This window comes from Bufo gargarizans, chromosome 7 (genome assembly GCF_014858855.1).
Source record: "Bufo gargarizans isolate SCDJY-AF-19 chromosome 7, ASM1485885v1, whole genome shotgun sequence".
NCBI classification, from domain to species: Eukaryota; Metazoa; Chordata; class Amphibia; order Anura; family Bufonidae; genus Bufo; species Bufo gargarizans.
The window spans coordinates 84,918,215-84,990,303 of NC_058086.1; positions in this window are offsets into that span (position 1 = coordinate 84,918,215).

Below are 72,089 nucleotides of genomic sequence, written 5' to 3' on the forward strand. Positions count from 1 at the left end.
AACTGTGTGTTATATCATTTGTCCCCTCATCGGTCCACCGTGCACCTCATGTGTTGCCCCTGTGACTGGCTGGCTGCACTTGTTCATTTGAATTTCTTCCCTCCCTTTAATTATATGAACGCACAGATTTTTTCTGCATGACACCCTACAATAATTTTATATGTGAAAGAACTTGTATTTAAAAATCTTTTTTGTATCTATTTGTGTTGTGTTTTTTCACTTTGTATATTGCACTATGTTTAAAGCAGGTTGCTGCCTGGGCTTAGTTTCCATTTGCGGCCCCGCCTCCGATCAGCTGCACACCGTTTTCCATCCCATCCTTCCCATGCACCTGATTGGAGGTAGGGTACCATATGTGTGTCCAGACCCATACAGCTTACATATCATGACTAAGAGCCGGCTGGCTCAAAATATGTCGGTCTGACCAGGGACTTGGCGGGACCTCTTTCAATGCACTGTGTGTACGTTTGGAATATTAAATAAAGAACATGCAAGATTCTATCCCGTTCGTGTTGGAAATCTGTTTATCTGAATGAAATAAACGTTCTCAACCTGTGCACAACCTGCATGACCAGGCATCAACCAAAGCACGAGCTGCAGTGCAGTAGACACCTTAAAAACCAAGAAAGGTCTCTGGCTGCTCCTGCTTCCTCTTCTGCTGAAGTCTCTGCCTCTTCATCCACCTCTGTAGTGGCAGTGCCACCTGCCACCCCGCAAACAGAGGATCTGCCAGCAACACCACCACCTGGGTCACCAAGCATCTCCACAATGTCCCACTGAAGCGTTCATCTCTCCATCTTCCAAACACTGGAGCAGAAGAGGAAGTACCCCCCTACCCACCCGCGATCCCTGGCCCTGAATGCCAGCATTTTAAAATTACTGGCCTTTGAAATGCTGTCATTCCGTCTGGTGGAGACAGAGTTTTAAAAGCCTTATGGCGGTGGCTGTCCCACAGTACGCCGTGCCCAGCCGCCACTACTTTTAAAGGTGAGCCATCCCTTCCCTGCACAACCAAGTGGGGGACAAAATTAGGTGTGCACTGCACACTAAGGTGCCCCTCACTACGATACATGGACCAGTAAGCACGGTCAGGGACGTTATATCTCCCTAGCAGCACACTGGGTAAATGCAGTGGCAGCTGGGCCTGAGGCGGATAGAAGTTTGGCGCATGTCCTTTCACCACCGAGGATTGCAGGGCGCTTCAGTTTGCCTCCTGTTGCTTCCTCATCCTCTACCGGCTCCTCATCCGGTCAGTGTAACACCTTCACCACCAACTTCAGCACAGCCAGGGGTAAACGACAGCAGGCAGTTCTCACCCTGCTGCTGCTCGCCTGTCAGCGCTGCAGCGTAACTTCAGCCTTCCCACTCACCGCCTCATATGCAACGTGCCCAGAAGATGGAACTCCACCTTGCACATGCTGGCCAGACTGTGTGAGCAGCAGCAGGCGATAGTGGAGTTTCAGCTGCAGCACGCGCAGGTGAGTCGCTTTGTGGAACAGCACCACTTCACCACCAATGACTGGGCCTCCATGCGAGACCTTTGTTCCTTGTTGCGCTGTTTCGAGTACCCCACCAACATGGCCAGTGCCGATAACGATGTTCTCAGCGTTACTATCCCACTTCTATGTCTCCTTGAAAAAATGCTTCCGGCGATAATGGAAGAGGATGTGGCACAGGAGGAGGAGGAGGAGGAAGAGTTATAATTTCATAGGGTTTCCAACCAGTCATTCACAAGTGGCTCCTAGGGTGGGTTCCTGCACCCACAAATGCCAGGTACACAATTGTCCAGCCAGGGAACAGTTCTGGAGGATGACGAGGTGGAGGATGAGGAGGAGGAGGAACAGTGTTCACAGCAGGGTGGAACCCAAACCAGCTTATGGCCATCACTGGTGCGTGGATGGGGGGATACTGAGGACACAGACGATACACCTCCCACAGAGGACAGCTTGTCGTTGCCTCTGGGCAGCCTGGCACACATGAGCGATTACATGCTGCAATGTCTCCGCAACGACCGCCGAGTTGCCCACATTCTAACTTGTGCTGATTACTGGGTGGCCATGCTTTTGGATCCCCGTTACAAAGACAACGTACCGTCCTTAATTCCGTCACTGGAGCGTGGTCGTAAGATGTGCGAGTAAGCTGGTAGACGTGCTGTTGGTGGCATTCCCACCTGACAGCGGGGGCACAGTCTAAGCACAGGGGGAAGGCAGAGGAGGAGGAAGAGGTCGCCAACGCAGCTTCGGCACCACCAGCACCTCAGAAGGCAGGGTTAGCATGGCCGAAATGTGGGAAAGCTTTGTCAGCACGCCACAACAACCAGCACCCCCAGCTGATATGGAACGTCTTAGCAGCCTTTCAGCAACACGGTGGAGCAGTATGTGTGCACACGCCTACACGTATTGAATAATGGGTCTGCCCCCTTCAACTTCTGGGTCTCCAAATTGGGCACATGGCCTGAGCTTGCCCTTTACGCCTTGGAGGTGCTGACCTGCCCTGCAGCCAGTGAATTATCTGAACGTGTGTTTAGCACATCAGGAGGTGTTATCACAGACAAGCGCTGCCACCTGTCCACACGCAATGTGTACAAGCTCGCGTTCATTAAAATGAACCAGGCATGGATCCCACAGGACTTGTCAGTACCTTGTGCAGAATAGACATGTAACCTGCCTTACCCAGCCATTGTTATACTACAGCGCAATTGCTCATGTTTGTATTTTTGATATTTCCCACTCTTTTGGGGTGTACCCTAATTTAAAAAATATATATATAAAAAAAAAAAAAAATATATATATATATATATATATGTATATATATATATATATGTATATATAAATTAAAACCAAAAACCAGTGTTGGCTACCTCGTCCTCCTCCACTTTCACCTACACCGCTACGTCCACCGCCTCCTCGACCTCCTTTTCCATATGGACCTCTACCTCATAACTCAAGATTTTTTTTTTTTATGTGTACGTATTTTATTTTATGTAATTTCACTAATTTGTCTGTTACATTTTGGGTGACATTCACCAATTTGTGGCTGTGATATACCCCTGCCCTACCTAGTGGACAGGTTAATACATTTCACACATTTTTCTGTTACATAGTTGGGTGACAGTCACCAATTTTTGGCTGTGATATACCCCTGCTTTACCTAGAAGACAGGTTAATAAATTTCACAAATTTTTCTGTTACATTCTTGGGTGACTGTTTACTATTTGTGCCGTGAATAAACCCCTGCTTTGCATAGGTGACAGACCAACATTTTTGAAAATCATCTGTTCCATTGTTGGGTGACATTAACCCATCTCTGGCGATAAAAAACCCCTGCTCTACATAGGTGACAGGGAATTAAATTTGTCAAATTCGTCTTTAATTGGCCCTTTCATTCGATCCTTCCGCTTTAATAACTTGTCCCACATTTGAGCTCTATCACATTGCAGCCATTGACCTCCCTTGGATGTGGTATCCCTTTCAAATGCTCCCTCTCCGGCGTGGAACATGGTAGGCGCAGAACAGAACATCGAAAGTTGATAGAGAAGATATCCAATTGGATCGTGGATGTCACTGGGACGTGCGATCAGGCAGAAGTTACCTAGAGTTAACAAAGCAGCAGCAGGGCCTCTCCTGTCTAACGTTTCCAAATCCAAAATACCCCAGTGATATTCCCTATAATTTTTTATTAATCATTCCAATACCAGGGCATCTTAAGAGTCCTGTATTGTTATTTATCATCACTTCCTCCCCGATTTGGGAGTGGGTAATTGCTGCACTCCCCCTCCTTTACTTGAGCTTCGGCTTCAATAATTTGTCCCACATTTCAGCTTGATCAAATTTGCAGCCATTGACCTCCCTTGGATGTGATCTCCATTTCTCATGCTCCTTCTCCGGCGTGGAACCCTGATTCGCCGCTAACAGTGATCAACATGGTAGGCGCAGAAAAGAACATCGAAAGTTGATAGAGCAGATATCCAATTGGATCCTGGATATCACGGGGACGTGCGACATGGTGGAGCAGTATGTGTGCACACGCCTACACATACTGACTGATGGGTCTGCCCCCTTCAACTTCTGGGTTTCCAAATTGGGCATATGACCTGAGCTTGCCCTTTACGCCTTGAAGGTGCTGGCCTGCCCTGCAGCCAGTGTATTGTCTGAGGGGTTATCACAGGTTATATTTCCCAATGTTTTGGGGGTATACCCTAATTTGAACAAAAATTTAAAAATAAAATAAAACCAAAAAGCAGTGTAGGCCACCTCCTTATCCTCCACCGCAGCTTCCACCTACACCGCCACATCCACAGCCTCCTCTACCTCCTACTCCATATGGACCTCGTCCTCCAAGATCAAGATTATAATTTTTATGGATTTTATGTTATTTTAAGTCATTTCCCTATTCACATTTGTTTGCAGAGCACTTGCCATGCTCTTAACCACATTTAGCTGCCATTTGCAGCCCTCTATTCCTTTCCATGACTTTTTTACAGCCATTTTAGTGCTCAAAAGTTTGAGTCCCCATTGACTTCAATTAGGTTCGGATTCAGGGTCAAGTTCAGGTCCCGAACCCGAAAATCCAGGTGTCCGCTCAACCCTACTTGGAGGCACATATAGCAGTGTTGCCAAAAGCACTATATTAGCTAAATAGTTCTACATTTGTTTTTTTCCAAATATTCTCTATATTACTATATATTCTTGTTTTTGAATATTACGAATATTCGAAAAACGAATATATATCACTATATCGAATATATTTGTTTTTTAGAATATTCGCCTTAACTTAAGCAGGGAGGAATTATGACTTCAGATGGAAAAAAAGACGAATAATCTAAAAAAAAAATATATTCGATATAGTGCTATATATCAGTTTTTCGAATATTCGTAATATTCTAAAACAAGAATATATAGCAATATAGTGAATATTCTAAAAAATATACGAACATAGAACAAGTTAGCTAATATACAGTTGCAAGAAAAAGTATGTGAATCCTTTGGAATTATATGGATTTCTGCACAAATTGGTCATAAAATGTGATCTGATCTTCATCTAAGTCGCAATAATAGACAATCACAGTCTGCTTAAACTAATAACACACAAATAAATAAATGTTACCATGTTTTTATTGAACACACCATCTAAACAGTCACAGTGCAGGTGGAAAAAGTATGTGAATCAGATCACAATTTATGACCAATTTATGCAGAAATCCATTTCATTCCAAAGGGTTCACATACTTTTTCTTGCAACTGTAGATATATAAGAAAAAGGAGAAAATAAAAAAATGAATCGCACATCTAGCTGCTATTCTTTGATCTAATCTCTGCTACTTTTGCAGAAGACAGCACTAAATAGTGCATGTGTACTGCCTGCTATGCTACATGCTATGCTACATGCTGAATGAGGCATGTACATTTTGATCAAAAGGCATAAGCCCACTCACCATGCCAAGGTTGCCTCTATGAGTGGGTCCTAACCTAAAATTGGCGCGGCACTGCGCGGTGACCACCGGCGCTGTGGGGCCTCCCCAGCTGGCGGCGGGACCCAGCAGCCAAACAGCACCCCTGCTGCCTGATTATGCCATACCTAGCACTGGGCCCCACCAACCAGCCAGAAAAACAGCATCACCGCACTATGTGAACAGTAGAGATGTCGCGAACATAAAATTTTCCGTTCGCGAACGGCGAACGCGAATTTCTACAAATGTTCGCGAACGTGCGGACCGGGCGAACTGCCATTGACTTCTATAGGCAGGCGAATTTTAAAACCCACAGGGACTCTTTCTGGTCACAATAGTGATGGAAAAGTTGTTTCAAGGGGACGAACACCTGGACTGTGGCATGCCGGAGGGGGATCCATGGCAAAACTCTGGGTACTTAGACACAAAGCGTTGTACGATGAGATTCAACACATGTGCCATGCACGGCACATGTGACAACTTGCCCAAATTCAATGCCGCCAACAAATTGCTTCCATTGTCACACACCACTTTCCCGATCTCCAGTTGGTGCGGGGTCAGCCACTGATCCACCTGTGCGTTCAGGGTGGACAGGCGTGCTAGTCCGGTGTGGCTCTCTGCTTCAGGCAAGTCAACCCCAAGACAGCGTGACACTGTCGTATCCGGGATGTGGAATAGCCCCTGGGGAGCTGGGGGGATTCAGTTGATGTGCAGCCAGACGCTGCAGCAGAAGAGGACTCAGCCGAGGAGGTTATGGAAGAGGATGGAGTAGGAGGAGTAGAGGAGGTGGCAGTAGGCCTGCCTGCAAGTCGTGGCGGTGTCACCAACTCTGCTGCAGAGCCACGCATTCCATGCTTGGCAGCCGTCAGCAGGCTGACCCAATGCGCAGTGTAGGTGATATACCTGCCCTGACCGTGCTTTGCAGACCAGGTATCAGTGGTCAGATGGACCCTTGCCCCAACACTGTATGCCAGAGATGCCATGAGTTCCTTTTCAATCACTGAGTAGAGGTTTGGGATTGCCTTATTAGAAAACAAAATTCGTCCGGTACCTTCCACTGTGGTGTCCCAATAGCGACACATTTTTTGAAGGCCTCAGACTCCACCAGACTCCAGCCAGCTGTCAGACGCCGGGCAAGGGGGTGACTCTGTGACATTGGCTTCTTACGCTCAAACATTTCTTTTACAGACACCTGACTGTGGGCAGATGAGATGGAACTGCTCAAGGTGAGAGGCGGAGTGGCGGGTGCTTGAGAGGGGGCAAGGAGGACAGCAGTGGTTGATGTGGCTGAAGATGCTGGACCAGGAGGAGGATAGAGGCTTTGAGCTTGTGTGCTGCTTCTACTCGTCATCATGTGTTGATCCCATAGGCGTTTGTGATGTGCGATCATGTGCCTTTGCAAAGCAGTTGTACCTAGGTGGGTGTTGGATTTCCCACGACTCAGTTTCTTTTGGCACAGGTTGCAAATGGCATTGCTGTTGTGAAGCGGCTGTGGTGGCTGTGGTGGTAGTGGTGGTGGTGGCGGCGGGCGGGAGGGAGAGTGGTAACTTTAGAGCAGGTGACCAAAGCTTAGCTGGAGGAGGATGTTGCGTCAATGTTCTTAGCGGAAGCTGTTGAAGATTGGGTGTCCTGTGTAAGCCAGTCAACTATTTTCTCTTAATCTTTTGGGTTCAGGGTACGTGGCCTCTGAACACTGGGCATTATTCCAGGGCCAGTGGAAATCACAGCACCACAAACACGACGGCCCCTGCGGTGTGGCCTGCCTCTGCCTGTCATTTTTTATTAGATAAGTGTTACTATGCGTGCAAGGTACTGTGTCACCCTATATAAGTGGTGGGCAGTGGGCACAGTACAGTCTGTGTGGGCCTGACACACACAGGCTTGCAAATGTGATTATATCACAGAAAAAATGTAAATCAATATTTTTTTTTTCTGCAAGGTATTTGGGTGAATGACACCCTGTAACGGTATGAGTGCAGGCCTAGACACTAGCCAGTGGGCACAATACAGAATGTGTGGGCCTGACGCACACGGGCTTGCAAATGTGATTAGATCACAGAAAAATTTTCAATAGATTTTTTTGTTCTTCAAGGTATTTGAGTGAATGACACCCTGTAACGGTATGAGTGGAGGCCTAGCCACTTGCCAGTGGGCACAATACAGTATGTGTGGGCCTGACGCACACAGGCTTGCAAATGTGATTAGATCACAGTTACATTTTAAATAGAATTTTTTTTTCTGCAAGGTATTTGACTAAATGACACCCTGTAATGGTATGAGTGCAGGCCTAGCCAGCCACTAGCCAGTGGCCACAATACAGTATGTGTGGGCGCTTGACACACACGGGCTTGCAAATGTGATTAGATCACAGAAAATTTTTCAATACATTTTTTTTTTCTGCAAGGTATTTGAGTGAATGACACCCTGTAACGGTATGAGTGCAGGCCTAGCCATTAGCCAGTGGGCACAATACAGTATGTGTGGGCCTGATGCACACAGGCTTGCAAATGTGATTAGATCACAGAAACATTTTCAATAGAATTTTTTTTATCTGCAAGGTATTCGAGTGAATGACACCCTGTAACGGTATGAGTGCAGGCCTAGCCACTAGCCAGTGGGCACAATACAGTATGTGTGGGCCTGACTCACACGGGCTTGCAAATGAGATTAGATCACAGAAAAATTTTAAATATAATTTTTTTTATTCTGCAAGGTATTTGAGTGAATGACACCCTGTAATGGTATGAGTGCAGGCCTAGCCTCTAGCCAGTGGGCCCAATACAGTATGTGTTGGCTTGACACACACGGGCTTACAAATGTGACTAGATCACAGAAAAATGTTAAATAGATTTTTTTTTTATGCAAGGTATTTGAGTGAATGACACCCTGTAACGGTATGAGTGCAGGCCTAGCCACTAGCCAGTGGGCACAATACAGTATGTGTTGGCCTGACGCACACGGGCTTGCAAATGTGATTAGATCACAGAAAAATTTTAAATATAGAAAAAAAAAATTCTGCAAGGTATTTGAGTGAATTATACCCTGTAACGGTATGAGTGCAGGCCTAGCTACTAGTAGTATACAGTATGTGTGGGCCTGACACACACAGGCTTGCAAATGTGATTATGTCAAAAATATTAAATATAATTTTTTTATCTGCGAGGTATTTTCTGTCACACCCTGTATGAATGGTGTGCAGTGCACACAGTGCTGTCTATGACTGAGCCTGCAGCCTCTCACACACGGGCAGCCAGGCAACTGCAATATATATATATATATGAAAGAAAAAAAAAGCACACTGATGTTCCCTGAAAAGGGCTTTTTGGGGTGCTGTCAGGACGCTGTCCTTACAGCAGATGAGTCTGTGGACGTGGAACAATGCCCTAGCTAACGCTTTCCCTATTGAATCAGCAGCAGCAGTACTCACCCTACTCTCACTGTGAATGCAGTTATCGAATGAATCTAAAATAGATGCTGTCCAGGAGGTGGGAGGGTCTGGGAGGGAGGGTCTGCTGCTGATTGGCTGGAATGTGTCTGCTGACTGTGAGGTACAGGGTCAAAGTTTACTAAATGATGATGTATAGGGGGCGGACCGAACATCACATATGTTCGCCCGCAGCAGCGAACGCGAACAAGCTATGTTCGCCGGGAACTATTTGCCGGCGAATAGTTTGGGACATCACTAGTGAACAGTTGTCAAAGCTCACCTTACCCCTACTGCAGAATACTTAGCTAATTAAAATCACTTGGCCGAATGGAAGGAGTGCTGATCCAGGGACAGAATCTCTATGCATATATAAAAAAACGATGAGAAAAGAAATGAATCGCATTATTATTATTAGCTAATATAGTGCTATAATCTTTTTTTTTTTTTTTATCGCGAGATTACGGCAATCTAACTGTGAAGAAAGGAGGAGATTCGGAGGACGCAGGTGGTGCTAGGCTCCTTCACAGGGGGACGTGGATGGGCACCAAGAAGGTTAGTACAGCCCCTTGGGCACCTTACCAGGGTCATTTACATATCTCTAAAATAATTTTTTAAACACAATAAAAGGACACCGCTTTATGGGACTGGTATATTGCGGACATGTCCGCAGCTCTATAAGCTAAAACGAGGTGACAGAATCCCTTTAATGATAGGAAGATCCCATTATTTCCTCTGCTGTCAAACCGACTACCTAGCATCCCTCTGCTATCTTTCAATATTCCCACTTTTATCAAGTCTGCCGGAAGTTCCTTACTTCTAACTCCACTATTTGACAATTTACGGAATTTAGGAAAGCACTCCTCTGTACCCAACCTATACTGAAAGCGATGTCAAAATTCTATAGAATATTGCTAAATTTCCTCTTCTCCTTCTGCACCCCTATTAATGGCAGAATGGGAAGATGAATTGAATATTACTTTCTCTCATACAGAGGTTCGACAGATCTTGTCTAGATCACTTTTTCAGGTGTATTTGCATACAGGAAAACTCATATAAGACAGTGTTCAGATGGTACAGGACCCTAACATACTTATACATGAGGGGTGTGGTGGATAGGGACCCGTGATGGAGATGCAATGCAGTCCTAGGGACTAGAGTTGAGCGGACACCTGGATGTTCGGGTTCGAGAAGTTCGGCCGAACTTCCCGGAAATGTTCGGGTTCGGGATCCGAACCCGATCCGAACTTCGTCCCGAACCCGAACCCCATTGAAGTCAATGGGGACCCGAACTTTTCGGCACTAAAAAGGCTGTAAAACAGCCCAGGAAAGAGCTAGAAGGCTGCAAAAGGCAGTAACATGTAGGTAAATCCCCTGCAAACAAATGTGGATAGGGAAATGAATAAAAATAAAAATAAAATAAATAAAAATTAACCAATATCAATTTGAGAGAGGACCACTGCAACAGTCCATTGGCATATGTTTAGGCCCAGGCACCCAGGCAGAGGAGAGAGGTCCCGTAACAGAGAATCTGGCTTCATGTCAGCAGAGAATCCGTCTGCATATCATAGCAGAGAATCAGGCTTCACGTCACCCAACATTGGAACAGTCCATTGACATATATTTAGGCCCAGGCACCCAGCCAGAGGAGAGAGGTCCCGTAACAGAGAATCTGGCTTCATGTCAGCAGAGAATCAGTCTGCATGTCATAGCAGAGAATCAGGCTTCACGTCAGCCACCACTGCAACAGTCCATTGTCATATATTTAGGCCCAGCACCCAGGCAGAGGAGAGAGGTCCCGTAACAGAGAATCTGGCTTCATGTCAGCAGAGAATCAGTCTGCATGTCATAGCAGAGAATCAGGCTTCACGTCACCCAACATTGGTACAGTCCATTGGCATATATTTAGGCCCCGGCACCCAGACAGAGGACATGTTCATTCAACTTTGGGTTGCCCCGCAATATAATGGTAAAATGAAAATAAAAAGAGGATTGAATGAGGAAGTGCCCTGGAGTACAATAATATATGGTTAAGGGGAGGTAGTTAATGTCTAATCTGCACAAGGGATGGACAGGTCCTGTGGGATCCATGCCTGGTTCATTTTTATGAACGTCAGCTTGTCCACATTGGCTGTAGACAGGCGGCTGCGTTTGTCTGTAATGACGCCTCCTTCCGTGCTGAATACACGTTGAGACAAAACGCTGGCCGCCGGGCAGGCCAGCACCTCCAAGGCATAAAAGGCTAGCTCTGGCCACGTGGACAATTTAGAGACCCAGAAGTTGAATGGGGCCGAACCATCAGTCAGTACGTGGAGGGGTGTGCACACTTACTGTTCCACCATGTTAGTGAAATGTTGCCTCCTGCTAACACGTTGCGTATCAGGTGGTGGTGCAGTTAGCTGTGGCGTGTTGACAAAACTTTTCCACATCTCTGCCATGCTAACCCTGCCCTCAGAGGAGCTGGCCGTGACACAGCTGCCTTGGCGACCTCTTGCTCCTCCTCTGCCTTGCCCTTGGGCTTCCACTTGTTCCCCTGTGACATTTGGGAATGCTCTCAGTAGCGCGTCTACCAACGTGCGCTTGTACTCGCGCATCTTTCTATCACGCTCCAGTGAAGGAAGTAAGGTGGGCACATTGTCTTTGTAGCATGGATCCAGCAGGGTGGCAACCCAGTAGTCCGCACAGGTTAAAATGTGGGCAACTCTGCTGTCGTTGCGCAGGCACTACAGCATGTAGTCGCTCATGTGTGCCAGGCTGCCCAGAGGTAAGGACAAGCTGTCCTCTGTGGGAGGCGTATCGTCATCGTCCTGCCTTTCCCCCCAGCCACGCACCAGTGATGGGCCCGAGCTGTGTTGGGTGCCACCCCGCTGTGACCATGCTTCATCCTCATCCTCCTCCACCTCCTCCTCATCCTCGTCCTCCTCGTCCTCCAGTAGTGGGCCCTGGCTGGCCACATTTGTACCTGGCCTCTGCTGTTGCAAAAAACCTCCCTCTGAGTCACTTCAAAGAGACTGGCCTGAAAGTACTAAAAATGACCCCTCTTCCTCCTCCTCCTGGGCCACCTCCTCTTCCATCATCGCCCTAAGTGTTTTCTCAAGGAGACATAGAAGTGGTATTGTAACGCTGATAACGACGTCATCGCCACTGGCCATGTTGGTGGAGTACTCGAAAGCGCAACAGGGCACACCGGTCTCGCATGGAGGCCCAGTCATTGGTGGTGAAGTGGTGCTGTTCCGTAGTGCGACTGACCCGTGCGTGCTGCAGCTGAAACTCCACTATGGCCTGCTGCTGCTCGCACAGTCTGTCCAGCATGTGCAAGGTGGAGTTCCACCTGGTGGGCACGTCGCATATGAGGCGGTGAGCAGGAAGGCCGAAGTTACGCTGTAGCGCAGACAGGCGAGCAGCGGCAGGAAGCGCGAACAGACAGCCCGCACTTTATGCAGCAGCTCTGACATGTCGGGGTAGTTGTGAATGAACTTCTGCACCACCAAATTCAGCACATGCGCCAAGCAAGGGATGTGCGTCAAATTGGCTAGTCCCAGAGCTGCAACGAGATTTCGCCCATTATCGCACACCACCAGGCCGGGCTTGAGGCTCACCGGCAGCAACCACTCGTCGGTCTGTTGTTCTATACCCCGCCACAACTCCTGTGCGGAGTGGGGCCCATCCGCCAAACATATGAGTTTCAGAATGGCCTGCTGACGTTTACCCCGGGCTATGCTGAAGTTGGTGGTGAAGGTGTGTGGCTGACTGGATGAGCAGGTGGAAGAAGAGGAGGAGGAAGCCAAGAAGGAGGAGGTGGCAACAGGAGGCAAAGAATGTTGCCCTACGATCCTTGGCGGCGGAAGGACGTGCACCAAACAGCTCTCCGTCTGGGGTCCAGCCGCCACTACATTTACCCAGTGTGCAGTTAGGGAGATATAGCGTCCCTGGCCGTGCTTACTGGTCCACGTATCTGTGGTTAGGTGGACCTTGCCACAGATGGCGTTGCGCAGTGCACACTTGATTTTATCGGATACTTGGTTGTGCAGGGAGGGCACGGCTCTCCTGGAGAAGTAGTGGCGGCTGGGAACGACGTACTGTGGGACAGCAAGCGACATGAGCTGTTTGAAGCTGTCTGTGTCCACCAGCCTAAATGACAGCATTTCATAGGCCAGTAGTTTAGAAATGCTGGCATTCAGGGCCAGGGATCAAGGGTGGCTAGGTGGGAATTTACGCTTTCTCTCAAATGTTTCTGAGATGGAGAGCTGAACGCTGCCGTGTGACATGGTTGAGATGCTTGGTGACGCAGGTGGTGGTGTTGGTGGTACATCCCATGTTTGCTGGGTGGCAGGTGCCAACGTTCCTCCAGAGGCGGAGGAAGAGGCCGAGGCAGCGGCAGCAGCAGTAGAGGCCGAGGCGGCAGCAGCAGAAGAGGTAGCAGGGGGAGCCTGAGTGACTTCCTTGTTTTTAAGGTGTTTACTCCACTGCAGTTCATGCTTTGCATGCAGGTGCCTGGTCATGCAGGTTGTGCTAAGGTTCAGAACGTTAATGCCTCGCTTCAGGCTCTGATGGCACAGCGTGCAAACCACTCGCGTCTTGTCGTCAGCACATTGTTTGAAGAAGTGCCATGCCAGGGGACTCCTTGAAGCTTCCTTTGGGGTGCTCGGTCCCAGATGGCGGCGGTCAGTAGCAGGCGGAGTCTCTTGGCGGCGGGTGTTCTGCTTTTGCCCACTGCTCCCTCTTTTGCTACGCTGTTGGCTCGGTCTCACCACTGCCTCTTCCTCCGAACTGTGAACGTCAGTGGCACGACCTTTATTCCATGTGGGGTCTAGGACCTCATCGTCCCCTGCATCGTCTTCCACCCAGTCTTGATCCCTGACCTCCTGTTCAGTCTGCACACTGCAGTAAGACGCAGCAGTTGGCACCTGTGTTTCGTCATCATCAGAGACGTGCTGAGGTGGTATTCCCATGTCCTCATCATCAGGAAACATAAGTGGTTGTGCGTCAGTGCATTCTATGTCTTCCACCGCTGGGGAAGGGCTAGGTGGATGCCCTTGGGAAACCCTGCCAGCGGAGTCTTCAAACAGCATAAGAGACTGCTGCATAACTTGAGGCTCAGACAGTTTCCCTGGTATGCATGGGGGTGATGTGACAGACTGATGGGCTTGGTTTTCAGGCGCCATCTGTGCTCTGTGCCATCTTTCTGCAGAAGACTGGGTGGGAGATAATGTGAACGTGCTGGATCCACTGTCGGCCACCCAATTGACTAATGCCTGTACCTGCTCAGGCCTTACCATCCTTAGAACGGCATTGGGCCCCACCAAATATCGCTGTAAATTATGGCGGCTACTGGGACCTGAGGTAGTTGGTACACTAGGACATGTGGCTGTGGCAGAACGGCCACGTCCTCTCCCAGCACCAGAGGGTCCACTAACACCACCACGACCATGTCCGCATCCGCGTCCCTTATTAGATGTTTTCCTCATTGTTACCGTTCACCACAATAGCAAAAATATTATTTGGCCCAATGTATTGAATTCAAATTCAGGCCTTTTTTTTACAGACACCTAACACTATCTGACTATCTATTTAGGTACCGTATTACACTAATAAAGGCACAGCAGTAACGACAGATTTAGCTGAATATAAATTTGAGGCCTATTATTTAGGCGCTGGATGACAGGTATACGTTTACGGACAGAATTAGACTTGGAATTGCACAGTAGCGTGTGTGTGAAGTTATTGAGAATGACCCTATCTGCACCTTGAATCTAATATACCCTTTTAGGGATAGATTTAAAGTAGGCCTGATACAGCAGAAACCACTAATTTAGAGAATTGCTAAATTGGGAATTGTATTTCAACCCAGAACTAAAACTGTGCTTTGACGGACACTAAATAACTTGACCAGCCACAGCAATAATGACAGATTTAGATGAATATAAATTTGAGGCCTATTATTTAGGCGCTGGGTGACAGGTATACGTTTACACACAGAATTAGACTTGGAATTGCACAGTAGCGTGTGTGTGAAGTTATTGAGAATGACCCTATCTGCACCTTAAAACTAATATACCCTTTTAGGGATAGATGTAAAGTAGGCCTGATACAGCAGAAACCACTAATTTAGAGAATTGCTAAATTGGGAATTGTATTTCAACCCAGAACTAAAACTGTGCTTTGACGGACACTAAATAACTTGACCAGCCCCAGCAATAATGACAGATTTAGATGAATATAAATTTGAGGCCTATTATTTAGGCGCTGGGTGACAGGTATACATTTACACACAGAATTAGACTTGGAATTGCACAGTAGCGTGTGTGTGAAGTTATTGAGATTGACCCTATCTGCACCTTGAAACTAATATACCCTATTAGGGATAGATTTAAAGTAGGCCTGATACAGCAGAAACCACTAATTTAGAGAATTGCTAAATTGGGAATTTTATTTCAACCCAGAACAAAAACTGTGCTTTGACGGACACTAAATAACTTGACCAGCCACAGCAATAACGACAGATTTAGATGAATATAAATTTGAGGCCTATTATTTAGGCGCTGGGTGACAGGTATACGTTTACACACAGAATTAGACTTGGAATTGCACAGTAGCGTGTGTGTGAAGTTATTGAGAATGACCCTATCTGCACCTTGAAACTAATATACCCTTTTAGGGATAGATTTAAAGTAGGCCTGATACAGCAGAAACCACTAATTTAGAGAATTGCTAAATTGGGAATTGTATTTCAACCCAGAACTAAAACTGTGCTTTGACGGACACTAAATAACTTGACCAGTCACAGCAATAATGACAGATTTAGATGAATATAAATTTGAGGCCTAGTATTTAGGCGCTGGGTGACAGGTATACGTTTACACACAGAATTAGACTTGGAATGGCACAGTAGCGTGTGTGTGAACTTATTGAGAATGACCCTATCTGCACCTTGAATCTTATATACCCTTTTAATGAATAGATTTAAAGTAGCCCTGATACAGCAGAAACCACTAATTTAGGAAATTGCTAAGTTGGGAATTGTATTTCAACCCTGAACAAAAATATATCCTTTGCCAGACAGCAGACAGTATTACAATTGGCTGGCCACAGCTGAAACACCAGATTTAGGGTACTGCTATTTTGGCAATTGTATTTCACCCCTCAATAAAATAGCAAGCACAGCCAAGCCCCTGATGTAGGATATAGCCAAAAAATAACCACACTATTGATGGTTAAATGCACTTGGTGACAGCGTGCCCCTGATGTAGGATATAGCCAAAAAATAACCACACTATTGATGGTTAAATGCACTTGGTGACAGTTTGACCCTGATGTAGGATATAGCCAAAAAATAACCACACTATTGATGGTTAAATGCACTTGGTGACAGCTTGACCCTGATGTAGGATATAGCCCAAAAATAACCACACTATTGATGGTTAAATGCACTTGGTGACAGCTTGACCCTGATGTAGGATATAGCCAAAAAATAACCACACTATTGATGGTTAAATGCACTTGGTGACAGCTTGCCCCATATGTAGGATATAGCCAAAAAATAACCACACTATTGATGGTTAAATGCACTTGGTGACAGCTTGTCCCATATGTAGGATATAGCCAAAAAATAACCACACTATTGATGGTTAAATGCACTTGGTGACAGCTTGACCCTGATGTAGGATATAGCCTAAAAATAACCACACTATTGATGGTTAAATGCACTTGGTGACAGCTTGCCCCATATGTAGGATATAGCCAAAAAATAACCACACTATTGATGGTTAAATGCACTTGGTGACAGCTTGACCCTGATGTAGGATATAGCCAAAAAGTAACCACACTATTGATGGCTAAATGTACTTGGTGGCAGCTTGTGCTGGCGCACCACAAGACACAAAATGGCTGCCGATCACCCCAGAAAAACGCTCTGGGCAGCCTAAACACAGTGAGCAATTGAATAGCAGCAGTTCAATGACCCACAGCTGTAGATCGATCACTGAATTAAGTCTTTTGGAGGAGTTAATCACTGCCTAATCTCACCCTAACGTCGCAGCTGCAACCTCTCCCTACACTGATCAGAGCAGAGTGACGTGCGGCGCTTCGTGACTCTAGCTTAAATAGAGGCTGGGTCACATGCTGCAGTGGCCAATCACAGCCATGCCAATAGTAGGCATGGCTGTGACGGCCTCTTGGGGCAAGTAGTATGACGCTTGTTGATTGGCTGCTTTGTAGCCTTTCAAAAAGCGCCAAGAAAGCGACGAACACCGAACCCGAACCCGGACTTTTACGAAAATGTTCGGGTCCGTGTCACGGACACCCCAAAGTTCGGTACGAACCCGAACTATACAGTTCGGGTTCGCTCATCCCTAGCGGAGACAAATCCAATAATTCACATTTTGACATATTAACCATAAAACCTGATAGATGACCGAAATGAGAGAGAAGATCAAACAGGAATGGTATTACTATCTGTGTTTGTGCCAGGAACATCAACAGGTCATCGGCAAATATGGCATGTTTGAGAGTTTTCTGCCCAACAGCTATGCATTTGATATGATCATTACAGGATATTGCTCTTGATAGCGGTTCTAATGCTAGGTTAAATTGCAAAGGTGAGAGAGGGCACCTCTGCCTAGTACCCTTTTGCAAATTAAAAGGTCTTGACAAAAAACCTGGAATGGAGATTATTGCAAGAGGGGAACAGTATAAAGATGAAATGTATGTCCTAAAAGGACCTGTAAAGCCCATACTGTCCAGTACTTCACTCAGCCATCTCCAGCTCACATTGTCAAATGCTTTTTCCACATCTATAACTATAAGAGCTGGAGATGGATGAAGATGAGGGTTAATTTTAATCTCATCAAGCACAGCTAACACTTTCCGAATGTTATATACCGCTTATCTACCTTGTAGATAAGTGGTATATAACGCGAGAGGCGAGATTTTGGCGCGAGAGGCGAGATTTTGCATGAACGCGCGCACGTTTACAGCAACGCTACGCTCAGAAGTTGATCTACAGCCTGCCAGCAGCGATCATTCGCTGGCAGGCTGCTGATGCGATTTTTTTAACACCAAAAAGGTATATTAGACACTGTTTTGTTAACAGCGTCTAATATACCTGCTACCTGGTCCTCTGGTGGTCCCTTTTGCTTGGATCGACCACCAGAGGACACAGACAGCTCTGTAAGTAGCACCAATCACCACACTACACTACACCCCCCCTGTCACTTATTAACCCCTTATTAACCCCTGATCACCCCATATAGACTCGCTGATCACCCCCCTGTAAGGCTCCATTCAGACATCCGTAAGTGTTTTGCGGATCCGTGGATCCGCAAAACATGGACACCGGCAATGTGCTTTCCGCATTTTGCGGATCTGCACATTGCCAGAACTATATAGAAAATGCCTTTTCTTGTCCGCAGTTGCGGACAAGAATAGGACATGTTCTATAGGCTCTACAAAAAGCGCAGTGTTCGCCCGATCAGGCCTGATCTTGTTGCGCACACTTGCGTTCAGTCCGCCCCACCGCAGTGACAGAATATTTATTTTTCTGATCACTGCAAAAACACCGTAAAATCGCTGCGGCACTATAAAGATCACTTTTGAGGGGCATGGCGAGTTCATAGAAGATAAATTTTTTGGCACAAGTTAGTGGAAATAGATTTTCTTTTTGTTTTTTAGTTTTTTTGTTTTTTCTTACAAAGTCTCATATTCCACTAACCGGTGACAAAAAATAAAATCTTACATGAACTCACCATACCCCTCACGGAATCCAAATGCGTAAAACTGCCCTGTGAAATCCTAAAGGTACTCATTGGAATTTGGGCCCCTTTGTGCATCTTGGCTGTAAAAAAGTGTCACACATGTGGTATCGCCGTACTCAGGAGAAGTAGAGCAATGTGTTTTGGGGTGAGAGAAATATCTCTGTAAATTGACAACTTTGTATAAAAAAATGGATTCCAGACATTTGGATTCCAGACTTCTTCTCACGCTTTAGGGCCCCTAAAATGCCAGGGCAGTATAAATACCCCACATGTGACCCCATTTTGGAAAGAAGACACCCTAAGGTATTCCATGAGGGGTATGGTGAGCTCATGTAAAATTGTATTTTTTGTCACAAGTTAGTGGAATATGAGGTATTTATACTTCCCTGGCATTTTAGGGGCCCTAAAGAGTGAGAAGTAGTTTGAAATCCAAATGCCTAAAAATGCCCTACTAAAAGGTACCCATTGGAATTTGGGCCCCTTTGTGCACCTAGGCTGCAAAAAAGTGTCACACATGTGGTATCGCCGTACTCAGGAGAAGTAGGGCAATGTGGTTTAGGGTGTATTTTTACATATACTCATGCTGGGTGAGAGACATATCTCTGTAAAATGACAACTTTGTGTAAAAAAATTTGAAAAGTTGTCTTTTACAGAGATATTTATCTCACCCAGCATGGGTATATGTAAAAATACACCCCAAAACACATTGCCCTACTTCTCCTGAGTACGGCGATACCACATGTGTGGCACTTTTTTTCAGTCTAGGTGCGCAAAGGGGCCCAGATTCCAATGAGTACTTTTAGGTTTTCACAGGGCATTTTTCCGCATTTGGATTCCAAACTACTTCTCACGCTTTAGGGCCCCTAAAATGCAAGGGCAGTATAGATACCCCACATGTGACCCCATTTTGGAAAGAAGACACCCCAAGGTATTTCATGAGGGGTATGGTGAGTTAATGTAAATTTTTTTTTTTTTTCACAAGTTAGTGGAATATGAGACTTTGTAAGAAAAAATAAAAATAAAAATCATTTTCCGCTAACTTGTGACAAAAAAGAAAAACTTCCATGAACTCACTATGCCCATCAGCGAATACCTTAGGGTGTCTACTTTCCAAAATGGGGTCATTTGTGGGGTGCTTCTACTGTCTGGGCATTGTAGAACCTCAGGAAACATGACAGGTGCTCAGAAAGTCAAAGTGCGTAAATTACGTTTTTTTGCACCATAGTTTGTAAACGCTATAACTTTTACCTAAACCAATAAATATACACTTATTGCATTTTTTTTATCAAAGACATGTAGAACAATAAATTTAGAGAAAAATGTATATAGAAATGTAGTTTTATTTGAAAAAATTTACAACAGAAAGTGAAAAATTTCATTTTTTTGCAAAAATATCTGTAAAAGTAAAAATATCAGCAGCAATGAAATACCACCAAATGAAATCTTTATTAGTGAGAAGAAAAGGAGGTAAAATTCATTTGGGTGATAAGTTGTATGACTGAGCAATAAACCGTGAAAGTAGTGTAGTGTAGAATTGTAAAAAGTGGTCTGGTCATTAAGGGGGTTTAAGCTAGGGGGCTGAGATGGTTAATATATGCCATGTTCATATCTGGCGGCAATGTTTGGCCTTGTAGTAGTTGGTTATATAGGGATGTGAGGAAATTTCTTGAGCTAATACTTTATAAAATTTGTTTGTGAACCCATCTGGGCCTGGCGCCTTTCCATTGCTCGATTGGCAAATTACTCTCTGGACCTCATCTTCTGTGATAGGCTGATTCAATATCAACATATCATCCTGCGAGATTTGGGGCATGTATATGGATTCCAGCCATGATTTCCCCTGTTTAAGTGCATCGTTAGAGGTTTACATAGTAATCTCTCAATATGTCTACTATTTCTTTTGGCTGGTGACTTAGAGTTCATTGTGCATTCTTTAAGGCAGATATTTGTGAGGAGTACTTCATCCCTTTTGCTAAAGAAGCCAAAAGTCTCCCCGATTTGTTTCCATATTTGAAATATTTTGTTTCTCTCTTTTTTCCATTTAGCTCTCTTTTTTCCTAACCCATCTGTCACATTCGGCCTTATTTCTGCCATTTGGTTTTGGTAATGTTCGAGGGGTGTGATGAATATTTGGTAAAAGAGTCTCTAAGAATACCCGTCAGCTCTTTTAGTTTCAAGAATGTATTTTTATTGATTTTTTTAGTCTTTTTGGGTAAGCCAAGATCTTGCCCCTTAAAACCACAAGTTGTGGGTCACTGGTAGGTGAATTTGTATCCCATTCTATCCACCAATGAATCAGCATTTCCGAGAAGTTTTCAGTTGTGGCTAAATCAGAAGGGAATCTCCATAAAAAATATGTCCCCTTTTGGATAGTGTCTGCTATTTCTATGATCACTGGGGAATGATCAAAGATGACCATGTCTCCTATGTCTACTTCTAGTGTTTTTTGGAGGATAATGTCTGAGACCAAAAAATAATCAAGATGTGACCAGGAGTCATGTACTGATGAAAAATTTGTGAACTCCCTTTCTTCTGGATGACAATTACGCCGTGCATCGTGTAATCCCACTTCCAAAGATATTTTTTTAGAATTGTATCTCTATGTCTAGGTTGTACTTGTTTGCCTATTGAGCTGCGACGATTTTCATCAGGAAACATTACCGTATTCATGTCTCCTGCTATTATTTGAAGGGGAACAGAGTCTTGAAGTGTTATTGTTACAAAACTGTTAGTTACACTGTTACTGTTAGTTACACTGTGTGCAATTAAGTGCTATTTTGCCTCCCAGCTCTGTTTTCAGCCATTCGCACGGTTCGGCACGAGTCCTTTGTGTTGGGCATGGGTAGCAGCCATTTTGGGACCTTGCACGTGGTCGCGGCCGTCTTATGCCCGAACAGAAGTGGTTGCCAGCAGTCGCTTGGATCTAAGGGCGGATGCGCAGACAGGCGAACACCGCTGAGTCCTCCAGGACAGCGTAGATTCGTGCTGGGGCTGCCGACCGACCGGCCGTTCGGTGGAAGGACTAAACCTTGCAGGGGTTCGTGGGGTTTTGGCGCACGAGCAGAGACCGGCCGCAGGACCAAAGCTTGGGGAACCATTTTTGGCTGAAAAGTCTGTGCAGTCGGTCAGGACTTCAGGGACCTGTTACTCCCGAACCCTTGGACCGACGGAGCCGGATTTCTGATATGTTGTTCCCCTACACCAGGACTGTCTGAGGATACCGAATGTAAAGATGTACCCCCTGGTTTTGGGGTACATCCAGAACTTGGGTAACATTATGTGTGGGTTAATTATGTTAAAAGCTTATCTGAGGGGAGGAGACGTGGAGGTTGTTCCAGACGTGTGATTGTGTATTGTGGTAATCATGTAAATGTAGCCCTTTCCAGGGCAGGATTGCATAAAAGGAGACCCCGGTCAATAAACATCTCTCTTGCTTAACCTTCAAATCGCAGCCTCGACTCGTTTGTGGAGGGAGGAAGGATTATCCTAGCTGTAAGATCGTTACCGGGATTGTTCTACATTTACAGGATCCTTCTGGATATCGCGACGAAGCGGCTCCTCTCTCTCTCCCTAAACCGAGATCCAGACTATCCAAGCGGTCCAGCTTCCAGCTAGCCGGGGAGTAACCGTAACATTTGGATGGCAGCGGTGGGATTTTCCTGGATTTCCTAGGAGAGGTACTGAACGGATGGAGAGCGCTTACGAAAAATTGAAATGTGCGACCCTGAAGGATTTAGGCTACTTTCACACTAGCGTTCGGGACTCCGCTTGTGAGTTCCGTTTGAAGGCTCTCACAAGCGGCCCCGAACGCATCCGTACTGCCCTAATGCATTCTGAGTGGATGCGGATCCGCTCAGAATGTATCAGTCTGGCACCGTTTGTCCTCCGCTCCGCTCAGCAGGCAGACACCCGAACGCTGCTTGCAGCGTTCGGATGTCCGCCTGGCCGTGCGGAGGCAAACGGATCCGTCCAGACTTACAATGTAAGTCAATGGGGACGGATCCGTTTGAAGTTGACACAATATGGCTCAATTTTCAAACGGATCCGTCCCCCATTGACGGATCCGTCTGAAGCTACTTTTACACTTAGAATTTTTTCTACAATATAATGCAGACGGATCCGTTCTGAACGGATCCCATCATCTGCATTATAGGAGCGGATCCGTCTGTGCAGACACCAGACGGATCCGCTCTGAACGCAAGTGTGAAAGTAGCCTTACTCGAAAGCAGAGGGGGGAGGGACGCCAGCAACCATCCGAGAAGGGAACTGATCGCAGAACTAACCGAACTGGATCAGGGCTTCATGATGGCAGAAACCCCGACCACGAGTAGTGATGAAAAGACCAGGATTGTTCGGGAGAGGCTCTCGCTATACGGGCCGAACCCACCTATAGAACTGGTACAGCAGTTGATGGCAGAAGCGGACGAGGATATACGGAAGGCTCGAGCCCACGAATTCAGCCTAGTGACTGCACACCGCAATGCCGAAGCACTGCAGGCAATCGTTCCTGTCGGAAACGCCGGGAGGCCAAAGATACCCTATGCGGCTTTTAGACCCTTCCTAGAGAGCGAGACAGGAATCAATGAATATTTAGCGGACTTCGAGAGGCAATGTGCCCTGCACCAGATTCCCAACAGAGAGTGGCCCACGATATTGTCTGGGAAACTATCCGGGCGAGCTCTGGAAGCATTTCGGACTCTGGGCGCTGAGGAAGTGACACAGTATGCGCTGGTCAAAGAGACACTGTTGCGGCGGTACGCTGTAACTCCTGACACGTATCGCCGACAATTTCGTAGCACGAGAAAGAAGCCTAACGACACACATATGGAATGGGCGCACCGAATGCGGAGAGCGGCAAATCACTGGATGAGCGGAAGTAAAGCTGTGACTGGTGAGGAAATTTTTAATTATTTCTCTTAGAACATTTTTATAACGGCATGGAGCAGCAGGGGAAGGAATGGCTGCGAGACAGACGACCCTCTACCTTAGAAGAAGCAGCCAAATTGGCCGATGAACATTACGACTCCCGTCTACATGAACCCACGAACTACCGAGCCCCAGCACGGGTCAAACACAAAGATATTTACCGCACGCCACCACGTACCGAATTCCGAGCCCCGGTGCCCGCGGGGCCCGTACGGTACTCAGGACCACCGAGTAACAACTCTGATTGTCCCAGACCGACCTGCTACCGATGCGAGCAACCAGGGCACCTCATGGCTAGCTGCCCCCTTAATGCACACCAGACCCCCCGGAATTATAATTACCCCCCTGGGTCATCTCGTCCTGCCCGGGCGCTCTGTGTTAACCAAGAAGCCCCTATGGAGGAATATTTGGGACCAGATCCGGTATATGCTGCTTCAGATAACCGCCAGCACTATCAGCAGAAGGTATGGCGGGACACTATTACACTGGTCCAGAGTCATTTGGTGCCGGAGCACAAACGATCAGGGCAGACTGTGGCCGTTAGAGTGGCGGGAGGGGATGTGTACAAAATTCCGACCGCTAAATTACATCTTGATTGGGGAGCGGGAAAGGGGGCCATGAACGTGGGTATAATGGATAATTTACCTGCCGAAGTACTACTGGGCAACGATTTGGGCCCCATGACTTTGGCCTATGCTCCAGCGGACAACAACAAGGCGAACCCAGTGACTACCCGAGCCCAAGCCCGAACGGAGCAAGAACTCTCACCGGTGCGGGAGACACAGGTAAGACCTACCCCGACCTCGACTGACCCGTTAGGTCCCATACCCTGGGACACCCCAGATGCTTTCGAGACAGAGTCTAAGACTGACCCGACATTACAAAAGTACCAGGAACGAGCAGAGACCGGAGGGAGTGGGTCAGATAACGAAACCTTTTTATGGGAAAAGGGAAAGCTATATCGCTTGACGGAGAAAAGGGGGCAGCAGAGGCGACAGCTGGTAGTGACCCACAAATACCGTTGAGAAATACTCAAGATAGGACACGACATTCCCTTGGCAGGCCACCTAGCTGTAACCCGCACACTACACCGCATTACTCACACATTCTTTTGGCCAGGGGTACACGCTGATGTTAGGACTTATTGTAAGACCTGCAATGTGTGCCAACGAGTAGGGAGGAAAGGCGATCACCCTAAAGCTCATTTAGTAAATATGCTCATTGTGGAGGAACCCTTCAGCAGGGTTGCTATTGACCTAGTGGGACCACTGGCTACCCCTAGTCCCTCCGGTAAGCGCTACATTCTTACCGTAGTGGACTACGCTACCAGGTACCTGGAAGCTGTCGCCCTATCCAACATCCAAGCGGATACGGTAGCGAATGCGCTGGTGCAGGTGTTTTCCGGGGTAGGATTTCCAAAAGAAATCCTGTCCGACCGAGGCACCCAATTTACGGCCGAATTGACTCAGCAACTCTGGCAGGTTTGCAAAATTAAGTCCCTCCTGAGCTCTCCATACCACCCCCAGACAAACGGACTTTGTGAGAGGTTCAATGGGACCCTCAAACAAATGCTCAAAACATTTACTCAGGAATACCGAGACTGGAAGCGTTTTCTGCCGCACCTCCTATTTGCTTATCGGGAGGTGCCCCAGGAAACGACCGGGTTTTCGCCCTTCGAGTTGCTCTACGGAAGAAAAGTACAGGGACCCCTAAACCTGATCTGGGAGCACTGGGAGGGAGAGATGGAGACTGACGGTGTCCCCATTGTGCCGTATGTGCTGGAACTCAGGGACCGAATGGAGCAATTAGCCAAATCAGTGCAGGCTAACCTCCAATCGGCCCAGAGAAGACAGAAGGTGTGGTACGATCGGGGGGCCCGAAAGAGAATCTTTACCCTAGGGCAAAAGGTGTTAGTGCTTAAGCCAGTTAAGACAGACAAATTACAGGCGTCCTGGCAGGGCCCCTATCAGATAGTGGAGAAAAGGGGAGACACCACCTACGTAATAGCTAGCTGCCATGACAGCAATCTTAGAAAGACATTTCATGTGAACATGCTCAAGTAATATCTTGAGCGGCCCGAGAACGTGACGGCCGTATGCTGTCCCCCTCAGGAAGACCCCGACAGTCTACCCATTCTAGATCTGTTATAAAAAAGTCCCCATGCAGATATAGTAGCTCAGGTCAAGATAGGGGACCTACTTAGCCCCACTGAAAGGGAGCAGCTTAACCAACTCCTGCAGTCCAAAAGCCAAACTTTCTCCCAGAAGCCAGGGTACACTACCTTAACCACCCACCAGGTAGATACCCCGGGACAAGCTCCTTTACGCCAGGCTTCTTACCGAATCCCCGAGGCAGTTAGGGCAGAGATGAAGAAGGAGATCGATGAGATGCTCCAACTCAAGGTAATTGAGCCCTCCGATAGTCCCTGGGCTTCTCCAGTGGTCTTGGTGCCCAAGAAAGATGGTACAACCCGGTTTTGCGTAGACTATCGGAGGCTCAATGAAAAGACAGTGACGGACACTTACCCTATGCCCAGGGTAGACGAGCTACTCGATCGTATAGCCAGGGGAAATTATCTGACCACCATCGATCTCTGCAAGGGTTACTTGCAGATTCCCCTGGCCCAGGAGGCTGTCCCCAAGTCGGCATTCAACACCCCGTTCGGCTTATATCATTTTAAGGTAATGCCGTTTGGGATGAAGAATGCCCCAGCTACATTCCAGCGCTTGGTCGATAGGCTCCTGGATGGCTTCCAGAGTTTTGCTTGTGCATACCTGGACGACATAGCGATCCACAGTGAGTCCTGGGGGGACCACTTAGCTCACGTAGGAATGGTTCTGGATCAGATCCGGGCTGCGGGCCTGACTCTGAAGCCAGAGAAATGCCACTTTGGGATGGCCGAAGTATAGTACCTGGGTCACCGGGTGGGGTGTGGGAAACAGCGACCAGAGCCGGCCAAGATAGAAGCTGTCGCCAATTGGCCGACCCCCACCACTAAGACTCCTAGAATTCCTGGGCACAGCAGGGTACTAAAGACGGTTTGTACCAGACTACAGCACACTTGCCAAACCCCTGACTGACCTGACCAAGAAAAACTTACCTCGACAGGTCCTGTTGTCTCCCCACTGTGAAACGGCTTTCCAAGCTCTCAAACTTGCTCTTGTCAACGCTCCAGTCTTGGCGGCCCCAGCCCTTAACAAACGTTTTATCGTCCATACAGACGCTTCGGGCTGGGAGCTGTCCTCAGCCAAGTAGGCGAAGACGGAGGGGAGCACCCAGTTTTCTACATCAGCCGTAAGCTCCTGCCACGCGAAGTCAGCTATGCAGCGGTAGAAAAAGAGTGTTTGGCTTTGGTGTGGGCACTAAATAAATTGACTCCCTATTTGTATGGACAAGAGTTCACTCTATGGTTACCGACCATAACCCGTTGGTGTGGCTAAACTGGGTCTCAGGGGATAACGGCAGACTTTTACGTTGGAGTCTATCCTTACAACCCTTCAACTTCACCATTACCTACAGACCTGGGAAACAGAATGGCAACGCCGACGGGTTGTCCAGACAAACAGACCTCAGCCCAGCATAACCAGCGGTCTGGACAGCCTTAGTCTGCCCCGAAAAGGGGTCAGACAGTGTCTGCCAGAGTGTTCCACAAAAAGGGAGCACTGTTACAAAACTGTTAGTTACACTCTTACTGTTAGTTACACTGTGTGCAATTAAGTGCTATTTTGCCTCCCAGCTCTGTTTTCAGCCATTCGCACGGTTTGGCAGGAGTCCTTTGTGTTGGGCATGGGTAGCCACCATTTCGGGACCTTGCACGTGGTCGTGGCCGTCTTACGCCCGAACAGAGGTGGTTGCCAGCAGTCGCCTGGATCTAAGGGTGGATGCGCAGACAGGCGGGCACCGATGAGTCCTCCAGGACAGCGTAGATTCGTGCTGGGGCTGCCGACCGACTGGCCGTTTGTGGAAGGACTAAACCTTGCAGGGGTTCGTGGGGTTTTGGCACACGAGCGGAGACCGGCCGCAGGACCAAAGCTTGGGGAACCATTTTCGGCTGAAAAGTCTGTGCGGTCGGTCAGGACTTCAGGGACCCGTAACTCCCGAACCCTTGGACCGACGGAGCCGGATTTTGGATATGTTGTTCCCCTACACCAGGACTGTCTGAAGATACCGAATGTAAAGATGTACCCCCTGGTTTTGGGGTACATCCAGAACTTGGGTAACATTATGTGTAGGTTAATTATGTGAAAACTTATCTGAGGGGAGGAAACGTGGGGGTTGTACCAGACATGTGATTGTGTATTGTGGTAATCATGTAAATGTAGCCCTTTCCAGGGCAGGATTGCATAAAAGGAGACCCCGGTCAATAAACATCTCTCTTGCTTAACCTTCAAATCGCAGCCTCGACTCGTTTGTGGAGGGGGGAAGGATTATCCTAGCTGTAAGATCGTTACAGGGATTGTTCTACATTTACAGGATCCTTCTGGATATCGCGACAAAGCGGCTCCTCTCTCTCTCCCTAAACCGAGATCCAGACTATCCAAGCGGTCCAGCTTCCAGCTAGCCGGGGAGTAACCGTAACAGTTATATTTCTCGGATTTGTAAAGATCTGTTGTGGTTTGGGCCATAAACATTATATATGCTCAAAGTTTCAGTTGGTAAGCTGAGATGTACATGTAAAAGTCTACCCTCCTGATCTTCGGATGTAAAGATTACCTTGTGATTCAAATGTCTATGAACGAAAAGCAACACTCCTCCCCTAGAACCATTAGATGGCCATCCTAATACCTGTCCCACCCATAATCGTTGCATGCGGAAAGTCTGCCCTAGTTAAGGGAGTTTCTTGGAGTAACACTATGTCTGTTTTTAAGCATTTAAGATGTCTCAGTACCATCAGTCGTTTATGGGGAGACTTCAACCCCTTAACATTCCATGTATCTATTCTTGTCATAACTCAATGTAATAATAGGTGATATTCCGGTAACTATTTTGTTGTGTAATTGTGGATGGCGATATTTCTGATGTGTATGAACATGTTTCCCAAACCCTCCACCCCTTAACCCAACAATCAAACAGTTTAGGAACAATAACATAAAATCACACAAGTGAAAACTGGTTCGGACTTCACTTCTTCCCAACATGGCCACAGTTCTCCATGTATGGACATGCTGAGCTGGTAGCCAATCGCATATTTTTAGCTCTGTAGAAACATTATTATAGTGTAGGTCAGGCACATTTAAGCAAAGATATTACCCGATACGTTTGTTTCCCTCCTGAGTGGGACTGTATCTCTGGTTAAAACAGTAGGAGAAACAATAGATTACTGCAACCTTTATTTCAGGGGTCTGCTGGGTTACCTGATCTCTTCCTCTGTTCCTTGGGGTCCTGTTCTGATATCCGGTGAGGCTATCGTCGAGTCTCTCTGTGGTGAATATCTTTGGTGTCCATTCTTTTGCATTGGTTGTTCTTGATTCTTAAGTACTTTGTCTTGCAGAGCTTTTTTAGCCTCTTGAAAGTCCTGGTAAGTGTGTATGGAGCCATAAGCATCATAGATCCGTAGAGTTGCAGGATAGATGAGCGCAAATTTGATCTGTTCCCGGTAAAGATCTGAGCAAATGGACGAGAATTCTCGCCATCGTCTGGTAACTTCTGCAGAAAAGTCCTCAAAAAGCAGTGTTCGGTTCCCTCGTATCTCTACGGGGGCTTTACGTCTTTTATACGCCTGAAGGATAGAGGCCTTTTCAGAGTAGTCCAGGTAGCGGACTATAACCTGTCTAGGCCTGTGTGTCAGTGCTGTGCTCCGTGGCGAGTCACGTTGGTGCTGTCTGGCAGGTGGAGGGGTCTGACCCATTCTATGAGCTCTTTCCACCTTGCAGATATTGGATAAGCCGAGTTCTTTAGGGAGCACTCGTTCACAGAGTTGTAGAAGGTCATTTAAAGGAGCAGATTCAGGTATCCCAACTAACCTTAGATTGTTCGGGAACGATTTTCCAGGTTGTCTGGAAAATCGTTTGACGGTGAGTTTGATCATCTTCCAGAGAGCTAACTCTCTCTTCCACGGTGTCCAGTCACCGGCCATGTTAAGATATTTCCTGGTGAAGATGCGCCAAAGATGCCGAGACTGTAGCTGAGAGGCAGTCCTGCAGGTCAGGCAGTATTCGCGCCGCCACCTCAAGCACCAGCCTCTTATAATCCACTCTCAGCTCACCCGATTGTTCGTCCCCATCCATGAGGTCTTTCTCAGGAGGTAATGGAGGTGCATCCTCAGGAGATAGCAGGGATGCGGGGTCCGCCATTTTTTCGGTTTCTACTCCCCATGTTGACTAGAAAGCGGTCCATATGATACCTGGGAGTATCCAGGTGAACATGAGTCCAGGTCTTGATCGGCGCAAAGCCTGGTAAGTTGGGGAGTAGAAGCTTTTCAGAGTGATTTGATGCAGAGCTTTATTCAGCACGTCCGTTCATGCTGGCGCCGGAACCGGAAGTCGACCATTTTTGTAGCCTGTCCGTGCACCCGTTCCATTTTATCTATGTCTTTTTGTAGGTGATCTGGACACAGTATTTCAGATGTGGTCTCACTAGCGCTCTATACAGCGGGATCATGATCTCTTTCTTCCTAAAGGTTATACTGTACCTCTAGCTATACAGCCAAGCATAGCATACAATCTGCACTCATTTTGAATATCAAAATCTATTTAAAAAAATGGAGCCACCAAATATAATCAAAAATAGTCTTTATTAATCAATATAAAGTATAACAAAAATAAGCTGAGAACAAGATGAGTAACAGGAAGTAGCATGCATGTTTGTCTTGCCAACTATGCTATATGCTTTTGTATGTTTTCAGTACCATTACCATTGAATATCCCCATGGTTGTATATTGAGATTGATTAATGAAGACTATTTTGATATTGTTTGGCTATTATATATAGCTTTTTTGCATTTTTTTTTTCTGGGAGGACACCCATCTGTTACCTTTTGGCTTATTAGGGTGCAATTGGCAATTTAACACTCATTCAACATTTGGTTATGTATGTATATGTGTCATACACTGTTTTGTTTTTATGTTTTGACTTATTTTGAAGCTTTCTGATATCAGGACCCCAAATCCTTGTCTTCTGAAGTTTTTTTTCTAACACAGAACTGCCAAAATCATAGAGGGTTCCTTCTCCCCAAGTGCATTATTTTACTTGGCCCATTTATCCAGTGAAGTTAAATATTTTTTCATGTTACCAATCGCTCCAGGAATATCAACCCTGTTACACATTTATGTGTTGCCGGCAAACAGACAAGATAAGCTGTATGAAGGGAAGATGAGCACCGTGCGCGCATGCCATCTCCTTTCTCTCTTCCGGCTCGCTGCTGCTATATCTATGGCGAGCAGGAAGAGAGAAGGGAGACGGCACGTGCGCATTACGTGCTCCCTTCTCTTCTTACAGCTGATTGGAGGGGGTGTCGGACCCCCGCCGATCTGATATTGATGACCTATCAGGTCATCAATATTAAAATCCCAGAGAACCCCTTTAAGTCCAATCTTCAATATTTTATCAGCTCATTGTGTGGCACTGTATCAACGACTTTCCTGAAGTCTGAGTAGGCAGTATCTACAACGCCACCTTTATCCAACACTTTTGTGACATAATCAAAGAAATCAATAAAATTAGTTTGACATGATTTGCCCTCTGTGAAGCCATGCTGTTTTGAATTGAAGATCATCATTTTTCATTACTACTGAGGTCAAGCGAACTGGTCTGTAGTCTATGACTACTTCTCTGGTCCTCTGCCAGTCTCTGTACTTCCTGCTCTAGTGATAGGTTCCCAACATGGGCTGGTCGTGGAAGTGGCCTTGGGTCTTAGTAACACGTCAGTGATTCACAGATGTGTGCTGTCCTTGTTATCCACGAACAGCACATGTACCTAGTCACACATTCGTGTTTTAGCACGGAAGCATGCCCTATTTTTGTCCATGTTTACGGATCCATCATGCTCATTAAAGTCTACGGGTCCGTGAAAAAAGTAGGCCCAACATGAACACAATCCATGTTTCGTCTGTGTTTCATTGGCCACTTATAGAAGATGCTCTGAAAATGAATTTTCAGCTGTACGGTGTTCATGGAACACAGATGACACATGGAGAACAAAAAATGAATAAATGGGTGGAGATTTATCAAAACTGGTGTAAAGTAGAACCGGCTTAGTAGCCCATAGCAACCAATCAGATTGCACCTTTCATTTTTCAGAGCTCCATTGGAAAATTAAAGAATCAATCTGATTGGTTGTTGTGGGCAGCTAACCCAGTTTAGTTTTGCACCATTTTTGAGAAATCTTCCCCATGGACCAAACACAGATTCTTCATGGAAAATCTTCACGGATGATTCACTGGTGCTCTTATCACAAATTTCATCATGAACATATGAATAAGGCCCAACTATTTTATAATTGTCTAAGTGATTTTCAAAATTGAAAAATGTTTAAGACTGGCCAACTTCTTTTTACAGGAATGCTCTATAAACTCTACTAGTATGTAGGTATTAGTTGTATACAGTATATAGTTCAGAGGGGCAGTACAAACCACATGGGCATACACAAGAAATGAGATTACCGCTAAATGAAAATATCTTGAAGGACTTATTTACAAAACCATATTTACGGTCTGTGTCCATTCCACATTTATAGCATATTGCACATGGACCCATTGATTTCTATGGGTCTGCAAAATATTTGGACAGCACATGGATATTATCCATGTGCTGTGCACATCCGTTTTACTGCAAATTATAGAACATGTCCTATTCTTGTCCGTTTGGCTGACAAGAATTGGAAGTTCTAGTATAAGACGGTTGGTATTCAATATAAATACAAATTGGTTAAAGCCGAAGGAAATTTTGGCAATCATAAGTCAGTACAAGAAAACTTAAATGACATGAAAGAAAATACACCTTGTCCTGAAATGTTTATGTAATCATTTAAAATTTAATGCCAAAAGTGTTCAGGTTGTTAGGCCCAAGAGTAATCTTTCAGCAAGTATGACTAGTAATGTCTTAGGAATAAAGTTCTCCTGGATGCATCAATGTTTAAACCTAGTGTTTGAATATATAAACTCATCAATTTTCAAGATGTAAAGAGGTGAACTAATATAAAAAGTTCCAAAGTGTAGCAATGAAGAACTTAAGATCCATCTTCCAAAGTAGAGTTGGTGGACATTTAAAGACATCACAACTTCTTCCTGTAATGTAAATGAGATATATTCATATTACTTTCTTTTATTGATTATGGTAAGTTAAACATTGTACAATGAAAAGTTTTGCCACCTTGTATTATAACGTGTCACTATTTCCCTGATGTAATGGGCTCTTCTTATAACAGAGAATACAACTAGGTTATTCATCAAATTAACTTGATTCATTTTACATCTGTAAAGAATAATTCATTTTATTGATTCATTTTAGATCATTCCCCTATATTGCTGGTGGTAAAAGAAAAGGAGGCTGATAGGGAAGCCAGGAGGTTCAGATTGAATCCTCAATGGATTTTGTTAGTTAAAGAACAAGACCTCATAGGTAAAGAGATTAAAGAGTTTTGGAATAGAAATGTCGGATCAAATCATATTCATATTGTCTGGGATGCACTTAAAGAGGACCTTTCACCCCAAAAAAATAAAAATAAACTAAAGACATAGCGTTACTTACATGCCCCCGGTATTGCTTCATCATTAATTCATTTTTCTTTCTGTGCCCCCGTTTGTCCACGCTGCCCCCCGGAATATTTCCTGCCTTGTATGCTATCCAGAGCCGGAGAATCTCGCGAGAACTGGAACGTCTTCTCCCTGGCTAAGAGCGGAGCGCGCTGATTGGATGCGCTCCGTGCCAGGGAGAAGATTGACACGCCCGCCAGTTGAGCCGAATGGCTCATTAGCATAAAAGGCGGGAAATATTCCAGGGGGCAGCGTGGACAAACTGGGGCACAGAAAGAAAAATGAATTCATGATTAAGCAATACCGGGGGCATGTAAGTAACGCTATGTTTTTAGTTAAATGTTTTTTTTTGGGTGAAAGGTCCTCTTTAAAGCATTTCTCAGGGGTTTATATTATGGGAAAATAAGGACAATGAGGGCAACATTTGCTAAAATGGAGAAGCAGTTCGAGAAGACCGTTAGTGGATTAGTGAAAGAGATTATAAATAATAATAACATAAAAACTCAACAACAGTTAGCAAAGGCTAGGGAGGAATATAAAAGCTACTTATTCAATAAAGCACAATACAGATTTTTTTTTTCTAGGGCAGACACATTTTTGTGAAGCAGGGAAACCTGAACGACTATTAGCATCGATAGTACAAAATCAAAAAGAACAATAAAATCAGGTGTATTAAGATGAAGGATGGTAATATAACTCATAATAGTTTCTCGACTATTATTCCACATTATATCAATCTGAGGTGGGAAGGAAAGATGAAGAAATAGATTCATATTTAAACGTGATAGATATAGAAGTTTTATCGGATGAGGAAAGAAAAATATTAAATGCCCCTATACAGTTATGTGACTTAATGGAAGCTGTAAGTAATATCCGGGGGACATCCTCCCCGGGATCAGATTGGCTTCCATTTGAAATCTATAGGCAATATGGGGAGGTGTTGTTACCATATCTGAATCTGGTTTTGATGAATCTAGGGAAGTAGGAAGTCTACCACCCTCTTTATCGGAAGCGGTTATTACGCTCCTCTTAAGAAAAGAAAAGGATGGACAGGAAGTAGGATCATATAGATCAATATCTTTATTAAATACAGATTTTAAAATATGTGTGTAAGTATTAGCAAATAGGCTTAAGAAAGTGGTAAATAAGCTGATTCATCCTGATCAAGCAGGGTTTATCCCTAAAAGGCATGCCCAAACAAATATCCATAGAGTATTGGTAAATAGAGATGGCCTTGCGGTTTGCCCAGCGGTCTTTTCCCAGCGAATTTTGCTTGTTAGCGATTTGCCGAACATGCGAACATAAGGCGATGTTCGCATGCGCCCTATGCATTGTGCTGAACTTTGACCCATGACACATCCATCAGGTGGGACAGGACAACCAATTGAGACGTTTTAGCACACGGACACACCCCCACCCATACACAGAACCCGATCTGGCAGCCATTTTACATTCTGTGTTTTGCCAGTGTAGGGAGAGGTTGCTATGTGGAGCAGGGACAGACTATTAGGGACACCAAACACTAGCTAATAGGGACACAAAAGTTCTTTTAAGGACTGGTGTAGGTGTGCTATCGATAGATGTGATATACTGAGGGGTGTGATATACTTATAATATACTTTCTAACATATAGACTATCTGGAGAAAGCAATCCACCATGCACGGTCACATCTTGAGCTCCCAGGACGCCGGCACATGGCTCCGCAGCATGGGATTTTTTTTTACGTGTCAGCTGCTGACAATAGTGTTGCCATCTGCAGCCTGTGCTGTCAACACATAAGTTGTGGTAAGCCCAACACTCACCTATGGACAACCGCCTTAAGAAGTCACCTGGCCTCCCATCACCGAGCCCAATGGGAGCAACGCCGTCAGAACCCACGCTCCGTGTCCTGCCTCTTCTTCTTCTCCTCTCTCCTCCTATTTGTCCTCCACTCCACCTTCCACCGTGCCGTCGTCGCATTCATCTGGCAGAAGTCAGGCTTTGGTGGCCCAAATGTTCAAGCGTAAAAAGTTGATAACGCCGGATAACCCTCTTTCCCAACAGCTGACCACTGGCTTGTCGGAACTGCTGGCCCGCCAACTACTGCCATATAAACTGGTGGACTCGGAGGCCTTTAAAAATTTGTGGCCATTGGCACACTGCAATGGAAGGTCCCGGAAGGAAATATTTCTCCCAGAAGGGCATAGAGCTGTATAGACACGTTCAGCGGCAAGTGAATATACAGGGAGTGCAGAATTATTAGGCAAATGAGTATTTTGACCACATCATCCTCTTTATGCATGTTGTCTTACTCCAAGCTGTATAGGCTCGAAAGCCTACTACCAATTAAGCATATTAGGTGATGTGCATCTCTGTAATGAGAAGGGGTGTGGTCTAATGACATCAACACCCTATATCAGGTGTGCATAATTATTAGGCAACTTCTTTTCCTTTGGCAAAATGGGTCAAAAGAAGGACTTGACAGGCTCAGAAAAGTCAAAAATAGTGAGATATCTTGCAGAGGGATGCAGCACTCTTAAAATTGCAAAGCTTCTGAAGCGTGATCATCGAACAATCAAGCGTTTCATTCAAAATAGTCAACAGGGTCGCAAGAAGCGTGTGGAAAAACCAAGGCGCAAAATAACTGCCCATGAACTGAGAAAAGTCAAGCGTGCAGCTGCCAAGATCAAACTTGCCACCAGTCAGGCCATATTTCAGAGCTGCAACATCACTGGAGTGCCCAAAAGCACAAGGTGTGCAATACTCAGAGACATGGCCAAGGTAAGAAAGGCTGAAAGACGACCACCACTGAACAAGACACACAAGCTGAAACGTCAATACTGGGCCAAGAAATATCTCAAGACTGATTTTTCTATGGTTTTATGGACTGATGAAATGAGAGTGAGTCTTGATGGGCCAGATGGATGGGCCCCGTGGCTGGATTGGTAAAGGGCAGAGAGCTCCAGTCCGACTCAGACGCCAGCAAGGTGGAGGTGGAGTACTGGTTTGGGCTGGTATCATCAAAGATGAGCTTGTGGGGCCTTTTCGGGTTGAGGATGGAGTTAAGCTCAACTCCCAGTCCTACTGCCAGTTTCTGGAAGACACCTTCTTCAAGCAGTGGTACAGGAAGAAGTCTGCATCCTTCAAGAAAAACATGATTTTCATGCAGGACAATGCTCCATCACACGCGTCCAAGTACTCCACAGCGTGGCTGGCAAGAAAGGGTATAAAAGAAGAAAAACTAATGACATGGCCTCCTTGTTCACCTGATCTGAACCCCATTGAGAACCTGTGGTCCATCATCAAATGTGAGATTTACAAGGAGGGAAAACAGTACACCTCTCTGAACAGTGTCTGGGAGGCTGTGGTTGCTGCTGCACGCAATGTTGATGGTGAACAGATCAAAACACTGACAGAATGCATGGATGGCAGGCTTTTGAGTGTCCTTGCAAAGAAAGGTGGCTATATTGGTCACTGATTTGTTTTTGTTTATTTTTGAATGTCAGAAATGTATATTTGTAAATGTTGAGATGTTATATTGGTTTCACTGGTAAAAATAAATAATTGAAATGGGTATATATTTGTTTTTTGTTAAGTTGCCTAATAATTATGCACAGTAATAGTCACCTGCACACACAGATATCCCCCTAAAATAGCTAAAACTAAAAACAAACTAAAAACTACTTCCAAAAATATTCAGCTTTGATATTAATGAGTTTTTTGGGTTCATTGAGAACATGGTTGTTGTTCAATAATAAAATTAATCCTCAAAAATACAACTTGCCTAATAATTCTGCACTCCCTGTATCTCTGGCACACAGTGTCGGTGCCAAGATACATTTGACCACAGATACGTGGTCTAGCAAACACGGCCAGGGAAGGGACAGAACTTTTACTTCCCACTGGGTAAACCCTCTGACAGCCGTCAAGCATGTAACCCGTGGCACCCATGTAGATTTGGTGTTACCGCAACGGATTGCATGCAGGCCTGCCTCTTTTTCTCCTCCTCCTACTCCATCCTCTATCTCCTCCTTGGCTGCCTCTTCCTTTTCCACTACTACCGCCTCTTCCGCTGCACCCCCCAGGCTCCCCATAACCTATTCAACGTGCCAAGTGAGAAGTTGCCATGCTGTGCTGCGGCTGTTGTGCCTGGAAGCCAAGAGCCACACCGGTCCTGCACTTCTTTCGGCTCTGTGGTCACAGGCCGATCAGTGGTTAACCCCGCTCAATTTGACAGTTGGTAAAGTGGTGTGCGACAACGCTGCCAATCTGCTGAGTGCACTGAACCAGGGGAAAATGACACACACGTGCTGTCCTGAACTTAGTCGTGCAGTGATTCATTGTCAAATACTCCGGGGTCCAGGGCGTCTTGCGGCAGGCCAGGAAAATCTCTGTCCATTTTAGAAGATCTTACATGGCCGTGGCTTGCCTTGCTGACGTTCAGCAGCGACGCCACCTGCCCGCCAGACGTCTGATTTGTGACAGCCTGACGCGCTGTAACTCCACCTTGTATATGCTTGATAGGCTTCTCCAGCAGCAACGTGCCGTTAATGACTACCTGTATGAACTCTGCAGCAGGACAGGTTTTGGGGAGCTTGTTTTCTTTTCACCATGCCAGTGACTGCTCATGCACGACGCATGCAGACTTCTGTGGCCATTTCATGAGATCATCAAACTGGTCAGTCGCAGCCAAGGTGCCATCAGTGACATTGTACCTTACGCCTATTTTCTGGAGCGTGCATTGCGTCGTGTCATTGATCAAGCCGTCAAGAGCAGGAGCTGAAATATGAGGAAGTCGCAATGCTGAATGAATTTCCAGGGGGGCTACTCCATCTGAGACAAGTCAGCAGGAGTCTGAAGAGGAGTCAGGGGAGGATGGTGGCTGGGGGGAGGAGGAGGAGGAGAAGGAGGAGCAAGAAGAGCAGGCTTTGAGGGGGACTTTAAACTTTTTGGGGATCCCTGGTGTTGTCCGTGGCTGGGGGAGGAGACCGAGGACGACATTCTCCTGGGTGATGAGCAGTAGCCAGGGTTCTGTCAGAATGCAGCATTTCCAGACCTTGCTGTGAGAAATGCTGCATTCTGCTGTTGCGGGCGCTGGCAGAGGAATTTCCACCCACAGCAAAACAGGTGTGGATCCTGCCGTTCCTGCAAGAAGAGGGAAGTTTGAAGATGTGCTGGTCACTTCTGATATGAGATCATTCTTGCAGCCAACCTATCAACAGCCGCCCTCCGTATTATATTCTACATGGAACTCACTAGTAGTGGATAGAATAGGAAACGACCATGCAGATGTAGATGGGGAAGTAAATAGGTGAAAGGTACAGGATACGCACTCTAAATGGAGGGCCTTATAATGATTCCTCCGTGGAATTGCTTCGGATAGCAAAAAAAAACTGCAATATAATAATTTTAAGTGCCGGAACTTACTTCACCAGGGAGGAATCCAATAGGATAAAACTCAAGACACCCATTGGATTTACCCCCCTCGCCTGGATCACACGTAGAATCGTAGGATGAAGCAGCAGGTCCACACTGAGGTCTTCTTGAAACTTCCTTTATTCAAAATACAGGCAATAGGTGGGCTCAACGCCTTTCGGGGTCTTTTAAACACCCTTCCTCAGGAGAAGTAGTATATACAATATTACAATTGCTATCTATATATAGGGGAAGACATAACGGACAAACAAATCCACGCTTACAGGGAAACATCACTTCCGGTTCCTGTATAGAACGCACTCGGAAAATGGATGTATAATGGCCAAAAGTTGGGACCGACATATACCTAATACAGTGTGCGATTGGAAGGGGGTAGGAGAGCATCTTTGTAAAACGGGAATCTGGTCTATTTGTGACAGCTCTCCGTCGCCACTTCCGGTTTCGGACTGAACCGGAAGTGCCCATGCGTTCCACAGTGGAACGCAACCGATAGTATTATTCAATGAGCTGTCTTGTATTGGGTTCTAATAGATATTGCATTCATTCTGTTTACATTATTAAGTTGGGGGCCGGTCAACAAAATCCTAAGGATCTTTTAGCCATATTATATAAATAAAAAAATAAAAAAAGCGAGGGGGAGAAAGGGGGAGGAGCCTGAATCATATAATATTTATATGGGGCTATACATAATTAAGGATTAGGATAATTAAATAATTAGATAAGATGAATAGAAATAATTAGATATTTAGACTGTTCTTGATTTCTAAAACGTATATATAAAAACCAAATGGTGGGCCACATAATAAGTTCACCTAAAAGACATACAGTACAGACCAAAAGTTTGGACACACCTTCTCATTCAAAGAGTTTTCTTTATTTTCATGACAATGAAGGCATCAAAACAACGAATTAACACATATGGAATTATATACATAACAAACAAGTGTGAAACAACTGAGAATATGTCATATTCTAGGTTCTTCAAAGTAGCCACCTTTTGCTTTGATTACTGCTTTCCACACTCTTGGCATTCTCTTGATGAGCTTCAAGAGGTAGTCCCCTGAAATGGTCTTCCAACAGTCTTGAAGGAGTTTCCAGAGATGCTTAGCACTTGTCGGCCCTTTTGCCTTTACTCTGCGGTCCAGCTCACCCCAAACCATCTCGATTGGGCTCAGGTCCGGTGACTGTGGAGGCCAGGTCATCTGGCGCAGCACCCCATCACTCTCCTTCATGGTCAAATAGCCCTTACTTTCAAAGTTTTCCCAATTTTTCTGCTGACTGACTGACCTTCATTTCTTAAAGTAATGATTGCCACTTGTTTTTCTTTACTTAGCTGCTTTTTTCTTGCCATAATACAAATTCTAACAGTCTATTCAGTAGGACTATCAGCTGTGTATCAACCTGACTTCTCCTCAACGCCACTGATGGTCCCAACCCCATTTATAAGGCAAGAAATCCCACTTATTAAACCTGACAGGGCACACCTGTGAAGTGAAAAGCATTTCAGGGGACTATCTCTTGAAGCTCATCAAGAGAATGCCAAGAGTGTGGAAAGCAGTAATCAAAGCAAAAGGTGGCTACTTTGAAGAACCTAGAATATGACATATTTTCAGTTGTTTCACACTTGTTTGTTATGTATATAATTCCACATGTGTTAATTCATAGTTTGATGCCTTCAGTGTGAATCTACAATTTTCATAGTCATGAAAATAAAGAAAACTCTCTGAATGAGAAGGTGTGTACAAACTTTTGGTCTGTACTGTATACATAAATAAAAAGGAATAGGGAGATAAGTAAAGTAATATTCATATGGGGCTTCTCCTATAGGGACAAAAATAAGTTATTTTATAAAATTTTTTATAAAAGGACAAATATAAAAAAATCCATATAAAGATAAATTCTGTATAAAATGTCACTAAAGTTTGTAAAAAACCACATATACAAAAATGCACATATATATATAAAATATATATATATATATACACATATATAAAAATATATAAATATATATTCTTACAGAATTATATAAAATTATATACATGTATAGATACATAAATATATAAAGGAAAGTTTCTATAACAAAGATCTTGCTAATAACTTAGTATATTGGGGGCCTAATCGTGTGTTGAGGGCCTAATCGTGCTTGGGCCTTATCTATGAATAAATTAATAGTTCGTATATTCAAGGGCTTTGTTTTAGGCCAAAGGGAACCAGCGTATTAAATTTATAAATCCAAAACATTTCTTTTCGAGCCAACTGTTGCCAACAGGGGTAACAGGGGTAACTTTCGCGAGGGAGGAATCACTGTTGTGGTGTTCAAAGAAATGTTTGGAAACACTATGAGTGAGCACTTTATAATGGATATTTGAGCGGTGCTCATTCATTCTTTCTCTGAGGGTTTGGGTGGTTCTCCCTATATATAACAAATTGCAAGGACATGTAAGCAAATAAATTATATTCCGAGATCCGCAGTTCATAAAGTGCCTCAACGTAATAACCTCTCCAGAATGTGGGACATTGATGGTTTTAGTCTTGTCTTTGATCATTCCAAAGCATTTACACTCCTTTATTTTACATCTAAAGGCCCCCCTTTCTGATGAATTTGTTGGTTTCATGGCCTTTCCCTTTTCTATAATTTTAGGGCAAGAGGGTGCAACTATATTTTTCAAGGTTTGGGCCCTTCTAAATGTTAGGCCTGGAACTGGGGGAAGTATGTGTTTCAGAATGGGATCCTTTTGTAGTATTCCCCAATGTTTCTTCATAATTTGCCGGATTGCAGCATGTCTCACATTAAATCTCGTAATCAGATTAAACTGAGTCTTATTCTCTGTATTAGTATTTTTGTTTATATTTATTTTGAGTTGAAGGGCGTTGCTTTGGTGAAGTGACAAAGATCTTTTTTCAGATTCTTTAATTAGAGTTTCCGGGTAACCTTTTTCGGCAAACCTTTGACATAGAGTGTTTAGTTGTTGCTTCAGGGTCCGGTTGTCAGAGCAATTCCTCCTCAATCTCTTCATCTGGCTAAATGGTATGTTATTCTTCCATTTTGGGTGGTGGCAACTTTTGTAATTCAGGTAACTGTTCGCGTCCACCTGTTTAAAGTGAGTTTTTGTGGTGATCTTATCGTTTTCTATACTTAAATGAATGTCTAAAAAAATGGCTTCTCAGGGATTGTGCTCTAGACTAAAACCGAGACCCCATTGGTTTGCATTTAGATTTTTCACAAAGGATACTAACTATTCAACATCCCCTTCCCATATAAAAATAATGTCATCAATGTATCTCTGACAATAACAGATTTTCGGATGAGACAATAGACCATGGTATTCCTCAAAAAGGCCCATAAAAAGGTTAGCGTATGATGGGGCAAACTTAGTCCCCATCGCGGTACCTTTTTTCTGAATATAATAGACCTCATTAAAGGTAAAAAAATTATGATTTGAAATAAATTCAATGGCATCCAATAGGAACTCTTTTTGCTGTTCTGGCATAGACAGGTCCTTCCCCAAAAAATGTCTAACAGCTGCAAGGCCCAGATCATGCTGGATATTGCTATACAAGGAATTTACATCTAAAGTGACAAAAATGTAGTCACTCTTCCATTTGACAGGGCTTATCGAATTGATCAGATGGGTTGTATCTCGTAGATAGGAGGGTAACTGTATTACGTATTTTTTAAGAAATATATCCACATATGCTGATAGATTGGTTGTGAGAGAGTCAGTGCCTGAAATAATCGGTATCCCTGGTGGGTTAAGGAGGGTTTTGTGTATTTTGGGTAAAAAATAAAATTTTGCTACAGTTGGATGTGCTGGAGATAGGAATTGTTTTTTTCTTTTATCAATAATACCTACAGAGAAGGCCATATCTACCAGTTTGGTTAGTGACTTCTTAAACAAAATTGTAGGGTCGTCATCCAAAGTTCTATAATAATCCTGGTCGGATAAAATTCTCTTAGATTCGGCTACATAGTAATCGTGGTCCATCACCACGATGCCGCCCCCCTTATCTGCATTCTTCATTATTATTTCCTTATTCTTTTTCAAATTCTCAAGGGCTTTCCTTTCCCTGGAGTTTAAATTCTTTATAGTATTTTCTCTAATGAGGAGAGGGTTTCCTGGGCTAGACAGGGCACTTTTAATCGGAAATTTACTTTTATATTCGGCATTTCATCATATTTTCTTCAGTGAATACAGTGGAGAAAAAAAAATATTTAATAGCTTTGCTTTCTCCTTATAGCTCTCTTCATACTTTTTACCATTTATATAACTGAAGAACATTTTATTCTCTCGGTCTCTAGTTTGGCCGCTTTTATTTTTTTTTTACATATTCAGTTTTTTTCCTTATAGTTATTCAGTGCTTACTTACCACCCTCCTATTTTATTGATTTAAATGCTTTTTTTGTCATTTATTGCTTTCTTTACAGTTCTATTTATCCACATTGGTTTCTTCTTGTTATTTAACCTTTTATTCCCATAAGTTATATACCTCTCGCAATTAGATTTTAGGATGCTTTTAAAAATATTCCATTTTGTGGCTGTATTTTTATTTTTGAAGACTTTGTCTCAGTAAGTTAGGCCTATGGCCTCTCTTAGTTGGCTAAATTTTGCTTTTTTGAAGTTTGGTATTTTTGTTCCTCCCTGAAGAAATACTCTTTTGAATGACAATTGGAAGGTTATTACTTTATGGTCACTATTTCCCAGGTGTCCCCCAACCTGCACGTCTGTTGTTCTGTCAGGCCTATTGGTTAATACTAAGTCTAGTATGGCCATCCCTCTAGTCGGGTCCTAAACCAGTTGGGTAAGGTAATTGTCTCTGGTTATTGTCAAGAACCTGTTTCCTTTATGAGATGTACTGGTTTCAGTTTCCCAGTCTAAATCCATATACCTCTAGCCACATAATCACTTGTTCTTTTCTGTCCGGTGAATGCCTAATGTTTGGGGCCTGTACTTCACTGGCCTGCAGTAAAATTGTTATCCACTGACCGTCTAATATACCTCCAGCCAAATAATCACTTGTTCTTTTCTGTCAGGTGAATTCCTAATGTTTAGGGCCTGTACTCCTGTGGCCTAAAATAAAAATTTTCTAGGCTCCAGCATGGCATGTTTTTGAGAGTTTCCCTTTAAGACGTATAAAAATTGCCCCTGATTAAAATACATATTTTTTGTGGGAATTTTTGCCATTGATCCCCCTCTGGTATGCCACTGTCCATGTGGTGGGCCTAATTGTGCACTTCTAGTAAGTATTTGGTGGCCGGTCGCGAACACGAGTTTGCGAAACATCCCGGCTGATGTTCATCCATCACTATTGGTAAATTTTCAAATAGGGGAGAGGGAGAACCGATCCATCCTGTCAATGGATGCAGGATAAATATTTATTAAGTGGGTGCGGTTATTATATGTCCAACTGCTTGAATAAATGTTGATGGGGTATGGTCAGATTCATTTAAGTTATATCAAGGCACTAGACAGGGTTGTTCTCTTTCACCTCTACTATTCGTGATCTTCCTAGAACCACTTGCGTGTAAAATCAGGATTGATGATAGGATAGTAGGATTTGGGGGAGGTGGGATTAGAAATAAAATAAGCCTATATGCAGATAATATATTGATATTTTTGAAAGCAGGAAGGAAAATCCTTCCGTATGTTATGAGGATGGTAAATGATTTTGGAGCTATTTCGGGATATAAAATAAATTGGGCAAAATCGGTATTATTGCCACTTAACCGACAAGTTGGTGGCAATGTTACGAATGTTCGAATACTGAAATGTACAGAACAGTTTCAGTTTCTGGAGATCAAAACCACTGCCAATTTTCAGGATTATAGTATTTTAAATCTATCCCGATGATTAATAAGGTAAAAGATAAGATAAGAGTATGGCAGAAGCTTCCGTTGGCCCAAGTGGAAAGAATTGCTCTAGTGAAAATGGTATTACTCCTGCAAGTTTTATACATATTGACTGCATGCCGAATTTGGATAGAAGATTCCTTTTTCAATTTGTTGGAAAGAATTATAAATGATTTGATATGGGGAAGAAAGCGGGTCCAGATCAAGCAGAAATATCGATGGTTAGCAGAGGAGCAGGGGGGTCTCTCCCTTCCTTATATGCAGGGTTATTACATGGCTGCACAAATTCAATAGTGTACTGGTTTTGGTCGGGATGGGTTTATTCAGCATTTAATAAACTAATCTAAAGGGACCCAGAAAGACATCTTCAGTATTTTGGAAACAGGATATTTGGAAGTACTGGGGAAAACAGGCCCGATGAGTAGAATGTTGCAGAATGTATGGAATAAAATTAGAAAGATATTTGGGCTATCTCAAGCTCTTCATTACACTCCATTATGGCAGAAAGTTAATTTAGGGGAGTTTTTGCCACTGGAAGATTATACGTTTTGGGAAAAGAGGGGTACAGTGAGGGTGTCACATCTAGTTACACAAGGGAGAATAAGGTCACTTGAGGAGCTGTGTACAGGGGGAAGGGATTGATAAATTGACCGAGTTTAGGTATGTACAATTAAAACACGCATATTGGTATCATGAGTTTATGGATTTTTGTTATACCGTATTTTTTGCCTCATAAGACGCACTTTTCCCCCCAAAAGTGGGAGAAAAATGCCCCTGCGTCTTATGGGGCAAATGGGGTGGGTGATATGTGGATGGCACTGTTATGGGGGGGAAGATCTGTGGATGGCACTGTTATGGGGAGAATATCTGTGGATGCCACTATTATAAGGTGGGGGATATGTGGATGGCACTGTTAGGGGATGGGGGATCTGTGGGTGACACATATATAGCAGTGCCATCCACAGATCCACCCCCCCATAACAGTGCCATCCACAGATCCCCCTCCATAACAGTGCCATCTACAGATCACCCCCCCATAACAGCCTCCCTCCATTCATTTTCTATGGGGCTGGCGAAAATAGCCGAGCGCTGGCTCAGCTATTTCCGTCGGCCCCATAGAAATGAATGGGAGCATTCACTTCTATGGGGAGCCGGCTTGGTCGAGGCCGGACCGGAGTCCTCCAGCCACCACCTTGAGGTGCTCCGTTCTCGATATGGGTGCAGGTCCCAGCGGTGGGACCTGCACCTATAAGACAATGGGGGCATATCCTAGTGATATACCCTCATTGTCCATGATGAGACAACCCCTTTAAGAGTGAGAATTAATGGGAACAGAAGATTGGGTGAAGGAGTGCACTGCAATGGAGAGATGCTTGTCAAAATATAAAAAGGGCTTCTAAAGGATAACAAGTAATCATAGACTAATACAATTTAATATAATTCATAGTTTATATTATACTCCTTCAGTGTTTACTAAGATATATAAAGATAGGGATCATAGATGCTTAAAATGCCGAAATAAACAAGCAGGTTTTATTAATCTTATATGGAGCTGCCCGATTATTCAAGAATATTGGGGTAAGATATTTGTGGAGATGGGTAGGAGGATGGAGGTGAAACCTGCTGTAGGAATAGAACTTGCAATATTAGGTTTCCTCCCCATGGGTAAAGAGCATAAGAAGGAAAATGTAATGTGGTTGAAAGGGTTATTAATTGCAAGAGTAATATTGTTTAGAAAATGGGGATCAGAAAATTACCCTGAGTTTGAGAAATTGAAACAATTAATGAACAGGATAGAGAATTATGAACATGTATTATTTGGGGAGAAAAAACAGCTTAGCCAATGGGAACAGATATGGGCAGGATGGATTTGAATTCTCTGGTATGATGTATTCCTGTACCCGAGTGGATGACCTCAGTTGGCTCCTGCGATAAAAGTGGGGGGGGGGGGGGGGGTGTAGTTGGGGGGAATGGATAATAACATTTTGTGAATATTTGTAACACATGGTGTTGGAGTGTACCCTGTCAGAAGTCAACGGAATATCCATGATATTCGTATTTGAATGATAGTTTATGGGGAAAGAAGAAATAGTAGAAGAATTTAAAGTCTCTGACTCTGACTTATTAATGATATGATTTGTATGAATCTTCATATGTTTTACTGTATACTTTTTTCCTGTGTAATGAAATTGTAATCATGTTGATAATGGGATTGGATTGAATGTATGCTCCTTTTTTATTAGCAATAAACTATTGCTAAAATTACAAAAAACAAACAAACAAAAAAACTTGATTCATTTTCCACTTAAACTAATTAGTTTTAATTTTAGGCCTTATTGCCAAGTCCTAATAGAGTGCATGCCTTATTAACCTTAGAGAGTTATTCCCTGTACATTTTCTTTGCTGGGTCATGACAGCTGCTCACAGCAACACATATATCCACCTTCAAAGCAATGAGGAAGAGGTAAATGAAACTTTTGGGGTGGGGTGGGTTACTTCATTTGAGGGAAAAGCTCTTGCCCACAGTGTCACCTTAGAAAGATTTGTAGCTGTCAGTTGACTGTAATAAGGACAGTCTTCCAGCTTCTGAAGAATGTTCAATAACTGCAAGCAGAGATCTTGGAAATGCTAATAAATTGAAACTCAAGGGGGGGAATGTATTATAGACCAGCATTTTTGTCATGGTCTTACCTTCTTGCTGTTCTCCTTCGTTTGACATGTGCTGGCGGCCATCTTGGTTTCTGGGTTTCTTGTAGCCTCCCACCCTGCGGCTTCTCCTTCCCACTGGGAGGAGCTGGATGCCTAGCTCATATATATAGGAGGTCTGTGGCTTCAGTTCCTTGCTTGGTCCTCCTGTGTTCACATGCTTCTAAGACTGCTGCTGCTTCTGGTTCCTGATCCTGGCTTCGTCTGACTACCCTGCTGGTTCCTGATCCAGGCTTCGTCTGACTACCCTGCTGGTTCCTGATCCAGGCTTCGTCTGACTACCCTTCTGGTTCCTGACCTCTGGCTTCGCAAGACCCTGCTTCGGTTTAGCCATCCGTTTGGACTTTTGCCTTACAGCTTGATTTTCAATAAAGCCTTCTTATTTCCACTTATCTCTTGTTGTACATCTGGTTCATGGTTCCATGACATTAGGACCAAGCCATGAATTCTGACGGTACAGGGCCATCCTCGCTACCTACGCTGGTTGCCAGACTTGATCAGCAGGATCACCTGTTGGGTCGGTTCGCTGTGGCGTTGCAAACCCTGCTTGAACGCACGGCTCATTTAGCTTCCATTGCCGATGGGTCGGTTGTCGCTCCTGGGCCCGCTCCTACTGCCGCTCCGGTTGTTGCGCCAGAGTCTACCCCGACACCTGTTGCTGCGCCTGCGGTGTTTCGGGGTATGACCGGTTCTGCCCCCCTTCCACAGCGCTTTGGGGGAGAGCCAACTCAGTGCCGAGGTTTCCTTAACCAGGTGGGCATTTATTTCGAGTTGCTGCCACATGCCTTTCCTACTGAGAGATCAAAGGTGGGCTTCTTGATCTCGCTGCTCTCGGACAAGGCCTTGGCCTGGGCCAGCCCTTTATGGGAGAACAACAATCCGGTGGTTGCCGAGTTTTCCGGTTTTGTTGCTTCTCTTCGGAAGGTATTCGATGTGCCGGCTCGTGCTGCCTCTGCTGCGAAGCTCCTTATGTCCATCAGACAGGGTTCACGATCCGTAGCTGAATACGCCATTGAGTTTCGTACCCTGGCAGCAGAGGTGGGCTGGAATAATGAGGCTCTGGTCGCTGCTTTCTCTCATGGTCTCTCGGATGTCTTGAAGGATGAGGTTGCAGCTAAGGACCTACCAGTGGAGCTCGAGTCTCTTATTTCTTTCCTGATTTTGATTGACACCAGACTCAGGGAGAGACCTTCCTTTAAGGAGAGCCTGCGGAGGTCTTCTAACAGATTGGCGCCTACGTTTGCTGTCCCACCCGTGCCTCCCTCTCCTCCCACGCCTCCTGGGGATGACTTGTCTGGGGGTGAACCCATGCAGCTGGGGTTTGCTCGCCTGTCCGAGGGGGAGAGGGTACTCCGGAGACGCGAGGGCCGATGCATGTACTGTGGTCTCGGTGGGCATTTTCGGTTGGCATGCCCGAACCGTCCGGGAAACGCTCGCACCTGAGATCCTGTCGGGGGCAGATCTTGGGTGGAGTCTCCTCGTCCCCGGTTTCCCGTGTTGACAAACCACTGATTACTGTTGTCCTCTCCTGGGTCGGGGGCTCGGTGACGACCCAGGCGTTGGTGGACTCTGGTGCTGGTGGTTTGTTCATTGATAGTGTGTTCGCTGCCGCCAATTCCATTCCTCTGCAGCCTCGAGGTTCCCCACTGGCTCTTGAGGCGATAGACGGCAGACCCCTTCTGCCGCCACACGTGACTCAGGAGACCCTTCAAGTGGGGATGGCCATTGGTGCCGTTCACAGAGAGTCGGTCTGTCTCCAGGTTATTTCGTCTCCACACTACTCGGTGGTCTTGGGGTACCCCTGGCTCCAGAAGCATAATCCGACTTTCGATTGGAGATCGGCCGAGATCCTCTCGTGGTCACCGCAGTGTGGGGCTAGTTGCATCCATGGGCCTGTCAAGTTGCTGTGTACTTCCTCGGACTCTCTGTTGCCTCCTGAATACGAGGAGTACCGGGATGTATTCGATAAGGTGCGTGCGGTTGCCCTACCTCCGCACCGCCCATACGATTGTGCCATAGAGTTACAATCTGGTGCCGTTCCTCCTCGTGGCAAAGTCTATCCACTGTCGGTAGCGGAGAATGAGGCCATGGAGGAGTACGTGAGGGAGGCGCTTTCACGCGGACACATTCGCAAATCCTCGTCCCCGGCAGGGGCTGGATTTTTCTTTGTGAAAAAGAAGGGCGGTGAGTTGAGGCCTTGCATCGATTACAGGGGTCTCAATCGCATCACGATCAAGAACGCTTACCCGATACCCTTGATTTCCGAGCTGTTCGATCGCCTCAAAGGGGCCACGGTCTTTACCAAACTCGACCTGAGGGCGGCATATAACCTGGTAAGGATCAAGGCGGGCGATGAGTGGAAGACCGCGTTTAACACCAGGACCGGTCATTATGAATCCTTGGTTATGCCCTTTGGGTTGTGCAATGCGCCCGCAGTCTTCCAGGAATTCATCAACAATGTTTTCCGTGACCTGTTGCAGCAGTGTGTGGTGGTCTATTTGGATGACATCTTGGTATATTCTGAATCCATGGAGGCCCACATTCTGGATGTCAGACGAGTGTTGCAACGGTTACGAGAGAACAAGCTGTTCGGTAAGCTTGAGAAATGCGAATTTCACCGATCCCAGGTAACCTTCTTAGGTTACATCATTTCCGCTGAGGGGTTCTCCATGGATCCTGAGAAGGTTTCGGCTGTCTTACAGTGGCCCCAGCCCAGTGGTCTTCGTGCCCTGCAGCGCTTTTTGGGCTTCGCCAATTATTATCGGAAGTTCATCAGGGACTTTTCCATGCTAGCCAAGCCTCTCACGGATCTGACCAGGAAGGGCAGTAATCCCCAGGTCTGGCCGCTCGAGGCCATCCGAGCTTTTGAGGCTCTAAAGTCCGCCTTTGTGTCGGCTCCGATTCTGTCGCATCCCAACCCTGGGTTGCCTTTTGTCCTCGAGGTGGATGCGTCTGAGACGGGAGTAGGCGCCCTTCTGTCTCAGCGTAGAACACCAGAGGGTCCTCTGCTTCCTTGTGGGTTTTACTCCCGGAAACTGTCTTCCGCGGAGTGCAACTATCAGATTGGTGACAGGGAGTTATTGGCCATCGTGCAGGCCCTTAAAGAATGGAGGCACTTGCTCGAGGGCTCGGTGGTTCCGGTTCTCATCCTGACGGACCACAAGAATCTGATCTACCTCTCTGAGGCCAAGAGATTGACACCACGTCAGGCCAGATGGGCTCTGTTCTTGTCACGTTTTAATTACGTGGTCTCCTACCTACCCGGTTCCAAGAACATCAGAGCGGATGCCTTATCACGGCAGTACTCCGAGCTGTCCGGGGAGGAGTCGATTCCGACTTCGGTCATACCTCCGAATCAGATCCTGGCCGCCATTCGCACCAGCCTGACCTCTCCCCTGGGTGAGCAGATTTTGGCGGCTCAATCTGGTGCTCCCTCTGGGAGACCCAACGGCAGATGTTTTGTGCCTGAGGAGTTGCGCACTCGGTTGTTGCGAACCTACCATAACTCCAAGGCCGCGGGGCATCCTGGAAAGAATCAGCTGTCCTGGGCTGTTTCACGTCTGTTCTGGTGGCCTTCTCTACGTTCCGACATCGCCGCATATGTAGCGGCATGCTCCGTTTGTGCCCAGAGTAAGTCCCCTCGGCACCTTCCGTTGGGCCTTTTGCAACCCATAGCCACCGGGGAGCGTCCATGGTCACACCTGGGGATGGATTTCATTGTGGACCTCCCTGCATCCCGAGGCCATACGGTCATTCTCATGATTGTGGATCGGTTTTCCAAAATGTGCCACTGTGTTCCTCTCAAGAAGTTACCCTCTGCACAAGAGTTGGCCTCGATTTTTGCCAGGGAGGTCTTCCGGTTGCACGGTTTGCCCAAGGAGATTGTGTCGGATCGGGGGAGTCAGTTTGTGTCCAGGTTCTGGCGCGCCTTTTGCTCCGAGTTGGGGATTCATCTCTCTTTCTCCTCGGCCTACCACCCTCAGTCCAATGGGGCCGCAGAACGATCCAATCAGGCCTTGGAGCAATTCCTTCGTTGCTATGTCTCCAATCACCAAGACAATTGGGTTGACCTCCTGCCTTGGGCTGAGTTTGCCAGGAACACGGCGGTGAACTCTTCCTCTGGGACGTCTCCCTTCATGGCCAATTATGGGTTCCAACCTGCCGTGTTACTGGAGGTATTCTCTCCCCAGGATATTCCGGCTGTGGAGGATCACCTTTCCGTCCTACGTGCTTCTTGGGTACAGATCCAGAGGTCCCTTGAGGTCTCTGCGCAGCGCCAGAGACTCCAGGCTGATCGCAGACGAGCGCCCGCTCCTTCCTACCAGGTCGGAGACCGTGTATGGTTGTCCACCCGCAACCTCAACCTTCGAGTGCCCACTCCCAAGCTGGCGCCTCGCTTTGTTGGTCCCTTCCGAGTGCTTCGCAGGGTAAACCCGGTAGCCTATGCCCTTGCGCTTCCTCCTGGCATGCGGATCTCCAACGTGTTTCATGTCTCCCTGTTGAAGCCACTGGTGTGTAATCGTTTCACTTCCTCGGTTCCTCGGCCTCGTCCGGTCCAAGTGGGCAATCGTGAGGAGTATGAGGTGAGCAATATCCTGGACTCACGCCTGGTCCGCGGTCGGGTGCAGTTTTTGGTCCATTGGCGTGGTTATGGTCCAGAGGAGCGTTCCTGGGTTCCCTCTGCAGATGTCCATGCTCCTGCCTTGCTCCGAGCCTTCCACGCACGCTTCCCTCAGAAACCGTTCTTTACTCCGCGGAGGAGGGGCCCTTGAGGGGGAGGTACTGTCATGGTCTTACCTTCTTGCTGTTCTCCTTTGACATGTGCTGGCGGCCATCTTGGTTTCTGGGTTTCTTGTAGCCTCCCACCCTGCGGCTTCTCCTTCCCACTGGGAGGAGCTGGATGCCTAGCTCATATATATAGGAGGTCTGTGGCTTCAGTTCCTTGCTTGGTCCTCCTGTGTTCACATGCTTCTAAGACTGCTGCTGCTTCTGGTTCCTGATCCTGGCTTCGTCTGACTACCCTGCTGGTTCCTGATCCAGGCTTCGTCTGACTACCCTGCTGGTTCCTGATCCAGGCTTCGTCTGACTACCCTTCTGGTTCCTGACCTCTGGCTTCGCAAGACCCTGCTTCGGTTTAGCCATCCGTTTGGACTTTTGCCTTACAGCTTGATTTTCAATAAAGCCTTCTTATTTCCACTTATCTCTTGTTGTACGTCTGGTTCATGGTTCCATGACAATTTTATTCCTGTCTATGATATCTCCATATAGGCTAAGGCTTTGCGATAAATTTGTCCCACTCTGCAGTCTGTGTGCCTAAACTGAAATCTAAACAGCCCCTAGCTGGTGTAAAAGAAGTTAAATAGGCCAGGACATCAAGCCCCGCTGAGGCCCAGGTCTAGTCCTTGTTGAAGGAAATCAAGATTTTTTTGGATAAAAGGCTTAGAGTACTTAAGAAACTTTTCCCCTGACCAGAAGCAGAATCTTTTACATATTTTGAGATAAATGGCAGAGGTAACTTTTTTCCTACTGGCCTTAAGGGTAGTAATTACTTTAGCTGAGATTCCCTTATATTTTAGAAACAAGCCACCAGGATACAGGTGGTAAAATGGAATTTCTGAGGGACCAGATGAAGCATTGGGTCTTGATCCTATATTAGGATGAACTAACTCATTTTGGGGTAATAAGGAGTCATGAACATGACTGTCACTAGTCCTAGCAAGCTTTCTGAATAACCCTTACGATTAGCGAAAGGGAGGAAGGCATAGGCAGGTTCCACTTCCAGTTCTGGGAGAAAGCATCTACAGTACTGGCCATGGATGATCTCTGGGATTTAGGTAAAAAACCTGTGTAACTTTGCATTTGGTTTGTAGACCAATAAATCTATTTATGGCAATACCCAATATCAGCTAAAAGGTTTGGAGACCTAGGGAGCATTCTCATTAGTTCAGTTTCTTCCTGCTTAGGAAGTACGCTACCTGTTTCTCTGAACCTTTTGAGGTGAACAGTAGTAATGAGCGAGCATGCTCGGCCAAATACCGGTTCGGATGGAGCATCGCTATGCTCAGCACATGGCGGTACTCAGCCGAGTACCACATGTGCTCGAACGCCATGCTCGAGTCTCCTTCCCGTATGTTTTGCGGCTGCTAAGCAGCCAAAAAATGTGCAGGTATGTACTGCCATCGCTGTAATGCCAGTAGCCATGTTGGCTGCTGGCATTACAGTGATTGACTGGCCGGAAGGCGTCATTGGGTGCTATATAGCACCCAATGACGCATGTTCGGCTCAGACGTAGACAGGGAGAGCAGAGCGTAGGAAGGGAAATACAGTATAGGGAGCAAAATTCTCAGTTATTATTTGTAGAAAGCTTTTCAAAGACCCAAAAGTCCTTTTAAGGATTACTGTGTGTGTGTGTTTTAGAGCAGCAATATATTTTTACCTGCTCTAAATTGATCAGTCAGAGAGATATCCGTGCTGAGGAAGGGAAAGGACTACTGTGTGTGTGTTTGACAGCAGCAAGAAATTTTTCTTTAATACCTATTAGTGACATATACTGTACATCATCCGCAGACTTTGTCTTTTTGCAGAAAACTGTTTCTTTAGCGTAAATTCCAATAATCTGGGCTTAATCTAGTGTCCATAGTGTGTGGCTTTCTGTGACATATACAGTACGCCACCCGAAAACTGTTTCTTTAGGGCAAATTTAACTAATCTGTGTAAATTCAGTTTTTATTACATTTCTCACAGAAATAGGTAATAATTGTTACAATCAGTGCAGTCAAAAGGTTCTGTACAGCAATAAGAGATCCCAAAAGTACAAGAATAAGCCAATCTCGTGGGTGATTACAGTGGGAACATAAATAAGAAGTGCACATTACTTGTGAGCTCATGTCAGAGATTGTAAGAATCTAACATTTGCCAAGTGTTTTTGTCAAATAAACCAAATTGAGATGGTACTTGTTTAAAATATGTCCAAAGCATCCGCTTTTCAAATAATAAGACATTATTTTAAAAACAACTATCATGTCTAAAGGGGATTCGACCCAATGAAGATGGTATATGTTCAAAACAAGTCTAAAGCAACAGTCTCCAATGAAAGAATTTGCTTAAAACAACTACCATGTCTTAGGGGGATCAGGCCAAGGTACGACCGAGGCCATTCTGACAGAACCAGACTGTAAGTTTACTAGAATGAGGGGAAGGGAAGAAATAGGGGGGGAGGGAGGGGGAGGAGAGGAAAGAGGGAATAAGGGGTAACAGGGGAAAACAGTAAACCAGTAACATAGTCACATGTAATTAATGAGAAATCTCGGAAGTCAATGGGTAAAGCCCATTACTCTAGATGTTTGTTAAGCTTGTCAGACGTTATGTAATCATTCCATTTGGACCAAATCTTGAGATACGTTTTGAAATCTGGGCCTAATATAGTGTCCATATTCTTTGTGTTTCTGTGACATATACTATCCTTTAATATCCTGCATCCGAAAACTGAGTTTGTATTGCAAATTAAAAAAATCTGTGCCTAATCTACGGTCCATTGTGTGTTGTTTTCTGTGACATATACAGTACGCCATCTGAAAACTGTTTCTTTAGGGTAAATTTAAATAATCTGGGCCTAATCTAGTGTTCATAGTGTGTTGTTTTCTGTGACATATACATTACTCCATCCGAAAACTGTTTCTTTAGAGCAAATTCCATTAATCTGGGCCTAATATAGTGTCCATATTCTGTGGGTTTCTGTGACATATACTGTCCTGTATCAGAAAACTGAGTTTGTATTGCAAATTCCAATAATCTGGGCCTAATCTACGGTCCATAGTGTGTGGCTTTCTGTGACATATACAGTACGCCATCCGAAAACTGTTTCTTTAGGGCAAATTCCAATAATCTGGGCCTAATATAGTGTCCATATTCTGTGGGTTTCTGTGACATATACTGTCCTGTATCAGAAAACTGAGTTTGTATTGCAAATTCCAATAATCTGGGCCTAATCTACGGTCCATAGTGTGTGGCTTTCTGTGACATATACAGTACGCCATCATAAAAACTGTTTCTTTAGCGTAAAGTTAAATAATCACGGGCCAGTCCTCATCTACTGTCTCTGTAGTGTGTGCGTGTAATACACATCCGTGACATATACAGTACTCCATCCGAAAACTGTTTCTTTAGCATAAATTTAAATAATCTGGGCCTAATCTAGTGTCCATAGTGTGCTGTTTTCTGTGACATATACATTACTCCATCCGAAAACTGTTTCTTTAGGGCAAATTCCAATAATCTGGGCCTAATATAGTGTCCATATTCTGTGGGTTTCTGTGACATATACTGTCCTGTATCAGAAAACTGAGTTTGTATTGCAAATTCCAATAATCTGGGCCTAATCTACGGTCCATAGTGTGTGGCTTTCTGTGACATATACAGTACGCCATCCGAAAACTGTTTCTTTAGGGCAAATTCCAATAATCTGGCCCTAATAGTGTTCATATTCTGTGTGTTTCTGTGACATATACTGTCCTGCATCCGATAACTGTGTCTTTAGCGGACAGTAAAACAATCTGCGCCACATCTAGTGACAAAACCATTAATATGAAGAAGGCGAGAACTAAGGGACGGGGTAGTGGGCTTGATACTGATGGTGCAGGCAGAGTACCCAGCTTCATGTCCAACTTAGCTGGGCGGCGCAGGACAACACTGTCCAAGTTGGACCAGTGCTTCCAGTCGGTAATAAGCACCACTCTCTCTTCCGCCAAGTCCAGTCTCTGTAGCCAAGAGTCTGGTCAACCGAATCCTCACCCTGATCATCCTTCCTCCCACTATGGAGAGGCTTGCCAAATGAGTATTTCCACAATCGGATATTCCGAGGAGCTCTATCCATCACCAGTATTACATTTGGCCCTTGCGCCCAGCACTCTTGAAGAGGGACCTCAGATATTGTGCTCTGATTCCAAACCTCTTGAGCCTTCACAATCTCAAGAAGATGTGACAATGGTGAACAGAAATCATTTGTTCATTAGGTGGATGATGATGAGAAACAGTTGTCTATCACTGAGGTTGTGGTTAGGTCAAGTCAGGAGGATGAGCAGAGTGAGGAAGTGGAAGAGGAGGTGGTTGATGATGAGGTCACTGACCCAACATGGGAAGGTGAAAGCCAAGCGAGGACAGCAGTACAGAGGGGGAGGGATCCGGAAGAGGCAGTGGGGTTGCAAAAGAGAGAAGTCGGCCCATACCAAACAAGCCTGCACCCGTTACAACGCGCACCCCCATGTGTAAATCTACCTTGCCAAGGAGTAGGTGTTCTGCAGTATGGCGCTTTTTTCTAGGAAAGTGGAGACAACAAAAGAGTGGTAGTTTGCAACCTGTGCCATACCAAAATGATTTGGGGCGTGAACACTAGAAACCTCACCACCACCAGCATGATCCACCACATGGCATCCAAGCACCCTAATAAGTTGGCCAAAAGCCTGGGTCCACAATCTGGGTCTGCGGGTCACACCACTGCCTCCTCTTCACCTGTGTTACGCACTGCTGGCCAATCCCCTGTCAAATGTGCAGGCCCAGAAGCCCCTTGCCCTGCACCTGGGCTTCGCATGAACCACCAGCAACAGCATCCACTTCCCTGTCCCAGTGCAGTGTCCAAATGTCCATAACACAGTCATTTGAACACAAGCACAAATACCCACCCACCCACAGGCTATAGCACTAAATGCCCAACTTTCCAAATTACTGGCCCCTGAAATGTTGCCATTCAGGCTTGTGGACACTGAGGCCTTCCGCAACCTGATGTCGGCGGCCATCCCTCGGTACGCAGTTCCCAGCAGCCACTATTATTCATGGTGTGCCATGCCCGCCTTACACCACCATGTGTCCCATAACATCACCCATGCCCTGACCAACGCAGTTACTGGGAAGGTTCACTTAACCACAGACACATGGACAAGTGCTGCTAGCCAGGGACTCTAGATTTCCCTGACTGCACACTAGGTGAATGTTGTGGAGGCTGGGAGTGAGTCGTACCCTGGGATGGCACAGGTGCTACCCACGCCCAGGATTGTTTGCCCTACGTCCATCAGGGTCTCCGCAGCAGCTATGTTACTGGCTACAACCCCCACTTCTTCTGCTCCGCCGCCTCCTCCTCCACTTACACCTCCAGCAGCAGTCAGCCATCAGTCGCTAGCTGGAAGCAGTGTAGCACTGCTGTGGGTAACCGTCAACAGGCCGAGCTGAAGTTCATCTGCTTAGGGGACAAGCAGCACACCGGCGCAGACATGTGGCAGGGAATAAGGGACCAGACCGAGCTGTGGCTCTTGCCACTCAACCTACAACCAGGCATGGTTGTGTCTGAAAATGGCCAAAACTTGGTGGCGGCTTTAGAGCTTGGCAACTGACACACATCCCATGCCTACCCCAATTTGCCAGAGCTACTAGTAAAGGCTTTCCACGTGAATGCCTATTTCCGCAAGTCATCCACAGCTTCAGCCTGTCTGTCAATGCTGCAGCGCTTGCGGCTTCCAGCTCACCGACTGTTGTGCGGCGTGAGCACGTGCTGGAACTCTACGTTCCACATGTTGGCCAGGCTTTGTGAGCAGCAGAGTGCAGTTGTGGAATACCAGCTGCAACATGGTCATTGCCTTTCGAGTCAACTGCCACTATTCACAAGCGAGGAGTGGGCATTGATGTCAGACCTCTGTGAGGTTTAAAAAACTTTGATGAATCCATACAGATGGTTAGTGGTGATAACGCTATTATCAGCGTAACCATCCCACTTCTGTGTCTACTCAAACGATCGCTGCTCACAATTAAGGATGACACTCTGAATGTGGCAGATGAGGAAATGGGGGAGGACATTACACAGGGTGATAGCCAGACCACCCACTGTTTGTCTCCTGAGCGCAATTGGACCATGAAGAGGAGGAGGAGGAGGAGCTGGAGACTGTTGCCTCTGCTACAGAGGGTAATACCCATGGAACTTCAATTCCATCCGTTCAGCATGGATGGGCCAAAGAGGAGGATGAGGAGATGGAGAATCATCCTGATCTCGACATCGACATCTTGCCTATTGGTACTCTGGCACACATGGCTGACTTCATGTTAGGCTGCCTTTCCAGCGACCCTCATGTTATACACATTTTAGATAACACAGATTACTGGGTTTTCACCCTTCTCGACCCCCGATACAAAGAACTTCTCATCTCTCATTCCTGTGGTGCAGAGGTACTTGTTGAGAGATTGCTCCAAAATTTTCCATCTGACAACGCGGCCGGCAGAGTCTGTACTTCTTTAGGCAACCGAGGAAGGAAGACAAGGGGAACACCTAGCAGTTCCAACAAAGGAAGGGCAACACTCTCCAAGGCATAGGACTCTTTCATGACACCCCACCAGCAACCTCACCCTGAAGCGCGGCCTAGTGGTACAAGGTGGGGAAAAGTTTTTGAAGATGGTGAAGGAATACATAGCAGACCGTGTCAGCGCCCTAAATGATCCCTCAGTGCCTTACAACTACTGGGTGTTCAATCTGGACACGTGGCGCGAACTTGCACTCTACGCCTTGGAGGTGCTGACCTGCACTGCCGCCAGCGTTTTGTCTGAGTGTGTATTTTGTGCTGCTGGTGGCATTATAACAGATAAGCCTATCCGCTTGTCCACTGGCAATGCTGACAGGTTGACTCAATCTACTGTAGCGTATTCCCATGCACCTTTTCCACCACAAAAAAAGAGTATATAGTTGAATCTTGTTTTCTCCTCCTCCTACTCATCCAGATTGTATATATTCCCTCCACTCTATTTTTTTTAATAGGGTCAGCTCAACTGCAGGCCCTCAACACATTTTTTTTATTGGGTTAGCTGAACAGCATGCACTCGCGTATCATGTTTTAGAGCGTCAGCTCACCTACAGGCACTCACATATAATATTTTACAGCGTCTGTTCACCTGCAGGAACTCGCATATAATGTTTCAGAGCATCAGCTCACCAGCAGACCCTCGCCCCTAATATTTTAGAGGGTCAGCTCAGCAGCAGACCCCCGCATGTAATGTTTTACAGGGTCACCTCAACTGCAGGCCCTCGCATTTAATGTTTTACAGGGTCACCTCACCTGCAGGCCCTCACCTAAAATCTTTTACAGGGTCAGCTCAACTGCAGGCCCTCGCATATAATGTTTTACAGGGTCAGCTCACCTGCAGGCCCTCACCTAAAATCTTTTACAAGGTCAGCTAACCTTCTGATAACGACAGCGAAGTCTTGCCTGTTGGTACTCTGGCACACATGGCTGACTTCATGTTAGGCTGCCTTTCCCATGACCCGCGCATTATATGCATTTTAGACAACACGGATTACTGGTTGTTCACCCTTCTCGACCCCCGCTACAAAGAGAACTTCTCATCTCTCATTCCTCCGGTGGAGAGGACTAGCAAAACGGTGCTATACAAGAAGGTTCTTGTTGAAAAATTGCTCCAAAGTTGATAGGACAGACATCCCAATGGATCATCGTCACGGGGACGTGCGATCGCCTAGAGGTTATCTAGAGTCAACAAAGCGGCAGCAGGCCCTCACCTACAAGTCCAGTCTCAGTAGCCAAGAGTCTGGTCAACACAATTCTCACCATGATGGCACACTGGTTGAACGTTGTGGAGGCCGAGTGTAAGTTGGCTGATGGCACCAGATTTGCCCTCCAATAGATCCTCGTTAACGGAAAGTGTACTTATTCCAAAAACAGGGCCGCTTAGAAGTGCTGTATTGTTATTTATCTTCACTACCTCCCCGAGTCAGGAGTGGGTAATTGCCGCGCGCCTGCTGCCTTCCTTGTAATCTTGTGCTTTAATAACTTGACCCACCCTCTCTGGGTGGCTCACAATTGGGAAAAAAAAGTTGTAAGGCAACAACAGCCAATGAGATTTCAGCCATTGACCTCCCTTGGATGTGGTATACCTTTCTCAAACTCCCTCTCCGGCATCAAACCCTGATTCCCCATTACTTGTGATCATCATGGTAGGTGCAGAAAAGAACATCGAAAGTTGATAGGGCAGACATCCAAATGGATTGTTGCCGTCACAGGGACGTGCAATCGCCCAGAGGTTATCTAGAGTCACCAATGCGGCAGCAGGCCCTCGTCTCTAAGGTTTTACATAGTCAGATCAGCAGGCCCTTGCTCCAAATGTTTTTGAGGGTCACCAGCAGGCCATCAATCATAATTTTTCAAGGGTGTGTATGCCCTCATTTATGTGTAACAAAGCGTGTTTTGGAGTGTCCGTTACTTGCAATTTTTGGCAGTCCTTTCACTTAGTGCATAGGATTTATGAGTGTAGGAGTCCCACTACCTGAACAATTGTACGAAGAAAGAATGTTTCCTAACAATTTTTCCTGTAAAATTGATTTTTTGGGGAGGTTTTGCGCGTATTTTTGTCAGTCTGTAAAAGTGGCATACAACTCGTACAAGTCCGCACTACTACAACCTTCTGGACCTGACTCTGGTCTCAGTGCTAGCTATCACTGACAAAAATCTTTCTGTTTATGCCACACCATTACCGTATAAAGAGTCGAAGGACTCAGTTGGGGGCATTATTAGACTTATTCACCCCTAAAATAAACCAACCGGCCAAGATGGTTTAATCATCTAACGACTTATTCCTCTCCTTACATGACATCACAACTCATTCTCTATCCTTATCTAGCCCTGAAGCTTTTTTAGCTTTACCTCCCATTTTTGCAGGAAAGTCATTTTTTAGGCCAGATATCACCCCTAATTATCAAGCGACATTCAACCACTCCAGCCTCACCCCCTCCGAGGATCAACTTATACAGCACTCAAGATCTCAACACACTAATCTCCACACCGAGTTCCACTCATGTTGCTCCCAGACCGCTTCAAGCTTTAAAAATTACACACTTTTGCACCCCAATTCAGAACACAAGAAAAAGGCAAAAATCGGTCACAGAGGATGCAGAGGAGGTCGAAAGAGACATGCCAGTCCCCAAAAAGAAATACAATAAGTACCCTATCAACACAAAAAGACCTACTGCGGGAAAAGGGGATCTTCAATCTATCCAATGACTTGCTAAAACAATATGAGATCGAATTACTTAGCAAAGGACTCTCTTTTTGCCTCTCAACAGAGCCAGATGTATTTGAACTTTTTATTGCTTTAAATAAATTTATCCGCAAATTAACTCTTTAACGCCATTTTTTTAATAAAAAATTCCAGCATTTCTAAAAAAATGACTTCAACAGAAAACCATCCGTTAAATGTTTCTCCGTTAGTCTATACAGTATCTCAAGTGGAATGTGTTGATACCTCTTTTAACATCATCCCTCTTAAACCACAATTGAAGAGTAAATCGTCTTATTACCCGCTGGAGAGTAGAGGCCCCCATATTGAGAGCTTCTACAATATGGTTATGGATGAGTTTAAAGACACCTTTTCCCAACTAGGTCCATCCAACCAGTTAGCTTGCACCAGTAGGACTAAAAAGAGTGGGTCTGTTCCATCAGTTCCGGAACCTAATAACCTAAACCCTAATCTCCAGTTAGCTCTTAAGAATCTGAAAAAGAACCGTGACATAGTTATAAAAAGTGCCGACAAGGATAGTGGTTATGGATACCACATACTATGAGGCTGAGTCAACCAGAATTTTGTCGGATAAAGAGTATTACAGACAACTCAGTCATGACCCTACCAAAGAATATAATAAAATATTTAATGAATTGATTGATGTAGGACACCAAAATGGCGTGATTGATAAGAAAGAAAAAACATATCTCAAAGTACTACACCCTTCGATTGCATGTTTTTACTTTTTGCCCAAAGTACATAAATCCCTCCATAACCCTCCCGGGTGGCCTATCATCTCGGTGATTGGCTCACTTACATTTAATCTGTCTGAGTATGTTGACGGTCTACTCCAAAAATATGTAATTTCATTGCCCTCTTACCTTAGGGACTCTGCTCAATTAATTTGCACCTTAGAATCTTTTGAGTGGAGAGATGAGTACATCTGGGCAACTTTACACATCACAGCACTCTACAGTAATATTATACATTCATTAGGCATAAGATCAGTTAAGGAATTCATTGATGCAGACATTCTTATGCCACAGACTCAAAGAGATTTTGTCTTACAATCCATCGAGTTTATTTTACATCATAATTTTTTTACTTTCAATAATACATTTTATTTGCAACAAAAAGGTAAAGCGATGGGAACAAAATTTGCCCCATCACATGCAAATCAATTGATGGGGGTCTTTGAAAAACAGATCGGTCTCCTCAGCCACCCCAACATCATATTTTATAAACAATACATAGATGATATTATTTTAATTTGGAATAGTGACGTTGAGGATCTGAAGTCTTTCATAAAGACCGTAAATGCAAACGACTGGAATCTCAACCTAATGCTAGAGTGTATATCTGTAAAGAATAATTCAAGGCAACTGGACGTACTGTAGATTTCTTGAAAACGTTTCACTCGTTCTTCCAACGAGCTTTCTCAATTCTGAGTGATTGTACAAAAATTCTGGGAATAAATATGCAACTTGTACAAATATGTATTTTGTACAATCACTCAGAATTGAGAAAGCTCGTTGGAAGAACGAGTGAAACATTTTCAAGAAATCTACAGTACGTCCAGTTGCTTTGAATTATTCTTTACAGATATATACCATGACCTGGATAAATGAGAACCTTCACAGACATAATGCTAGAGTGCCACCCGAGGGAAGCCACTTTTCTCAATTTACACCTTAATAATGTAAATAACAGAATCACAACAAAAACCCATTTTAAAAATGTAGACGCAAATAGCTACTTAGATTTTAAAAGCTGTCACAATCATAAATGGAAGAGTAATATCTTTTAGCCAGATGAGACGCATCAGGCGGAATTGTACAGATAATAGGGTAATGAGGGAACAATTAGATTTTTTAGGTGATAGATTCATCACTAAAGGCTATCCACCACAGTTAATTAAAGAGTCAAAAAATAGGGTTCTAAAGGAGACACAAAGCATTAGTCTAAAACCAAAAATGAATAAGAAAACTAACCCATAGATGCACAAACCGAGTCTCATTACAAGATATAACTCGAAACATAAAACTATCGATTCTCACCAAATACTGTCCAATTCTACAAAAAGACCCTGTTTTAGGGAAAGATATCCCTAACCAACCAAATTTGATTTGTCGTAGAGCCAAAACGCTTAAAAACCGAGTAGCCCCTTCTTGCCCGGGGAAAGCTTGTGAGAAGACCACTTTGGTATGCCATGACTATAAAAAGTTAGAAAATAAAAAAGGTGTATTCAAATGTGGAGTATGAATATGTAAATGTTGCGTAATAATACAATTTGCAACTGGTGAGCTCCAACTATCAGCATCTAGCAACAAAATCACCTTCAAACACATGAACTGTGGTACAAGGAATGTAATTTATCTACTCCAGTGCCCTTGTGGCCTCCACTATGTGGGCCGCACTACCTAAACCTTAAGGGAGCGTATGAATGAGTATCAACTCCAACATCAATACAAAAATTACATCCCACAGTGTATCGCGCCATTTCGCTTTAGAACATGAGGGCAATCCGGCTACTTTAAAAATGATTCCTCTTGAACACGTACCTTCCTCCTTCCAGCAACTCAGCCTTAAAGGGCTGTTCAAATCAAACCCCTCCCCTTTCACCCCTCTGGCCCGCCCTCGGTTCTTCAGATACCATCCTCCAGTCAATGACAAATCCGGCGCCTGCGCCTGCGCACTTCATTACCCACTAGGGCAGAGGCAGCAGAGCGTTTAATCCACATGCGCCGGCCCGTACATCCCGATCTAGCCGGCGGAAGTAAACTGCCAAAATATCGGGATGTACGGGCCGGCGCATGCGCATTAAACGCTCTGCTGCCTCTGCCCTAGTGGGTAATGGAGTGTGCAGGCGCAGGATTTGTCATTGACTGGAGGATGGTATCTTAAGAACCGAGGGCGGGCCAGAGGGGTGAAAGGGGAGGGGTTTGATTTGAACAGCGCCATGGAGCCTGGGCACCGGCCGCATAAACGCTTTTAAGAGAGAATAGGCGACGGACAGCAATATGAAAGGTAAGATTATAATATGGGGAATGTAATGGATATCATGATGTTTGTGGTGTATAATGGTCATTTTAGGTGAAAGACTCTCTTTAAAGACTCTCTTTAAAGAGATGTTTTGGATCTATCATCTCAATACACTAACGCCTTTCGGCCTGAATGAGTCACTTGAATATGTTAATTACTGACGGAATCTTTTAGGCACTTTCATTTATCTTTTAATGGTCAGTATTAACTCCTGTTATCATTTTCCTGATGTTTTTATAATTTTTATACATATAAATTCGTTATTACTTTTATTTTTAAACATCTACGGTATATTTTAACATCTGCATATCTGCATTCATATTTATTGTATTGTAGCTTATTTATTTTTTCAGAGAGAGAGAGAGATATGTGTTTTTTTCCATACATACACCTTCTATGCTTAGAGTCTTTTATGATATATATATTTATTTATTCTCTATATATATATTTTTTTTTGTACGTATATTTTTTTTTTGTACGTTATTATCCCCAAGTGTATACATGGATGCACATCGTGCATCCTCCACTCGTACGGCATACATATTAGGACATCGTCAGACATCATCCACAACTACATCCTCCATCAGGCAAAACTCCCTCCTGCCTCAGACTTTAGACAAAACTCTGTCCTCCCTCATCCAAAACTCCATCAGACATCAGACAAAACTCCGTCCTCCCTCATCCAAAACTCCGTCCTCCATCAGACATCAGCCAAAACTCCGTCCTCCCTCACCCAAAACTCCATCAGACCTCAGACATCAGACAAAACTCCGTCCTCCGTCAGGCAAAACTCCATCAGCCCTCAGATATCAGACAAAACTCCGTCCTCCGTCAGGCAAAACTCCATCAGACCTCAGACATCAGACAAAACGCCGTCCTCCGTCAGGCAAAACTCCATCAGCCCTCAGACATCAGACAAAACTCCATCCTCCGTCAGGCAAAACTCCATCAGACCTCAGACATCAGACAAAACTCCGTCCTCCCTCACCCAAAACTCCATCAGACCTCAGACATCAGCTAAAACTCTGTCCTCCCTCACCCAAAAACTCCATCAGCCCTCAGACATCAGACAAAACTCCGTCCTCCCTCACCCAAAACTCCATCAGACCTCAGACATCAGACAAAACTCCGTCCTCCGTCAGGCAAAACTACATCAGACAAAACTCCGTCCTCCATCAGGCAAAACTCCATCAGACCTCAGACATTAGCTAAAACTCCGTCCTCCCTCAGACATCAGCCAAAACTCCGTCCTCCCTAACTCAAAATACGCCCTACTACACACACTCTTCACCTGATGGAGCTGCTAGCTGCTGGAGAGGCAAAGGACCTGTGATGACGTCATGACCATGTGACGAGTCACGTGTGTGGGAGGGGTCAGATGTGCACAGCAGCTGGTAGAGTGTACAGAACAGTAGCCATCAAATAGAGCTCTGTACTAGAGATGTGTGTGTAACCTGCATGTAGCAGAGCTGTGTACTGTGTTACAGAGATGTATGTGTAACCTGCATGTAGCAGAGCTGTGTTGTCATGGAACCATGAACCAGACGTACAACAAGAGATAAGGGAAAATAAGAAGGCTTTATTGAAAATCAAGCTGTAAGGCAAAAGTCCAAACGGATGGCTAAACCGAAGCAGGGTCTTGCGAAGCCAGAGGTCAGGAACCAGAAGGGTAGTCAGACGAAGCCAGGATCAGGAACCAGCAGGGTAGTCAGACGAAGCCTGGATCAGGAACCAGCAGGGTAGTCAGACGAAGCCAGGATCAGGAACCAGAAGCAGCTGCAGTCTTAGAAGCATGTGAACACAGGAGGACCAAGCAAGGAACTGAAGCCACAGACCTCCTATATGTATGAGCTAGGCATCCAGCTCCTCCCAGTGGGAAGGAGAAGCCGCAGGGTGGGAGGCTACAAGAAACCCAGAAACCAAGATGGCCGCCAGCACATGTCAAACGAAGGAGAACAGCAAGAAGGTAAGACCATGACATGTGTACTGTGTTACAGAGATGTATGTGTAACCTGTAGGTAGCAGAGCTGTGTACTGTGTAGCAGATTTGTATGTGTAACCTGCAGGTAGCAGAGCTGTGTACTGTGTAGCAGATCTGTATGTGTAACCTGCATGTAGCAGAGCTGTGTACTGTGTAGCAGAGCTGTATGTGTAACCTGCATGTAGCAGAGCTGTGTACTGTGTAGCAGTGCTGTATGTGTAACCTGCATGTAGCAGAGCTGTGTACTGTGTAGCAGAGCTGTATGTGTAACCTGCATGTAGCAGAACTGTGTACTGTGTAGCAGAGCTGTATGTGTAACCTGCATGTAGCAGTGCTGTGTACTGTGTAGCAGAGCTGTATGTGTAACCTGAATGTAGCAGAGCTGTGTAGCAGAGCTGTATGTGTAATCTGCATGTAGCAGAGCTGTGTGCTGTGTAGCGAAGCTGTATGGGTACCCTGCATGTAGCAGAGCTGTGTACTGTGTTACAGGGATGTATGTGCAACCTGCAGGTAGCAGAGCTGTGTACTGTGTATATAGAGCAGTTTGTCTAACCGCATGTAGCAGAGCTGTGTACTGTGTTACAGAGATGTGTGTGTAACCTGGGAACTATAAAAAAGTGCAAAAAAACCCCATAAATATTCAGATCACCCCCCTTTTCCCAAAATTAAAATAAAAGACACATCATGGGTTTCGCAATGTGTAAAAACGCCCATTGTATAAAAATATATTCCCCATACGGCAAATGGCAAAACAGAAAAAAAAAAAAGAATCCAAATGTCCGATTCGCCGTTTTTGGTCTCTTCATTTGCTACAAAAATGAAAATAAAAAGTGATCAAAAAGTCTTAAACACCCCAGAATGGTATCAGTAAAAAGTTTAGCTTGCCCCGCAAAAAATGAGCCCCCACCCAGCTCCGTACACATAATTACAAAAAAGTTATAGGGCTCAAAATATGGCGACAAAAAAAAATTCGGATATTTATATTTTTTTATCACTATTAAAACGCAAGAAAAACTATACATAAAAGGTATTGCCGGATTCGATCTGACCTGTAGAATAAAAGTAACCAGTCAGTTTTATCGCACATCGAATGTCGTAAATAAAAATCACGTAAAACTGTGGTGGAATTGCATTTTTTTTTCAACAGGAAGAATGGGCAGTTTTACCATCTGAGAAAATAAAGAGCCTCATCCACAACTACCACAAAAAGACTTCAAGATGTCATTGATGTTAAAGGGGGCAATACATGGTATTAATAACTGGGGTGTGTAAACTTCTGATCAGGGTCATTTGGGGAGTTTGTGTTGTGATTATGATTTATAAAGAGTAAACACCGTTGTTTGACATAAATGGCTTCAGCCGACCACTAACCATGAGCGAGAGAAAAGTGTCCGTGTTATCATTCATATTCTTTGAACAATGGTTAAAGGGGTATTCTCATCTTAATGATCACTGTTAAATCTGTTAATGATTTGACAGTGATAATTTTTCTAAATACATTTTATTACCCAATTCCCATCCTTTTTTAGAAAATAAGTCCCCTCTTACCTGATGTTGTCTTTGGTCTCCCCTGGTCACGGCAAATTCTCTCCCGGCTGGGCCGCGCAATGTCCTGAACGCGCATGCCGCAGCGCATGCGCCATGATGACTTCTTCCTGGCCAGTATAGTGCAGAGCCGCGAATGCGCACGCCGACTCTGTACTATACAGGCCAGGAATAAGTCACCATGGCACATGCGCGGCCCGGCCGGGAGAGAATCTTCAGTCTTCTGCGCAAGCGCGGCCCGGCCGGGAGAAGATTACAGGAAGTGAACGTCACGCTCAAGGAAGGTAAGTATGAAAAAGGGAAGATGAGAATACCCCTTTAAGAAATCATAAATTCTGCAAGGGTATGTAAACTTATCAGCACAACTGTAAGTAGCTGTGTGATCTGTGGAATATGGGAAGCACAAGAGGATGTGCACCATAAATCCCATCTTTGTAAGGCCTCTTGCACATGGCCGTGTGTGCCTGTAGTTGTATTGTGGACCACATACGGCGGTTCCGCAATACACAGGGCACCAGCCGTGTGCATCCCGCATCCGTGATGTCGACCCATTCACTTGAACGGAACAGAAACACGGATCGGATCCCCACAGAAGCACTACAGAGTGCTTCCGTGGTGTTTCTGGCCATGCCTCCGCACAGCAAAAAAGTAGAACATATTCACGGACCCATTCAAGTTGAATGGGTCTGGATCTGTCCCGGCCGCTGCACGCACGTTGCCCGTGCATTGGGGACTGCAAATTGCTGTTCCCAATGCACGGAATGGACCAACAACGTTCATGTGCAAGAGGCCTAACACTTGTGATCTGTGTGAAGCGGCATATATGCATTCATGTTGCATGTATTTATTAATTAGGGCTACCAATTCTGAGTAACTCAGAGTGACAGGAGATTTACAGAATCAGATTTTTTTTTTTTGTCGTCATATTTTGAGCTCTATAACTTTTTGGGAATTATGTGTACAGAGCTGGATGGGGGCTCATTTTTTGCGGGGCAATCTGAAATTTTCACTGATACCATTCTGGGGTGTTTAAGACTTTTTGATCACTTTTTATTTACATTTTTGTAGCAAATGAAGCAACCAAAAACGGCGAATCGGACATTTGGACTCTTTTTTTTTTTTTTTTTTCTGTTTTGCCATTTGCCGTATGGGGAATATATTTTTATACAATGGGTGTTTTTACACATTGCGACACCCATGATGTGTATTTTTTTAGTTCTTTTATTTTCATTTTGGGAAAAGGGGGGTGGTCTGAATTTTTATGTTTTATTTTACACTTTTTTATAGTTACCAGGTTACACATACATCTCTGTTACACAGTAAAAAGCTCTGCTACATGCGGTTACACACACATCTCTGTAACACAGTACACAGCACTGCTACATGCAGGTTGCACATACATCCCTGTAACACAGTACACAGCCTGCTACATGCAGGTTACACATACAGCTCCGCTACACAGCACACAGCTCTGATACATGCAGATTACACATACAGCTCTGCTACACAGTACACAGCTCTGCTACATTCAGGTTACACATACAGCTCTCTACACAGTACACAGCACTGCTACATGCAGGTTACACATACAGCTCTGCTACACAGTACACAGCTCTGCTACATGCAGGTTACACATACAGCTCTGCTACATGCAGGTTACACATACAGCACTGCTACACAGTACACAGCTCTGCTAAATGCAGGTTACACATACAGCTCTGCTACACAGTACACAGCTCTGCTACATGCAGGTTACACATACAGATCTGCTACACAGTACACAGCTCTGCTACCTGCAGGTTACACATACATCTCTGTAACACAGTACACAGCTCTGCTACATGCAGGTTACACATACAGCTCTGCTACACAGTACACAGCACTGCTACATGCAGGTTACACATACAGCTCTGCTACACAGTACACAGCACTGCTACATGCAGGTTACACATACAGCACTGCTACACAGTACACAGCTCTGCTACATGCAGGTTACACATACAGCTCTGCAACAAAGTACACAGCTCTGCTACATGCAGGTTACACATACAGATCTGCTACACAGTACACAGCTATGCTACCTGCAGGTTACACATACAGATCTGCTACACAGTACACAGCTCTGCTACCTGCAGGTTACACATACATCTCTGTAACACAGTACACAGCTCTGCTACATGCAGGTTACACATACAGATCTACTACACAGTACACAGCTCTGCTACCTGCAGGTTACACATACAGATCTGCTACACAGTACACAGCTCTGCTACCTGCAGGTTACACATACCGATCTGCTACCTGCAGGTTACACATACATCTCTGTAACACAGTACATAGCTCTGCTACATGCAGGTTACACATACATCTCTGTAACACAGTACACAGCTCTGCTACATGCAGGTTACACACACATCTCTAGTACAAAGCTCTATTTGATGGCTACTGTTCTGTACACTCTACCAGCTGCTGTGCACATCTGACCCCTCCCACACACGTGACTCGTCACATGGTCATGACGTCATCACAGGTCCTTTGCCTCTCCAGCAGCTAGCAGCTCCGTCAGGTGAAGAGTGTGTGTAGTAGGGCGTATTTTGAGTTAGGGAGGACGGAGTTTTGGCTGATGTCTGAGGGAGGACAGAGTTTTAGCTGATGTCTGAGGTCTGATGGAGTTTTGCCTGACGGAGGACGGAGTTTTGTCTGATGTCTGAGGTCTGATAGAGTTTTGCCTGATGGAGGACGGAGTTTTGTCTGATGTCTGAGGTCTGATGGAGTTTTGCCTGATGGAGGACGGAGTTTTGTCTGATGTCTGATGGAGTTTTGCCTGATGGAGGACGGAGTTTTGTCTGATGTCTGAGGTCTGATGGAGTTTTGCCTGACGGAGGACGGAGTTTTGTCTGAGGTCTTATGGAGTTTTGCCTGACGGAGGACGGAGTTTTGTCTGATGTCTGAGGGCTGGTGGAGTTTTGGGTGAGGGAGGACGGAGTTTTGGCTGATGTCTGATGGAGGACGGAGTTTTGGATGAGGGAGGACGGAGTTTTGTCTGAGGTCTGATGGAATTTTGGATGAGGGAGGACAGAGTTTTGTCTAAAGTCTGAGGTAGGAGGGAGTTTTGCCTGACGGAGGATGGAGTTGTGGATGATGTCTGACGATGTCCTAATATGTGTGCCGTACACTCGGGCTTTTAATGCATTATTTGAGTAACAATTTAATTTTATTTTTGTGCCATGTCCTCTGTGGAGAAATCCGATCCATGGCCTATTCCTGGTGCCATTTGCTGTTTTCTCCAGTATCGCCGGACCGGAAGTTAATCTGTGAGGTCCAGCGTGAAGCGCACATTAGGAACCGGAAGTTTGGCGCTGCGTTCCACGGTGGAAGAACCAGAAGTCCGCAGTGCGTTCCATGGTGGAGCGCACATCAGGCCGGAAGTTCGGCCTCCGTTCCAATATCCATTCACTCAGGCCGCGACTGCGCTCTTTAGGGGGCGTTTCTTCTCTTCAGTGTCCCACGGGTCTACCTTCAGCCCCACAAGACGCCTCCCATAGTCGTTTGGCGGTTTCACAGCCCTATTTATAAGGGCTATCAGGTAAAGACTGCTGTTATTTTGATATATGCACATGTCTGTATGTACCTGCTCCTGATGAAAGGGTTTGCACACCCCGAAACGCGTTGAGCTGTTTGTCTACATTAAAGAAGCCAGAATCTTCATCAACAATACTGAAGTGAAGCCTTTCTTTCCACACTGGGCAACTATCAGCATCTAAGATTCTACAGGCGATCCTGGCTGGGGGGCTGTTGGTCCTTGCTGGTGTCTTGAGCTTATCCAATGGGCCACCCCCCTGTGAAGTGAGTTATTATACTTTTTATTATTCACCTAGCATTTTTTTGGCTATTCCAGTATATATATGGTTAGTCCATGTGATCATCTTCGACCAGCGAATCTCACAGTGTGTATTCTACTAGGGAGTCAACTGCGTGGTCTACCAAGACCCCCTTTCCTCGGGTCACCTTTCATACGGTGGTCACCTCACATTACTTATTCGCCAGTCAATACTCCCTAGATCACCCTGCTGCCCTATTGGACTCTTTTCTGGAACACTTTGGGATTTGGCGCTTCTCATGGGGGTCAACCTTTTTTTTTGACTAGTCTAGTTTGGTCCACTATTCAGTGAACCATATTAGACCCGTATAGTCACTACTACTGGATACAACTTGGACAACATGGTTCCCAGCAGTGACCTGGGAGTCCAAGATGCATCCAGACA